Below are 72089 nucleotides of genomic sequence, written 5' to 3'. Positions count from 1 at the left end.
GAAAACAGTGGCTCAAAGTGTGGTATGTGGGCATGATAAGCATTTGATATGAGGACAGTAGTCTTGTAAGCAGGGTCTCTATCTTTCTACATATCTCCCCTCCCCACCTTGTCTCAGTTCTTTCTCAAAGCATAGGAAGGGTATATCTGAGGCTTCTTTGCTATCTTCAGGGAAGAGCAACTCCTTTCTAGGGAAGAATTAAAATGACTGCCTCAGCAAATGCAGACATTTGCTCACAACCCTTATTATGTTTTGCTGGGGTCATTCATCCCTTCTAAAATACAGTAATTGTATACATGATTCCACAGCTCTTAGTAGTCTGCTCTTTGCTGAGTTGTTCTTTCTCCAAGTTTATCTTAAAATCCACAGCCATAGACCTAACAGATAAATATCCTATATCATACGGGACAACCTTCCACCCAAGTCTAATGGGTTTCTTGGCCCCAACAACACTCTGTGACTATACTGGTCAATTGTGAAAAAACAAAACAAAACAAAACAAACAAACAAACAAAAAACAAAAAACAAAAAACAAAAAACAAAAAAACAAAACAAAACAAAAAAAAAAACAAACCAAACCAAACCAAAACAAACCAAACCAAACCAAAACAAAACAAAACAAAACAAAACAAAACAAAACAAAACAAAACAAAACCATATCAATTGTAGATGTCCTGACAGGAAGAATGCTACTTTAAAGAGACAGCAGCAGTCTGTTTTTTTTTCATATTCAAATAAGGAAATAATTCATACCGGACACTGTGATGAATGGAAATAGGTAGTTTACTTAGAGCAGACAAGAAAGAATATCTACCCGCATAGACAATGATTGGCCCAAGCAGTGCAAAAACAGCCTCAACAATTGCATTCTGATGGCTTGCATTCTTTTCTGTCCTCTTTGTTTCCCCCAAGGTAGATATTTCCAGAAAAGGGACATGCTTATATTGGAAGTCCATTTTACATATAATTATTTCAGTTTTAAACAGTTGTGTAAGATGCATGGGGATTAAGTGAATATGAGCTCAAAAAGTTTCTTAGCAGAAAGGGTAGCAGTATTGTGTATATACTACCCTAACCAGGCACCTAATATTGCTTTGAACAGACTCAGAGCCCATTAGCATCTAAGTCCCTTACATCATATTTTGTAGACCCATAGTACTTTGTGGTCCAGCTGATGTGACTGCCACCTACTGATATTTTTGTTTTATTTTGGGATCCTGCTGATCACTTCCTTCTAGAGCTAAACAGTCTAAGACATTGAAAAAATACATTTTTGCTGCTTTTCACTATGATTTTGTAATTGGCCTAGCTTGATAATATTACTAAAGCTGAGAATTTATCATTTATAACCCTAATAACAAAATTTGGTTTTGCTTCTTTTCCAAACTGCGAGATAGTCATCATATATATCTTCCCTGTGTATCTCAGCACAATACACACATTTCAGTTCCATCATTGATTTCTATTATTGTTTTTTGGGGGGCAGTGTGGCTCCCTCTAATCTTTTGATGCCTCCAGTAAGGGCTCTTGCTATAATTCATCAAATAAGCAAACATAATTACTTCTCTCCATGACTGTTGACAGCCCCAAATTCAATGTTTCATAAAAAGGTTATAAAAATTCCTGAGTCTCTTTGTATCTGTGAAGACTCACTTTGCTATTACACCTTCAGGCTTGTATTAATCCAGCAAGCATGCTGTTTTTTTTTTTTTTTCCCTAATCTTGAGGTCAGCTAGAGATGCTGGCACAGGTTTGTTTTCTCCATCAATTAAACCAGATTAAAAACAAGAAAGAAATATAGAAAATATTTGGGGAATCCCAGAAAAGCCATTATATGATACCTGCAAATCAAGTGTTTCCTTTTGGAACCTTTAGTATCATTAACGAAAGAATTTAGTAATGGACACAAATCGAAACTTGAGGGCAAAAACTGGGCTCAAACTAAAGCTAGAAGACCACTTAGTAGAATTTGAAGGGAAAAACCAAGGTAGCAATCTGGAAATCTTGAGGTTGACAAGAGGAAGAGAATGGAAAAAGGAGTGGAAGGCAAGAACAGACAGTGCCAGTGCAAGTAGAAAGAAGAAAGAAACCGAAAATATTAGTATGTTAATAATTTTGCTAAGCAAGCAGAACTAATAAATTCAATTTATATATGGGATTTACTACTTTAGTTTGTAGGATGCAAGCTAGCTCATTCTTGTAAAGCCAAAAAATACAGTAGTTGTTTAGTCCATAGGACTGGTTGTTTCAGCTGTCACAGTTTAGCACTGGCATACTGTTGACTTTGCCTATCACACAATCTCAAAGACTCTTATTCTGATGTCAGTGGGGGATGCTGGAGCAAGAAAATAGATAAACAAGAGTAAGGCCAAGCATGCAAAATAAAAAGTTTCCTTCTTCCTTGTCCTTTTGTCTGAAATGCCACTAGAAGGTATTGTCCAGATTCAGTGTATATCTTCAAGTTTCAAATAATCTAATCAGAGAACAATTCTTCACAGGTGTAGCCAGGTTATATGATTCCCTATGAAGTAACATTGATTAACCAAGATAGCCATCACTGCTGATCAAATAATTTAAAACCATAGTTATGATCTGGCTAGCATCTAAAAGGCAGAGACAAAAGATAAGAAATAGCCGCATTGTGTAGGCTTTAATAAGACTGTCTGACATAGTCTCATGTGTTTGAATGCTTAGAAAGTGGCATTAGATGTCACCTTGTTGAAAAAGTGTTTCACTGAAGATGGGCTTTGAGGTTTCAGAAGTTCAAGCCAGTACCAATGGCTAACATTTTCTTCTTGTTGTGTGATGATCAATTTAGAACTCCTGGCTCCTTCTCCAATAGCATGTCTGCCTGTGAGCTACCATTCAAGCTGCCATGCTTACCCCAATGATGACAATGGACTAAACCTTTGAACCTGTAAGCCAGACTTAATTAAATGTTTTCCTTTACAACAGTTGCCATCATCATGGTGTCTCTTCCCAGCAATTATACCCTAAAACATATGTCTAAGCTAGGGCCCAGAGGTGGGAAGATGCACCTGAAACTCATGGTGGAGTGTAGTAACTGTAGTAGATGGTAGGAATTCTGGGAAAGATGATGTCATGATCTTAAGGTGAGCCTTCCTGCTAGAGATGATGCTGTAGCTAGACTCTTATTATGCTCTCTATATTAACACTTAAGAAAGGAGTCAAAGTGAGGTTGTTGCAGATTACATTCTTTAAAGTTGTTATCATATATTTATTTCAACTAACTTAATTGTCAAACCTTCCAAGGATGGAGTCAGTCTTTGTTTTCAATAGTAACAAATCACAGTCACATAGGATAGGAAATAATAAATAAAACATAATATCATAACTTACAAACCTCACAGCCAGGAATAGGGAAAACAATGACAGGCATATGGGGAGTACAGATGAATGTGTTAAGCAGGTTGCATCGTCCATCTATTTTCCAATGCCAAATCTCTAGAATTTAGATTCACCCCTGTTTTCATGGTCACTGTTAGGGAGAAACTCTTAAAAATATCTGTAAATTTCATCCTTAGAGAGGTTGTTGACTCTGATTTTAAAGTTGTTCTCATGCTTGTCTTCCCAAAAAAACAGCTCATAATACATCTTATGCTACAAAGTCATATTATGGTCCTTTAACGTCAATTTTAATGTTTAATGTCCTACTACTCCATAAGAGTTTCCTGAAAAATTATCTCTAGAAAGAAAGTTGTTTTGGGTCAATGTGCATGCATAGGACAATCCATAAAGGAGACCATAAATCTATCAAATATATGATAAGCTTCTTGCCAACAACTGAAATAGGAAAAGATCATATTAAGAATGAAAGGATAGATTTCTGATTAAGTCATTGTTCTATTAAGGATACCCAGTAAAGGTGGAAATTAGTACAGGATGATGTTCAACGTTTGATCAGATGGCTCAACTCTGAAGTTGTTTGCCATTATGCATGATGATCAGAGCATGATGTTCAGAAGCAACATACTTGAAGGATGGAATTAAATCCTCATAATTATTCTCTAGTATCCATACACACACACACACACACACACACACACACACACCACACAATACACACACAAACAATTACTAAAAAGACATCTTTACAAATAAATGTTTACATCCATGAACAGAACAGTTACTTTTTCATAAGCCTATGGTTTTAAAGGAGAAGGCACAGGGGCTGGGATGGTAAGGTTGTTGGGAGCAAAGAAATAAAACAAAAACTAAGTCAGAACAAATCAACAAACTATTAACACTTAAGTCTTGAATTCAATTGAAATGATTTCTGGCATGTTTCAAAGCAGTTGACATATTGTTCCTCTATTATATTTGTTTTTATATGCGGTTCCTGCTCTTTCTGATGGAGGAAGCACAGCTATAAATATGAAAGGTAAAAATGCCTTCTTGAAGGATTTTGAAAACATAAAAAAGGAAACTAAGTGAAAAGTTTTGAAAATGTTTTGAAGAGTATGTTCTTAGTCAGTCCACAGATCTGACCAGGCCTCATAATCTGTGAAAAGAATGCCTTTTGCTGGCATTTTGAGGTCCTGCTTCATTACTTGTTCATTCCTTTAAGTTTGGAAGTTATTTCCCACAATTGCCTGTTCGTTCATGTTAAGGTTGTAGTAATTTCATGTCCTGGTGCTCTGACAAAATATCTGAAAATATTAGTGAAGGAAAGAAAGGCTCACCTTAGTCCACAATACACAAGTACTTCCTCACAATAGTGGGGGGAATATGCTGGCTAGGGCTTCAGGAAGCTAGTAGGTTTTCATCTGCAGACAAGAAGCCGAGAGGCAAATACTGTGCTTGGTTCGGTGATTTTGTTTTTTGTTTTTTGTTTTTTGTTTTTTGTTTTTTGTTTTTTGTTTTTTGTTTTTTGTTTTTTGTTTTTTTAATTCAATCTGTACCCATAGCCCATAGAAAGGTGCTACCCAGAGTAAAAGTAGGCCTACCCAATTTAACTTAATATACATAAACCCTCACTGGCATGCCCAGAGTCTAGCATAATTTAGATAAACCATAATAGACAAGCCCACAGGCTTAGCTCCTGGGATGTTCTAGCTGCTGTAAGTTGACAATATGAACCACCTATGGTCTATTACTCTTCTTTGTAATCTTCTTAAGGTAGCTTTGCAGTCTCTGTAGAAGGGACTTGTAATCCTAAGAGACTGTAGAGGAACTGACTTCCCCAAATAATGTGGGCAGAGAGTAACATTTGGGGTCTCAGTATAAAGCCCTGGAGAGTGCGGTCTGTAGCTTATTGAATAGGACTCAGGATCCTGCATTTAGACAGCAACTGTTAGTTTGGTGGAACTTATCACAGTCTAGCTGAGAGGATGAATGTTGCATAGAAAAGATGATGCTGAAGATGGAGATTATTGCAGAGATATTGTAGAAATTACAACAGGAGCTGGTTTGAAACTCTTAATTTTCTCTCTGTAATATTTATCCTGATTTATTACAGTTTGCTGCACAGGACTGTTCTCTCTCTAGTCCTTCCCATCTTATCAGATCCTTGATCTGGGAAGCTCTGCATGCTTATAGATAGTTATTGTAAAGTTTACAGCCAGTCTCATATGGAAATACATGCTCAAATGGAATAGGTATACCACTTTGGGCTAGAGGGGTGGTTTCTTGGTTAAGAACATGTACTGCTCTTGCAGGGACCTGGAGTTTGATTTGCCACACCTCACTGGGCAGTTCACAACAACCTATGATTTTAACCCCAGGTAATCTGACTCCTTCTTCTGGCTTCTGAAAGTACTGCACTGACAACACATACACATGTCACACACACACACACACACACACACACACACACACACACACACGCACACACACACAAAGAGAGGGAAGATAAAAATAAATCTTTAGAAAATGTAAAACCCCATTAGCTGACAAGAGTTCCTATGAGTTTAGATCACCAGGAAAGTCTATTTGGGAGGCAAAGCAGGGATTCTGACCAACCCAGCTAAAATTTGACAGACATAATCTGACAGTGCTTATTTTTTACTTTCTGTTTTTGTCCTCCTCCTGAATCTTACTGAAACTTCTGTTACTCTTCTGAAGAGAGGGTGCAGGATACTAGCTTCTCTTTTGCTTCCTTATATAGCCACATAGACTACATTTCTTCTAACTCTTCCCAGCATACACCCCTCTGAGTGTCTCTCAGGGAACCAGGTGGCTTAACCTGTTCTGTGGACACCAGATAGAGGTGCTTGTCATAGAAATTTGGCAACAAAAGTAAACACAAACATACATTTGAACTAATCTAGTAGGAATAGAAGATTAAGATCATGTGAGAACCCCTCAATCACTTGTATTTTATGGAACATGTGTGATAAAATTTTGAAAAGAAAAATATCATAACTTTTCCACTTAAAGCAAATGTAAAGAATAGTTTAACAATGTGGCACTCCAGAGTTTAGGCTATACACTCCTATCATTATACTCTTAAGTTAGAACTGTCTTTTTACATATTTTACACACATTTTACTTTCCTAACAATGTGCTTAGCAACAGAAAATCCTACATGCATCAGTATGTATGTGTAAGTGGGAGATATAGGTAATTACCTGTTTGTCTTTAACTGATTTTGAGTGAACTTTTAAGAAACCACCCCCCATTTACCATTTTATGCCTGTCATACATACAATTAAAATCAGATTAAGCAAAGATGTTTACATGTTACAAGTCTGTCAATCAGTACCAATACTTACCTGTTATATGTCCCTTAGCAACCAAATTCTTCTCTTGAGCACAATAAAACGAAAACAAAACAAAAACTTCCAACCAATAATCAGTACTGCTAAGTGCACTGAGTCATGTGGCTTGCAGTTACTTTTGATAGAGTATTCCTGATCTATACTGTTGGGTTGCTTTTAAATGTCATTTTGCTGCTAATCTGAAAACCATTTTTTCTTCTTATTTTAATTCTTCGAGTAATACACCAATAACCTGAAAATATTTAGTTAAGAAGCTAAGGAGAAGGGTGATCCTGAGGGAGGACCAGCAGTCTCAATTAATCTGGATGAATGAGATCTCTCAAACCCTGGACCACCAAACAGGTAGCATACACCAGCTGATATGAGGCCCACAATACACATACAGTAGAGTATTTTCAGGTATGTGTTCATTCAGAGATTAGTTAATTTGATGGACAAATCCTTTTGACCTTCTATCCACTTTGAGATTAATACCAATTACAAACTCTGACATTATTGTGGGTATCAATGCCTGGAGGGAGAGCTTGGGAGACAGGAAGAAACTGGAGCTGGGGAGATTCTGATTGGTGAGATTACACCCTGACAAGGACTGCTTATCTGTTCATATTTATAGGCACTCTATTTTAGATAAAGTGTCATACTAAGATCCTGTGGGTGACTTGGGTAACTTGGATAGGGAAAAATCAAAGGACTAGTTTTTGTTCCCAGTGTGCTCACAATCAATAAATCTTCTTTCTCTTGTTTTCAGTTACTTGCTTCATTCACTTTTGGAAGATGTGCAGCTTGTTGAGAAATGTTAGGGCCAATGCTTTGTTCCTGACAACTGTGGTAAGCATGAAAAGGCAGTCCACTTAAGCAAAGCATGCTGTAGAGCTCCAGTGAATCTGGAGTGTTGACAGAGAAAAGTGTTGCTCTACTGTGCTTCCACACTATTCTCTTCAATATTTCTATGTCTTTGGGTTTTTAGAAAATGAAACCAGTCACAGGAGGCATCCTAAATTGCCTGAGCATGGTCAAAGTAAAAGAGAAATAGAGTCACAGTGAAATGCACATGGCTTGTGGTCAAATGTCAACAGCTCTGAAGGAGACAGCAGCCTCTTCCATGACCCCATTTGATTATTGCTTTATAAGGGTAGATTCCTCTGATTCCTTGTTTTACACCAAGTTTTCTAGATAAATAATGCACTCAGAAAATGTAAGAATACAAGATAAGAGACAGGAAAATGTTAGAAACACAAGAAGGGAGAGGAGTCATCCGAGCAGAGTCTTAATGAAGCCTCTCAGCAGTGAAGCAAGATTTCCAACACAGGTTACTATTGCTGGTGGGGATAGAGATGGCTCAGCAGAGCTTGGTTCCCATCACCTATTTTAAGAAGCTCAAAATTTCCTCTAACTCTTGCTCCAGAAGAATGTCACCCTCCCACACTGGTTCACAAGGGTAAGTAAAATAAATCTCAAAAAGAGAGACTGTATGTTTCCAGCTATAACCCACCGGTTTCCTAGGACTCTCATTAGGAACACCATTTACAATGAAATGTGTGTGTCTTATTCCCTTTGCACATCATAGTGTCCCTATGTATTTAAATTTTCCAATTTTAATTCCACCCAATGCACTTCTTCAACCAACCTGTAAACTCATTTATTGAAAATGTGAAAATGTAGAGAGGACGTGGGGTCCCCAGAAACCCATCAATGTTCTCCATCATCATCAGTAGGTCAGGAGTAGGGTGCTTCTTTCTACAGAAATTCACACCAAACTATCGGAGATGTTTTTCTCAGGAGATTCTTTCACTGCATCTTTAATAAAATATCCATCCCAGCTCTGTTACATTGTTAAGCAGCCCTGAAATTCCTTTCTGGATCATAGCTAAGAATTCCAGTCTGCTGTAAGTTGAAGTCTCTTAAAATGCTAAAAGACTATTAGCTTTATCTGTAGAATGTTATGCTACCAAGGCTGTAGAGACTGGCAGTGTGGAACTGTGTGTCTGTTCCCTCACCACCCACAACCCACAGGATTGGAGTCATTTATTAGGCATGGCAACTAGGTTCCACACTTGCAAACTTTTTATTGCCTTCCAGGTTAGAAACAGCTGCTAATTTCCTGGTAGGGCTATATCTCAAGGCTTATAGAGCAGGACAAATATGTAGTCTCTTAAAGCTATTCTTGAGATGCACAGAAATTTTCTGAGGCAAAATTCTCTCCTTGTAATCAGGCAAAGAAGCTTAGAGCAGAGGTAAGGCAGAAAGAGTTCAACCATTTGGTGTAACCACTCGGGACCCATGTAACTGTTCTCTGTTCAGGTGGCAGGCTTGCAGGTGTAAGTTCCTCGTAGCTGCATCCGAATACCATCCTAAAGAGCTTACTTTAACATTTAGAATGCCCTGCAATGGAAGTTGTAAGTTGTGTGATGTTAGCGTCAAACAATTCTGAAGGTTTCTTGAAAGGCTCATTACTCGTGAAGACATTTAATCATGCATAGTTGAGTGTCAAGTTCTTTGAAAATTGTCAGTCTAAGGTACTTTGCTTCTCTCAAGTTGATTTCACATTTGTAAATGATAAATCTTAGAATATTAAAAAGAGTGTGAGGCTTGCAGCATATTAAATTTAGCTAATCATTTTGGGAAGTATTTCTCTCTCTTTGCTACTAGAAAAATGGCCAGGACATTTAGGACAAAAATGACATGTAAAACACAAACAGAAACTATTAATCAGGCTTAGGTAGCATAACATTCTAAAGATAACGCTCATAGTCTACATTTCTCAACCAAAAGTCAAATGTCTTTTAGTGAGATTGCCCCTTTCTGCTATTAAAAGACAAGAAAATACTAGACAGTACATATATAGAAAGACATAGACATATGAACCTACTGCCCTAGTTTCCTTTTTGTTGCTGTGACAAAATTCTTGACAGGAAGAAGTTGAGTAAAGAAAGGTTCATTCCATCTCAAGGTTTAGTGTATTCTCTCCATGGTGGTTGGAGGCTTTGTGACACTCACATTGCATCAAAACGGAGAGCTTAATCAAAACAGAGAGCTTGAAGAAAGCATCCCTGTATGTGTGGCTTACTCTCTCCATTTTAAACTTCATTCCGGTTCACCTACCTATTGTACTACCAAACTTTGAATCACAGTATCTGCCCTATGAAACCAGATTCAGCTACCCATCCCCAAAGAGCTAACCAGAACTGTCAAATTAATAGGGAAAAAAGCCAGAAAAAATATATATTCAATGTGGACATATTGGAAAGGAATATAAACATATCCAGTGACCTGTTCTAGTCTATATTAAGGGATCTAAAGTGAGATTAATGTTTAAATAGATATCCAGGAATATGCACATCTATGCAATCCTGATCAGGGTATGTTTTTGATTGTTTGTTTGTTTGTTTGTTTGTTGGATAGCAATGATACATGATTGTCTCTGTAAGTTCCTTTCCCAGAGAGCAGTGTTTCTATTCTATGTGGTCCAGATTTTGTACTCTCATCATTGGATTTTAGGCGGTTGGTGATGTGTGGAATTCTAATTTCCATGTTCATTGTTTTGATAGTCTCCTAGTTAAGGTTTTTCATTAAAATATAATCACTCATACCAGGCTGCTTACAAGTGGATGGTGCTGTCCACAGTTCCAGTGGATACTCTCATCTCAATTAACAGATTATCCCTCATAGATCTGCTTAGAGTGTTGTTTCAAAGGTGATTCCAGATCTGTCAATTTCACTTTTAATATTTGCTAGGTATGGCATGTCTTCATGACATACTTCCTGCATCTGGAGCATTGCTAGGCTGTAAATCCCTGTGTGAGATGATGCTTGCTGTTAGACTGAAACTGGCCTGCTGTCTCTATTTTACTTTTAACCTCTCTTTCTGGGGAATATACTTACCCCATTACTTAGAGCTAATCACTCTATTATAAATGAAACAGATGTGGCTTTCAGGAATGGGGAATGGAGGTAGTCATAAGGTGGTGGAAAATGAGGAACATGCCTTCTGCTTGGCCTCTAGAAACAAGGGAAAGGATCTAGACAACATATTCACAGATATCATAAAAGCTTACAATGGTCCTTTATAGAAATTGTTCACTGCCAGAATTGGCCTTGAATGTGGAATTATATGTAACCTCCATTCCAATGTGTGCTGCACTATTTAGCCAGGATGAACTTTTGGACATCAAGAATACAGAATAAAAGTGGCAAAAAGAAGAAATGCATAAATAGGAAATGAAGGACTCTATAAAAAACAAGAAATTATAGATGGATTTATCTTATAATAGGAAAACATATGTGATCTAGAGACAAATATTATTAGAAGGAGGATAAATGAAATCATGGAATTGCTAGGATAGGAAACAAAGATTACAGAATTAAAAGATAACATACAACCATATAAAGAGTTAGTACTTTGTCATGTTAGTTACTTGAAGGATTGAAGATAACAATGCATACTGTACTTGCATAAATTTTATAATTGTAATATTTTATAAGAAATTAGTTTAACCTTAGTTGTCTATCACTTTTCTGTTCTTACATTAAAATAGTTGCTAAAGAGTGCTGTCTGCTATACTAGGAAACTGCAAGAGCTGGGCCCCTTGAAGAACGGACTATGTTAAAAGTATAAGAAAATGTGGTTTTGCTTTGTGTTTATTTCCTGTTTTAAAGAATGATGGATTGAAACTAATGATCTGAGATTCATTAAATTTAAGAATTGAAAAAAATATTAACAGTGGTAAAAGCTTTGATGATGTAGCTTTAGTAAATAAAAGGCAGGGTCAAAACTTCTTGGTTGTGAGGAGACAAAAGAATGAAAAATCTTTGGGCAATGAGGGAGCACTTAAACTGACAGTTTGCATCCACTATGGACTCTGAGGTATTATTGAGTTACCACTGCTCCCATTCCCCACATATTCAACACCCTTCTCATGCTGACACTGGACCTTAGGATATATTATCCATTTTAGCATAGTTTTCATGGGTTTGGAGAAAAAGACAGGAGGAGTGTGCACATCAACATGATCCTTACATGGACAGACAAAGAAGAAGGTACTTTCTGTGTCTTCTAATTTATTCATCACAGCATTGGCAAGAGTGATGTGTAAACACTACACTCTTTTTATTTTAAAGGTGATGCACCTGAGGCTAAAACAAATTTCAAGAAGATATAAATAGCCAGTGTTTTAGTTAGGGTTTTACTGCTGTGAAGAGACAATATGACCAAGTGAAGGATAAAGGAGACCATTTAATTGGGGGTGGCTTACAGACTCATAGGGTCATTCCATTACTATATAGGTGGAATTGTGGCAGCATCTAGGCATGGAGAAACTGAGAGTTTCACCTCTTGTTCAAAGATAGATAGGAGAAGATTCACTTCAAAGGATCTAGGATAAGGGTTGAAAAGCCCATGCCTACAATGACAATCACTCTCCAAGGTCAGGCCTAATCCAACAAGACTTCCAAATAGTGACACTCCCTGAGGTAAGCATACCCAAACCACCACAGCTACTGACAGAATTAAGATTTAAAAGTAGATATTAACCCAAAAGCTAGAAATACCCAAGATTTAATTCACAGACCACATGAAGCTCAAGAAGAAGGAAGGTCAAAGTGTGAATGTTTTGGTCCTCCTTAGAAGGGGGAACAAAAATCATAGGAGGAAATACGGAGACAAAGTGTGGAGCAGAGACTGAAGAAAAGGCCATCCAGAAACTGCCCCACCTGGGATCTATCCCTTATACGGTCACCAAATCCAGACACTATTGTGGTTGCTAAGAAGTGCATGCTGACAGGAGCCTGATAAAGCTGTCTCTAGAGAGGCTCTGCCAGAGCCTGACAAATACGGATGCAGATGCTCACAGCCAACCATTGAACTGAGCACAGAGTCCCCAGTGGAGGAGTTAGAGAAATGTCTGAGGGAAATGAAGGGGTTTGCAACCCCATAGGAAGAACTACAGTATCAAACAACCAGAATCCCCAGAGCTCCTAGGGACTAAACCACCAACCAAAGAGTACTTATGGGGGGATTCATGGTTCCAGCTGCATATGTAGCAGAGGATGGCCTTGTCTGGCATCAATGGGAGGAGAATCCCTTGGTCCTGTGAAGGCTCAATGCCCCAGTGTAGGGGAATGCCAAGGCAAGGAGGCAGGAGTGGGTGGGTGGTAGGAGGGACACCCTCATAGAAGGGACCATGGGATAGGGGATATGGGGATAGGGGACCAGGAAAGGGGATAACATTTGAAACATAAATAAAGAAAATATATAATAAAAAAAAAGAAGGAAAGAAAAAGACACAGCTCAGTAGGTGTGGAGAATTAGCCCCAGTAGTTTCGACATTCTTAATAATGGGAGAATTGGATCAGCAGGAAATAAGAATCTCAGGCAATGATGAGGCACAGCTCTTAGGCACAGCTTTTAGCTTTCTCTCTCTCTCTCTCTCTCTCTCTCTCTCTCTCTCTCTCTCTCTCTCTCTCTCTCTCTCTCTCTCCTCTCTCTCTCCTCTCTCTCTCTCAGGCTTTTTCTCTGAGTGCACCTCAAACTTTTATTAGTTACATACTCCTTGTTAGATAATAATAATACAATAAGGTATAATCAAAAGTTTTTTTTTAATTATTTTTCTCAAGCTGATTACTTTTTCCTGAAAAGCCCTATAAAACTATGTCACAAGAATGCACAATACACACCATGTGAAACAAAGTTATAGTTCTGTTTCTGCTAAACCAAGTTATATATTTTCATTTAGCTCTCAGAAAAACTGCCAAACCACAGTCATCTGGGCATAAATGTATGGTTACAGCATTAGCATGAGAAAAGAAAGGAACTAAACAGTCAAAGTAATATTAATACTTGTCTTAAATTTGTAAAATCTCTTTATTAAGTTCATTCAAATACCGATTTCTACAATGCTTTTCAAACTTTTTCTGTATGCAATGTTTTTTTTTTTTTCATTTTTTTTATTAGGTATTTAGCTCATTTACATTTCCAATGCTATACCAAAAGTCCCCCTTACCCACCCACCCCCACTCCCCTACCCACCCACTACCCCCCTTTGGCCCTGGCGTTCCCCTGTACCGGGGCACACAAAGTCTGCGTGTCCAATGGGCCTCTCTTTCCAGTGATGGCCGACTAGGCCATCTTTTGATACATATGCAGCTAGAGTCAAGAGCTCAGGGGTACTGGTTAGTTCATAATGTTGTTCCACCTATAGGGTTGAAGATCCCTTTAGCTCCTTGGGTACTTTCTCTAGCTCCTCCATTGGGAGCCCTGTGATCCATCCATTAGCTGACTGTGAGCATCCACTTCTGTGTTTGCTAGGCCCCGGCATAGTCTCACAAGAGACAGCTACATCTGGGTCCTTTCAGTAAAATCTTGCTAGTGTATGCAATGGTGTCAGCATTTGGAAGCTGATTATGGGGTGGATCCCTGGATATGGCAGTCTCTACATGGTCCATCCTTTCATCTCAGCTCCATACTTTGTTTCTGTAACTCCTTCCATGGGTGTTTTGTTCCCACTTCTAAGGAGGGGCATAGTGTCCACACTTCAGTCTTCATTTTTCTTGAGTTTCATGTGTTTAGGAAATTGTATCTTATATCGTGGGTATCCTAGGTTTTGGGCTAGTATCCACTTATCAGTGAGTACATATTGTGTGAGTTCCTTTGTGATTGTGTTACCTCACTCAGGATGATGCTCTCCAGGTCCATCCATTTGGCTAGGAATTTCATAAATTCATTCTTTTTAATAGCTGAGTAGTACTCCATTGTGTAGATGTACCACATTTTCTGTATCCATTCCTCTGTTGAGGGGCATCTGGGTTCTTTCCAGTTTCTGGCTATTATAAATAAGGCTGCTATGAACATAGTGGAGCATGTGTCCTTCTTACCAGTTGGGGCTTCTTCTGGATATATGCCCAGGAGAGGTATTGCTGGATCCTCCGGTAGTACTATGTCCAATTTTCTGAGGAACCGCCAGACTGATTTCCAGAGTGGTTGTACAAGCCTGCAATCCCACCAACAATGGAGGAGTGTTCCTCTTTCTCCACATCCTCGCCAGCATCTGCTGTCACCTGAATTTTTGATCTTAGCCATTCTCACTGGTGTGAGGTGGAATCTCAGGGTTGTTTTGATTTGCATTTCCCTGATGATTAAGGATGTTGAACATTTTTTCAGGTGCTTCTCTGCCATTCGGTATTCCTCAGGTGAGAATTCTTTGTTCAGTTCTGAGCCCCATTTTTTAAGGGGGTTATTTGATTTTCTGAGGTCCACCTTCTTGAGTTCTTTATATATGTTGGATATTAGTCCCCTATCTGATTTAGGATAGGTAAAGATCCTTTCCCAGTCTGTTGGTGGTCTTTTTGTCTTATAGACAGTGTCTTTTGCCTTGCAGAAACTTTGGAGTTTCATTAGGTCCCATTTGTCAATTCTCGATCTTACAGCACAAGCCATTGCTGTTCTGTTCAGGAATTTTTCCCCTGTGCCCATATCTTCAAGGCTTTTCCCCACTTTCTCCTCTATAAGTTTCAGTGTCTCTGGTTTTATGTGAAGTTCCTTGATCCACTTAGATTTGACCTTAGTACAAGGAGATAAGTATGGATCGATTCGCATTCTTCTACATGATAACAACCAGTTGTGCCAGCACCAATTGTTGAAAATGCTGTCTTTCTTCCACTGGATGGTTTTGGCTCCCTTGTCGAAGATCAAGTGACCATAGGTGTGTGGGTTCATTTCTGGGTCTTCAATTCTATTCCATTGGTCCACTTGTCTGTCTCTATACCAGTACCATGCAGTTTTTATCACAATTGCTCTGTAGTAAAGCTTTAGGTCAGGCATGGTGATTCCACCAGAGGTTCTTTTATCCTTGAGAAGAGTTTTTGCTATCCTCGGTTTTTTGTTATTCCAGATGAATTTGCAAATTGCTCCTTCTAATTCGTTGAAGAATTGAGTTGGAATTTTAATGGGGATTGCGTTGAATCTGTAGATTGCTTTTGGCAAGATAGCCATTTTTACAATGTTGGTCCTGCCAATCCATGAGCATGGAAGATCTTTCCATCTTCTGAGATCTTTTTAATTTCTTTCTTCAGGGACTTGAAGTTTTTATCATACAGATCTTTCACTTCCTTCGTTAGAGTCACGCCGAGATATTTTATATTATTTGTGGCTATTGAGAAGGGTGTTGTTTCCCTAATTTCTTTCTCAGCCTGTTTATTCTTTGTGTAGAGAAAGGCCATTGACTTGTTTGAGTTAATTTTATATCCAGCTACTTCACCGAAGCTGTTTATCAGGTTTAGGAGTTCTCTGTTGGAATTTTTAGGGTCACTTATATATACTATCATATCATCTGCAAAAAGTGATATTTTGACTTCCTCTTTTCCAATTTGTATCCCCTTGATCTCCTTTTGTTGTCGAATTGCTCTGGCTAATACTTCAAGTACTATGTTGAAAAGGTAGGGAGAAAGTGGGCAGCCTTGTCTAGTCCCTGATTTTAGTGGGATTGCTTCCAGCTTCTCTCCATTTACTTTGATGTTGGCTACTGGTTTGCTGTAGATTGCTTTTATCATGTTTAGGTATTGGCCTTGAATTCCTGATCTTTCCAGAACTTTTATCATGAATGGGTGTTGGATCTTGTCAAATGCTTTTTCTGCATCTAACGAGATGATCATGTGGTTTTTGTCTTTGAGTTTGTTTATATAATGGATTACATTGATGGATTTTCGTATATTAAACCATCCCTGCATCCCTGGAATAAAACCTACTTGGTCAGGATGGATGATTGCTTTAATGTGTTCTTGGATTCGGTTAGCGAGAATTTTATTAAGAATTTTTGCATCGATGTTCATAAGAGAAATTGGTCTGAAGTTCTCTATCTTTGTTGGATCTTTCTGTGGTTTAGGTATCAGAGTAATAGTGGCTTCATAAAATGAGTTGGGTAGAATACCTTCTACTTCTATCTTGTGAAAAAGTTTGTGCAGAACTGGAGTTAGATCTTCTTTGAAGGTCTGATAGAACTCTGCACTAAACCCGTCTGGTCCTGGGCTTTTTTTGGCTGGGAGACTATTAATAACTGCTTCTATTTCTTTAGGGGATATGGGACTGTTTAGAAGGTCAACTTGATCCTGATTCAACTTTGGTACCTGGTATCTGTCCAGAAATTTGTCCATTTCGTCCAGGTTTTCCAGTTTTGTTGAGTATAGCCTTTTGTAGAAGGATCTGATTGTGTTTTGGATTTCTTCAGGATCTGTTGTTATGTCTCCCTTTTCATTTCTGATTTTGTTAATTAGGATTTTGTCCCTGTGCCCTTTAGTGAGTCTAGCTAAGGGTTTATCTATCTTGTTGATTTTCTCAAAGAACCAACTCCTCGTTTGGTTAATTCTTTGAATAGTTCTTCTTGTTTCCACTTGGTTGATTTCACCCCTGAGTTTGATTATTTCCTGCCGTCTACTCCTCTTGGGTGAATTTGCTTCCTTTTTTTCTAGAGCTTTTAGATGTGTTGTCAAGCTGCTAGTATGTGCTCTCTCCCGTTTTTTCTTGAAGGCACTCATAGCTATGAGTTTCCCTCTTAGAAATGCTTTCATTGTGTCCCAAAGGTTTGGGTACGTTGTGGCTTCATTTTCATTAAACTCTAAAAAGTCTTTAATTTCTTTCTTTATTCCTTCCTTGACCAAGGTATCATTGAGAAGAGTGTTGTTCAGTTTCCATGTGAATGTTGGCTTTCTGTTATTTATTTTGTTATTGAAGATCAGCCTTAGTGCATGGTGATCTGATAGGATACATGGGACAATTTCAATATTTTTGAATCTGTTGAGGCCTGATTTGTGACCTATTATGTGGTCAATTTTGGAGAAGGTACCATGAGGTGCTGAGAAGAAGGTATATCCTTTTGTTTTAGGATAAAATGTTCTGTAGATATCTGTCAGATCCATTTGTTTCATCACTTCTGTTAGTTTCAGTGTGTCCCTGTTTAGTTTCTGTTTCCATGATCTGTCCATTGGTGAAAGTGGTGTGTTGAAGTCTCCCACTATTATTGTGTGAGGCGCAATGTGTGCTTTGAGCTTTACTAAAGTTTCTTTAGTGAATGTGGCTGCTCTTGTATTTGGAGCATAGATATTCAGAATTGAGAGTTCCTCTTGGAGGATTTTACCTTTGATGAGAATGAAGTGTCCCTCCTTGTCTTTTTTGATGACTTTGGGTTGGAAGTCAATCTTATCAGATATTAGGATGGCTACTCCTGCTTGTTTCTTCATACCATTTGCTTGGAAAATTGTTTTCCAGCCTTTCATTCTGAGGTAGTGTCTATCTTTTTCTCTGAGATGAGTTTCCTGTAAGCAGCAAAATGTTGGGTCTTGTTTGTGTAGCCAGTTTGTTAGTCTATGTCTTTTTATTGGCGAGTTGAGACCATTGATGTTAAGAGATATTAAGGAAAAGTAATTGTTGCTTCCTGTTATTTTAGTTGTTAAAGGTGGCATTCTGTTCTTGTGGCTGTCTTCTTTTAGGTTTGTTGAGGGATTACCTTCTTGTTTTTTCTAGGGCGTTGTTCCTGTTCTTGTATTGGTTTTTTTCTGTTATTATCCTTTGAAGGGCTGGATTCGTGGAGAAATAATGCGTGAATTTGGTTTTGTCGTGGAATACTTTGGTTTCTCCCTCTATGATAATTGAGAGTTTGGCTGGGTATAGTAGCCTGGGCTGCAGTTTGTGTTCTCTTAGTGTCTGTATAACATCTGTCCAGGCTCTTCTGGCTTTCATAGTCTCTGGTGAAAAATCTGGTGTAATTCTGATAGGCTTGCCTTTATATGTTACTTGACCTTTTTCCCTTACTGCTTTTAGTATTCTATCTTTATTTAGTGCATTTGATGTTCTGATTATTATGTGTCGGGAGGAATTTCTTTTCTGGTCCAGTCTATTTGGAGTTCTGTAGGCTTCTTGTATGTTCATATGCATCTCATTCTTTAGATTTGGGAAGTTTTCTTCAATAATTTTGTTGAAGATGTTTGCTGGACCTTTGAGTTGAAAATCTTCATTCTCATCCACTCCTATTATCCGTACGTTTGGTCTTCTTATTGTGTCCTGGATTTCCTGGATATTTTGAGTTAGGATCTTTTTGCATTTTCCATTTTCTTTGATTGTTGTGCCGATGTTCTCTATGGAATCTTCTGCACCTGAGATTCTCTCTTCCATCTCTTGTATTCTGTTGCTGATGCTCAAATCTATGGTTCCAGATTTCTTTCCTAGGGTTTCTATCTCTAGTGTTGCCTCGCTTTGAGTTTTCTTTATTGTGTCTACTTCCCTTTTTAGGTCTAGTATGGTTTTGTTCATTTCCATCACCTGTTTGTATGTTTTTTCCTCTTTTTCTGTAAGGACTTCTACCTGTTTGATTGTGTTTTCCTGTTTTTCTTTAAGGACTTGTAACTCTTTAGCAGTGTTCTCCTGTATTTCTTTAAGTGATTTATTAAAGTCCTTCTTGATGTCCTCTACCATCATCATGAGATATGCTTTTAAATCTAGGTCTAGGTTTCAGGTGTGTTGGGGTTCCCTGGACTGGGCGAAGTGGGTGTGCTGGGTTCTGGTGATGGTGAGTGGTCTTGGTTCCTGTTAGTAAGATTCCTCCGTTTACCTTTCGCCATCTGGTAATCTCTGGAGTTAGTAGTTATAGTTGACTCTGTTTAGAGATTGTTCTTCTGGTGATTCTGTTACCATCTATCAGCAGACCTGGGAGACAGATTCTCTCCTCTGAGTTTCAGTGCTCAGAGCACTCTCTGCTGGCAAGCTCTCTTACAGGGAAGGTGCGCAGATATCTTGTATTTGGACCTCCTCCTGGCCGAAGAAGAAGGCCCAAAACAGGACCTTTCTCAGACAGTGTGTTGCTTTGGCAGTTCCCAGGTGGTACAGACTCTCACCTAAGCAGACTAAATTCCTAAGTTCCTTGGAGTCCCGGGACCAAGATGGCGACCGCTGCTGCTGTGGCTTAGGCCGCCTCCCCAGCCGGGTGGGCACCTGTCCTCCGGTCCGGAAGGTGGCCGGCTGTCCCCGGCCCACACAGGGTGCTGCCTCAGCGCCTCTGTGCTTCTGCCTGTTCCAGAAGCTGTCAGGTTCTCTGGCGCACCCTCTCACCTGTTCAGACTAATTTCCTAAGTTCGGCGGATCTCGGACCAAGATGGCGACCGCTGCTGCTGTGGCTTAGGCCGCCTCCCCAGCCGGGCGGGCACCTGTCCTCCGGTCCGGAAGGTGGCTGGCTGTCCCGGGCCCACAAAGGGTGCTGCCTCAGCGCCTCTGTGCTTCCGCCTGTTCCAGAAGCTGTCAGGTTCTCTGGCGCACCCTCTCACCTGTTCAGACTAATTTCCTAAGTTCGGCGGGTCCCGGACCAAGATGGCGACCGCTGCTGCTGTGGCTTAGGCCGCCTCCCCAGCTGGGTGGGCACCTGTCCTCCGGTCCGGAAGGTGGCCGGCTGTCCCCGGCCCACACAGGGTGCTGCCTCAGCGCCTCTGTGCTTCTGCCTGTTCCAGAAGCTGTCAGGTTCTCTGGCGCACCCTCTCACCTATTCAGACTAATTTCCTAAGTTCGGCGGGTCTCGGACCAAGATGGCGACCACTGCTGCTGTGGCTTAGGCCGCCTCCCCAGCCGGGCGGGCACCTGTCCTCCGGTCCGGAAGGTGGCTGGCTGTCCCCGGCCCACAAAGGGTGCTGCCTCAGCGCCTCTGTGCTTCCGCCTGTTCCAGAAGCTGTCAGGTTCTCTGGCGCACCCTCTCACCTGTTCAGACTAATTTCCTAAGTTCGGCGGGTCCCGGACCAAGATGGCGACCGCTGCTGCTGTGGCTTAGGTCGCCTCCCCAGCCGGGCGGGCACCTGTCCTCCCTTCTGTATGCAATGTTAATTCCCCTTGCAACTTTCCCCAGGGCTCTTTCTCAAGTCCTAATTCTATCTCTTAGAACTTGTACCCTAATTTCCTCAGGCAGGAAATGTCAAGTGGCCAAATAAATATGTTCCAGTCTTTCCAGGAAGTTCAGTTCATTAACACAACAGCCCCCTCACAGGGTCTGTACTTTACTACCGTTCTATCCTTTTATCTTTTTTTATTATGCATACATTTTTGCAATTTCCCAATGATATTTCTGGATTAAAATTTCTATTATTAGATATTCCTCCTTGTTGGGTCTCCCACCCTTGCTCACCAATCCAAAAGGCACGGTCATTTCTTTCTCTATCTTGTCCCTTGTATTTCCTATGCATGTTCTTGTCCTTAGAGTCCTAGACCCAGTGTTCCTTTTCCCAGAGGTCTTCAGTCCTCTTAACTACTAAAACTTAAGATTTCTCAGAAACATTTGCCGCTTCAAATGTTTCCTGGTACAACTTAGCCATCATAAGTTGGCTAAAATTTCCCAGATAACCACTAAGGTAGTCAGACTCCACATCCAGGACCCCTTGTCCTGTAATGTCCAGGTTTGACTGCTTGAATTGCCAGGGCCAGAGAAGTTTATTCCTACAGACATCAACAAATTTTCCATCTGCAATAATGCTCTCAATCTCTTTCCCAGAAACCTCTAACAATATTTTATTTGAGGACAAATATGGTCTAGAAAAAAGCAAAATAGACAAACACAGAAGAAAGAGCAATATAATCTATCTACTAGAAAGTCATAGATCACATATGCATTATTTAGGATCATGGTGCTTCAACAGATGAAACTGTAATATGTATCTGCATTTGAAACCATTTGCACCTGACAAGCAGTTAATATTCTGCCAGGTATTCTGGTTTTTGTTGCTGTGATAAAGCGCTCTGAACAAAGACACACAAGGGGAGGAGGGGCTTTATTTTTCTCTTCTCTATTCTTTCTTTTCTTTTCTTTTCTTTTTATTTATTTATTTATTTTTTGCATACAGGTCATTGTCCATCATTGAGGGAACTCTATGTAAATAATTCATGCAGAAACCCAAAAGTAATCCTGTCTGCTATTTCATGCAGAATAACCTGTAACCAGAGAACTCACTCTCTGTTGATGAAGTACAGAAGAAATTACAGAGGATGTTTCTTGCAAGCTGCTTCACAGTTTCATGCTTAGTACACATCTAAGACCACAGTTGCCTGGGTCACCCTACATCAATTGACAATAAAGACAACCCAGCACAGAGAAGCCCAAGGGTCAATCTGATCTGAGTAATCCCTCATTTAATATCCCCTTCATTGATGTGTGCTGGTGTGTGTGTGTGTGTGTTTGTGTGTGTGTGTGTGTGTGTGTGTGTGTGTGTATGTGTGTGTGTGTGAGAGAGAGAGAGAGAGAGAGAGAGAGAGAGAGAGAGAGAGAGAGAGTTGTTTGTATTTTTGAGTTTCTTTTTTGTTACTATAATAAAACATTCTGTCAAGATGCTCTTTATCAGAGAAAGTTTTTTGTTTTTTGTTTTTTTTTGTTTTTTGTTTTTTTTTTTTTAGCTGAGAATTCCAAGTTACAATCCATAACTGCAGAGAAATCACTGTGGTACAAGCTTGGGCAGAGTCAACAGCAAAAAAAGATGATGAATGCAAGAGGCCTACACTCAGCTACTTTCGCTACTTATATACAATTCAAGGCAGAGTTTATGAAATTGCATAGCCTAAATTTTAAGGAAGTTCCTCACAAGCATTGAAGAGCCTGATCTAGTTAAACACTTATTGAGACTATTTCCCTAGACGATTTTATGCCATACAAGGTAAACAATTAAAACTAGACTTCATAATGCTTTTATAAAAATTTATATGCTAAGTATAGGAGCAATATTAGAAACAAGAAAGCTAAAGATGTCTTCTGATGTGTTAATTTTTTTTGTTTGCTTGTTAGCTTTTTAAGTGAGAATGGTGATTAGGCCATTGCTGTATTAATGTAATCCTCTATAGAGAAGTTTAAGAACACAAATAAATAAAAAATGACTGGGCAGAGAATGTAGCTCGGAGGGTAGAGCACAAAGTTCTGAGTTTGATTGATTTATAGGACTTGTAAACTCTTCTTGGTTGTTTGTTTCATAGAGGTATATTAAGAATGAGACTAACTAGTACTAAAGTCCTGTATCTTTTTTTTTTACTTTTAAGAATTAATAGTGTCAGTCATACATTTCATATATGCATATGTTCTAAAGTTAATATTGCTTTAACATTATAACACAGGTGCTTGTAATTTCTGCCCATGCTGTCCAAGTAGTATAAATACCATTAGGAGTTAAAAGCCTATATTTAGAGGGAAAATGTATTTAAAAAGTGAAAAGCACTTTTACTTTCATCAATTGCCTACCAGCATACTTTGAAAGCTTCATTTTTCAATAAAACAAGAATCTTTATAAAAACACACAATAAGGGGTATTGCTTGGCATGTTTCCAATTGGTCATTTAAAGGCATATTTAACTAAAATGGAAGTAGCATGTAATATACAGAATATTACCACAAGAAATGCCTGTGGTTGAACTGAAAAAATAATGATATGTGGGGAAACCCTGCTAATTAAGGTCACACTCTACCATGACAGGATAGGTCTTCTGAGTTCCTTGCAGAATAGAAGACTCCTTTTAGCACCAGAGCATCCCCTTCTCTTACCTTGGCTTGGAATTGAGAGCCCCTACCTTCTACTGTGGAAGGTCAATTAGTCCTTGGCATACCTATAAGTTTGATATCTTTTTTCACAATAAAATCCTACCCAACAAGAACCTGGGTTTACCAGAATGCTTTTCCAGAAAAGTGAGCCATTCAGTCTTCTTAAAACTCCAGCCAAGCTGGGCGGTGATGGCCCACGGCTTTAATTCCAACACTTGGGAGGCAGAGGCAGAGGCAGAGGCAGAGGCAGGAGGATTTCTGAGTTAGAGCCCAGACTGGTCTACAAAGTGAGTTCCAGGACAGCCAGGGCTAAACAGAGAAACCCTGTTTAAAAAAAAAAAAAAGAAAGAAAGAAAGAAAGAAAGAAAGAAAGAAAGAAAGAAAAGAAAAAGAAAAAGAAAAGAAAAGAAAGAGAAGAGAAGAGAAGAAAAGAAAAGAAAAGAAAAGAAAAGAAAAGGAAAGAAAAGAAAAGAAAAGAAAAGAAAAGAAAAGAAAAAGAAAAAGAAAAGAAAAAAACTTGAGCCAATTATTTCATTCACCCTGAAAAATCTTTCCCATTCTCCAAAGTAAATATACAGCCCTTTTCTATCCTGAATAAAGTCTATGCACACAAACCCATCCCTAATAAATGTATGCAGACAAATAAGATCATCTAAGAGAGCTATTTCACTGAATATCAGAGGATAATATCTTGGTCTAAGAAACTTATAACACTAGATCTTTAGTGAAGACATTTTCTGCCTCCCATCCCACCAGCATGCCAAACCACATCTGGTCCCTGACATGCCTAGCACAATGATTTTGATACAGTAATCAAGAAATAAGAAACAGTTTTTCAGTGCAAAAGGCCAACTTCCACTGAGCAACTTAGACAATAACCAGTAAATTATCATCAAATATAGGTCAATAACAGAACCTGGAATAAACAAGTAAGTCCAATTCTGGGTGTCAGTGTCAGGGTTACTACCTAAATTATGTAGATTAAAATCAACTGTACAAAAATCACCATAAATTTCCTCACTGGGAATAACATCAATTGACTCAATGAACTGCATGTATAAATCATTTCCCATATATCAACAGTGGAACTGGAAAAGGCAGAAATTAAAATGTCAGTATTGAAGAGGAACTGTATTGAGTTCCCAGTTACCAGATCAGATTGTTTACAACCACCTTTTTACTCCAACTCCAGGTATTTTGATAGTTTCTTCTGTCCTCCAAAGCCAGTTGCATGAATGTTGGTATACACACAGATTTAGTTTGCTTTTCTGTTGTTGTGATAAAACATTCCAATCAAAGCAACTTTCTATGCAGAGATTGTATTTCATATTACACAACTGATTATCACTGAGATAAATCAGGGCAGGAACACAAAGTAGAAACCTGTAGCAAACAAAACAAAAAACAAAACAAAACAAAAAATAAATAAATAAACGTTGAAGAATGGTACTGGCTTCTATTCATCTAACTTTCTTATATATTCAGGCCCACCTGCCTAGGGATGGCACCACTCCAATTAGCCTCAGTCCTCCTATATCAATCAGCAGTGTGGGAAATCTCTCACAGACATAGGCACAGGCTATTCTGATCTGGTCAATATGCTTATATGCATTAAAGAATAGCCATTTAGCAGTCCATCACCTAGTAGATGTCTCTTTACTGGAGAAAACTTCTTTCAGTGGCCATTAATCATCTACACCTTTTTTTTTAATGGCAAAGGCCTTGTGAGATTTCCCTTGTATATGTTGGATTTCATGAGTACAACCTCCTTCACATTTCTAGAAGACACACAATCTATCAGCAGAGCCTTGATCCTCTTACTCTTATAATCTTCCTGCGCTCTCATTTGGAAAATTCCTGCAAGTCTCGGATGTAGGTATTTTTCTGTAACTACACAAGTAGGGTTGAGGAACAACATGATTAGTTGTTCTAGGCTTTCTGTTCAGTTCTGGTTTTATGTAACAGTTGCTGTGGTGATGTAAATGAGACTATCCTAGTATTAGTCAGGGCTCTCTAGAGTCACAGAATGTATGGAATATCTTTCTGTATTGAGGGTATTTATTATCATGGCATACAGTCTGTAGTCCAACTAAACAAACAATGGTCAACTGTGAAATGGAAGCCCAAGAATCTAGTAGTTGCTCAGTCCCTCAAGGCTACTTGTTTCATCTGATCTTCTCTAGAAGTAGATTCCAACAGATGTGCTGGTAAGTAAATAAAAGCAATGAAAAAGAGTGAATCTTCCTTTTTTCAGTGTCTTTGCATAAGTCTCCAGCAGAAGGTATGTACCACCATGCCTGAATCTGGGACTTGTTTTGTTTCAGACTGACCTTGAACTCAGAGATTTCCTTGCCTTAGTCTCCTGGCATTAAAGGTACATACTACCTTGCTTGGGCCTAAGCTCTTCATAGCAACTGTGCCTGAGGATCTCCATGCCAAGATCCAGGTCAGAAACTTGTATATTCAAGCTTCAAGATCTGGATCATGGGTGAACCCTGCAATTCTGGATTGCAGTTCATTCAAGATATAGTAAAGTTGACAACCAGGAATAGCCATTACATCCCTTTATTATATCTGGCATTTGAAGAGTTTAGTCCACAGATTGTGGAACTGTTTAGAGGAAGCTTAGGAGGTGTGCCCTGAATGGATGAAGAAAGTTACTAGCAGAGTGTTTTGAGAATTTAAAGACTCACTATTTTTAGTTTTCCTCTCCCCTTCCTGATTCTGGATGAAGATGTGGTCTTCAGCTTACTGTTCCAGTTAATATATCTATGTGCTTGCCACAGTTCCCTGTCATAATGGGGATGAACTCTCATCCTTGTGGAAACACAGCTTCAAATAAAGCCACTTTCTATAAGTAGCTTTGGTTATGTTTTATAACAGTCTTCATCAATTGCCAAGAGAGGCTTCCTTTATTAAGAATAGAATCTACAATCTTCTATGGGTATAAGGATAAGAATTTAGTATATATAGTTAGAAACAATGCCAGTCTAAAAAGGTGGCAGTAGTGAGTTCTCCTCTAGGGTCCAAGATCTTACCTTCCATAGCTTGGCTAGTGTTATAGTAGTAGGTACAATATTTTCCTATTGAGCAGGTATTAAATCAAAGTAGATAACTGTTTACTAGCCTCAAGAAGTAAGTTCCTGCTACTACATTATTGCAGATATCTTCCCATGTTGATAATTGTTGTAGTTCATGAGTTTTATAGGTATTTATATTTTAATTAATAATTTTAATTGTTTCCTTCCTTGGCAATTTGCATAACACATTTGGATACTGTGAGAGTTATTCCTCATAACAAAGACCATCAGTTAAGTTCTGACTCTATTACTACAAGTCTTGGTCTAAAGCGGCGTATCTTCAGCAATGAGGGTCTCATCTTCAAGTCATGGGAGGCAAGTAAGGGCAATGACAGTAGCCTATATTATATTAAGAATCTCTTTGAATTTTTCTAAAAGACAGCCTAGCGATTTATTGTTGAATAAAGTTAAAATGGAGATTTTCTATGGCTTTTCAAATATCATTTGTGATTTTTCTCCTTCCTCCTTCTCTCACTATCTGTATTGGTCTCTCCTATTCCAGTTGATTTCCCATTTTCCCATTCTACCTCCACAGTCTCGTCTATCTAGAGCCTTTTTTTCAGTCTTCCCATGGTCTCTCTTTAATTTCCTGATTTTGGTTTTGTTTTGTTTTTATTTGTTTGTTTTTTGTTTTTACATATCCAAAGGTTTAAATCTAGGAATTACAGGTAAGGGAGAACACACAGTGTTTGTCTTTCTGCATCTGAGTAACATCATTTAGTATATTATGCTCAGATCCTATCCATTTATCTGCATGTCATTTCATTTTTCTTTACAGATAAGTAGAATCCTACGGTGTATATGGACTACATTCTGATAATCTCTTGAAGGACATTTAGGTTGTTTCTACTTCCTATTTGGAATAAAGTGATAATGACATTGGAAGAAAAGTACTTTTTGTAAAATTCCACAAAGTTAAAATACTATGAAATGCATAGTTATTCATAGTTATGATATCTTAAAGAGAATATATTTCAGGCTCATATTTCCAATTGAGAAATGCTTCCTAGCTAATGAGCTATGAAGAACAGTAATTTTACTTTGTGTAACACGATGCATGACTAGGAAGCCCAGTTACTCTTCTGGCTTGAGCAGTGGCCTCAATACAGTTAATCTGCTGCTGGCTCTCTTCCTTACATAATTACTCTAAGTAGGAAATCACATTATATGATTAGAGCACTGATTAAAAATGTAGCAGAAAATCAAGGATGACTGCAGTAAGCATGTTAATTCCAAATTTGAGTATTCATTTTTAAAGGTTTATTTTATTTTTTAATCACATAAATGTTTATATGTATATGGACATGAGTGCAGTTGTTCACAAAATCTGAAAAGTCTTGCACGCGCTCGACTAGCCAGGAAGAATGACGCTGCAACAGGATCCTTCTGCACACGTTTATTGGGAGAGCTTGATTGTAGAGGCGAAAAGACTTCGAGCCCAGAACTGGTGCTGCTTTTATAGGCCTAGGAGGGGCGTGTCTCACACCCGGATTGGTTATGCACTAAGCCTCATTTGCATGTTCCCTATCTGATTGGCTACTCTCTCTCAGTACCTTACAGAACCTCATTATCATACCTCATTTGCATGTCTCACATCTGATTGGTTATACTCTCAGTACCTTACAGAACCTCATTATCATGCCTGGGCCAGGCAGTGTCTTTGCAAAAAACTTTACTGCATATGTACACATTGGTTGTTTGTCCAATCTTATGCGTGATGGCCAGCAGTAGTCAGTGCCACTCTGCAACGGCACATGTGGCTTCCCACAGAAAAGGCCATTGCATCCTCTGGAGCTAAACTACAGGTAGTTGGGACCCACATAATTTGAGTGCAGAGAACAGAGCTTGGGTCACCTGGAATATTAGCAAGCACACATAATGTCTGAGCCATTTATTCAGTTCCAAATTTTTGCATAATTTAGACTCATTTTTACAGTTTATTATATTATGTATTTATGAATCTAGCCTTGAACTTACATATGGGTACATCTCTGTCAATCCTAAGACTTGATTATGAAAGGCCGAACTTATCATTAAAAATTCCACTTTGCTTTCAGGCTTCATTTTATGATAAATTGCCCTTTAAATGAACTCAACCACTGTAAAAAAAAAAAAAAACTTCTTCCTGGTGCCATGTCACTCTGGTTCCAATCACAATTCTCCTGGAAAAAATTGCTATTCCAGTCATAGCAACAACCAATCGGATAAGGAAAAGAAATTACCTAATGTCTAAAGTAGATTGATTAAGGTTAACAACCCTTGTTCGTACCAGGTCATAATCATTACTAGCCAATAGAAGTGGGTCAAATGTCAAACAATCACATGGCAGCCAAGATAGAAAGTTCTTCTCTATGCTACCATGATAGTAGAGAAGGACTGTACCAGCTCAGCACCACCCATACCTTCCACTGTGCTGCAGATGATGGAGGTCCTGAGCTCAAGCTTAAATAAGGACTCTTTAACTTTTCATAAAAGTTGTACTTTTGGTGGTCTCCAGTAGGGAACTCATGATCAGGACATACCATCTGGGGGCTCATCTAGCATCCCATGGCATTCCCTTCCCCCATCTCCCAAACCTTCTGCATGTAGGCTCAAAGACATACTGGTAAGTGTGCTTTGTATGATGTTTGTGTGAATATCTGGTTTTTTGTTTTAGTAAATATGTATACAATTATACTTGTAATTTGGTACTACCATACAGAACACAAAGGGACTCACGGGACTCCCAAGGCAACAGGGGCCAAGAGATCTCCATGGCATACTAGAAGCCAGTTCTGGAAGGGGTTAAATTAGTGACAACATCAAGGAAAACAAGAGTGGCAACCAAACAATTAATTAGTCTTCTATATACAGGGGCTCAGGTTGCTAGAGAACAAGCTAGTCATGAGATACCTGACATTACAGTGGCCCTCCCCCTTAGGATCATGGAACTCCACATGACCAGGAGAACCAAACTATGCAATGCTGGCCCTTTTCTACCAGTGATTTATACAATTAGAAGATTCAGATAACCAAATTTTTGGAGAGGCCAGGGGCCCTTAGAGATCTTTCAGATTCAGAAATCTTTACCTATCAAGCTACTTGAGATAATTGTAATCAACTGCTGCCAATTCTCTTCAGCACAGAATAAAGAGAGAAAATTATTAATGAGGCTCAGAAATTAGTTCTGGGTGGTAATGGAGCCCTTAATACTAAGCAGTTGTTTAATGACTCCTCTTTTTCTTTAGATAGACCCAACATGGACTTCAACATGACTGAAGGTAAGGAGACATTCTTGGCTTAATGCCAGACTCTAATAGAGGGGTTCTTGGTGATTGCTTGCCAATGCAGAAATTGGCTAAGAAAGGAGATGTTAGACAGGAAGTTAGAGAGTCCCCTTTCTCTTTCTAGAAAGAATTATGACAATATTTTTAGACTTCTAGCCCACTAGACCCAGAGTCACCAGAGAAAAAGTCAACAGTGATGATAGCCTTTGTCAATAAAGCAGTGACAGACATAAGTTACAATGAGTAGATTAGATACAAAAAAAAAAAATCTAAAGGAAATGATGGCAGTGGAGAACAAAGCATACAATAACCAAGAGTCTTCCAAGGACAAATAGGCCCATCCCAATGCTAAAGAAATGTGGGATTTTGCTAAAATCATGGTTGGCACAAAGTGGAAGAAACAATGGCAACTGGAACATCTAGCCTGCAACAAAGATGAGAACACCAACAAGGGATAAGTCCTTTATCCAGAAAAAAAAAAAAGTGTACATATTGCAAGGAGAGAGGACCTTAAATCAAAGATTGCCCTGATCCCATATCCCATAGACAAAAAGGGGGTTAAGCAAAAGTGATAGAAATAGAACTAACTGACAAGCTAAATGGGCATAGGCCCCCCCTCCTTGAACCTAGAATAACCGTCAGACTAGAGGTGAAAACTATTAAGTTTCTAGTAGGTACAGGAGCTCAACATCCAGTTCTCACAGAGGCCTATTGAACACAGTCAAATTAAAAAGTAATCAAAGCAAAAAGAAAAAGACATGAACCAATACACATGATACACATGGACTACCCAAAGAATGGTGGGTCACAGAGTGGTATAGGTCTCCCACTTCTTAGTCATGCCTAAATGTGCCTACTCCTTATTAGAAAAAGACTTCCTAATCAAAATCGGAGCTCAAATTTCTATTGACCCTGAGGGGATTTCCACCATGGGTTGAAAAATTCGGCCAGTACAGCTCTTTTCTTTATCTCTGAAAGATAAATGTATAGACTACACAAAATAATAGAGCCCTGGATACCCAAGATATAAGATACAATTTGCTAAATGCAGGAAATTCAAGAAGAACGAAGACCAAAGTGTGGACACTTTGCCCCTTCTTAGAAATGGTAACAAAACACCCATGGAAGGAGTTACAGAGACAAAATTTGGAGCTGTGACGAAAGGATGGACCATCTAGTGATTTCCATATGCAGGGAGCCATCAGATATCAGCTTCCAAACGCTGACACCACTGCATACACTAGCAAGATTTTGCTGAAAGGACCCAGATATGGCTGTCTCTTGTGAGACTATGCCAGGGCCTAGCAAACACAGAAGTGGATGATCACAGTCAGCTATTGGATGAATCACATGGCCCCCAATGGAGGAGCTAGAGAAATTACCCAAGGAGCTAAAGGGATCTGCAACCCTATAGGTGGAACAACAATATGAACTAAGCAGTACCCCGGAGCTCTTGTCTCTAGCTGCATATGTATCAAAAGATGGCCTAGTCGGCCATCACTGAAAAGAGAGGCCCATTGGACTTGCAAACTTTATATGCCCCAGTCAGGGGAACACCAGGGCCAAAAAGGGGGAGTGCGTGGGTAGGGAATTGGGGGTGGGGTGGGTATGGGGGACTTTTGGGATAGCATTGAAAATGTAAATAAGGAAAATACCTAATAAAAATAAATTAAAAAAAAACAAAAAAAAATTGAGCCCTTCATAGAAAAAAATTCTTCAACTGATTGTCATAATTCCCCCTCAGCCTAGACAGAGACTGGGCAAATGAGACTAGTGGCTCATCAAGCCACTGTTTAGATAAAATTAAAATCAGAGGCTACACCAGCACAGTCTATACAGTACCCAATGCCACAAAAACTAAAAAAAAAAAAAAAAAGGATCACTCCCCATGTTAGAAAGCTCAGAGACCTGGAGATTCTTATACCCTGTCAATCCCCATGGGAAAAAAAAGTCTCATGACAGTTAAGAGGCCCACTTATAATAATATAGGCTCATACAGTACATACAAGGAATCAATAAGTGAGACATGGACATCTATCCCCTGGTACCTAACCCATACACTCTGTTAAGTTCTGTAGAACATTCCAAGATCTGGTATACCATATTAGACCTTAAAGATGATTTCCTCAGTTTCCCCTAGCACCTAAGAGCCATCAAATAGCTATTCACTTTTAAATGACCAAATTCTGGCAAAGGATTCAATGGACAACTTACGTGGACTTGGCTATCCTAGGGATTCAGGAATTTGCCAACTATCATTGAGGAGGCTCTGCACAAGGACCTGGGTGTGTACTTCTGAGAACACTCCCAAACATCCTTCCTATAATATGTAGATAACATCTTGGTATCTGAGAACACCCTAGAAGAATGCCAGCGAAACACAGAAGACTTACTGATGGATGTAGATGATCCGGGGTATCAAACACCAACCAAAAAGGCACAGCTATGTCAATATAAGATAACATACTTGGCCTACATTTTAAATGTGGGCCAACACTGACTGTTAGAGGCTGAAAAATAAACTATTTTGAAAATCCCCTTTGCAATCGCCAGACAGGAGGTACCAGGGTTCCTCAGGTCAACAGGTTTCAGGCAATTACTGATTACTGAATTTACAGAACTGGCTAAGTAGCTCTATGAAAACACACACACACACACACACACACACACACACACACACACACACAAAGCCTTTTTAATGGACTGAGGCTCAAGAAGAATCTTTCCATAAACTCTATATTGCTGGCTCCAGCCTTAAGGCTGTCTGATATGACTAAGCCTTTCCACCTCTATGTGGACAAGGACAAAAGCATAGTCAAAAGAGCCTTGACTCAGTTGGAAAGCCCATAGAACAGTATTGTTCCCTATCTGTCAAATAGATTAGATCCAGTAGCCTTGAGATGGCTGCCATCACGACCACTAGTCTGCTCGTTAAAGACAGGAAAAATTTTAGCATTGAGACAAGAACTGTATATCACCACTTAAGCAAGGCCAACATCACTCATTATCAGAGTTTACTGCTCATCCTCCCACATAGCTATCTGCTTCCTGCCAAGAATAGTCATAAACCTAGCTGCCAGGGTCCAGCCTGGACAAGAGTCTGGGGTCATGCAAGACTAGCAATAACTGGTATGAGAATAAGAAAACACACAATTGAGATACAGTGTTGACAGGCTGGTGTATTGGCATGTGAGCCCTTGAACTTGGGAGTCAGGGTGATCACCTAAATTTGACTCAGCCCCAGTCTTTCATTGGAATCATACAGAGCCAGGCAGTGGTGGTGCATGCCTTTAATCCCAGCACTAGGGAGGCAGAAGCAGGCAGATTTCTGAGTTTGAGGCCAGCCTGGTGAGTTCCAGGACAGCTGGGGCTATACAGAGAAACCCTTCCATGAAAAACAACAACAACAACAACAACAACAACAACAACAAATCATACAAGGAAATTTGGTTACAATATTCACAGAAGGATGGGTAAATGCTTCTCTATTTTCTTGTGTCAACATTTTCTTGTGACACAAAGAAGTACAGATTTAGAACATCAAAGGAAACTATACAATATCAGACTTAAAATTTTTTCAGCAAGCACATTTTTTTTTGTATCTCCCAACCATCAGTCTTTGGCGAGGTCAGGGCAGCAGTATTGAAGTTTAAAAGTCAGTATCTTTCAGACATATATGAGACACTACAATTTCATAAAAGGGCAATCATGAGGTTATACTGCTGACCCCACAGTCTATAATTTTTGGACCCCATCTTCCTGTCTACAAAATCATCCTCACCCAACCTGTACAGAGGATTCCTAGGTGTCTGCCCCCATCATCCTAAACCCAAGAAACCCATTGCTAACTTTATGGGAAATATGTACATATTATTCCATCCTCAATTTTATAACAAAAATATCCTAGTATTTTTTTTATACAGAATTGAGACTAAGACTGGTGAAATAGCTTCAGAATTATTCATTTTTGCCCATGGCTCAAGGTTACTTTCATTTCAACCTAGAGCAAGTGACTGTAACATACATCTCTCTTGAATTCATGAACAGCCTTCACTTTAATATTATTGGCAACATCTATTTTCTGGGTATCAAGCTCCTACTAGATCTTTCCAAGTCACTAACTACTGGTTTAATCACGGAAGGAAGAAAGAAAAGGAATTACTATTAGATAGCTAAAGAAAATAATAAGTCCTAAGAATAATTGCAGAAATAACATCTCAAGTTACTTGTGTCAAAGAAGCAGTCCTTGGTGTTTCCCTAGCCTAGTTTATGTGATGCTAGAGATCAAACTGTGTGCAAAGTAATTGGTCTACTCACTGAGCTACAACCCAGTTCAAATATTCCCACTTATAGTTGATGCTATTTTTCTTGTTTTATATTTTAGACAAATAGCAAAATATGAAAGACTCAGGAGGGGTGACATGATGAAAGTCATTTGCATTCCTTGTTTCTCTATCCATGGCATCATTTACCAAGTGATAGATAATAAAAGACTGGATGTAGACACGGAGGTGTTTAGCCCAAATTGTATCTTACTTGTTCATCAATTAGTACAAGGAACGTGATAATCATGCATATATTGAACCACGGAGAAGGCAGACCATTGCATACATGGAGTACTTCATTCCTTCTGTGGTCTACAAAACATCTAAGAGTCAACTCTATAACCTTTGCCCTTCAACTATTATATTTGGAGAAGATAAGGTATACATATTAATTACATGCCAAATTGCTAAGACAAAATAGCTAACAGACTAACTTAATGAGGGAAAGTTTTTTTTGTTTTTTGTTTTTTGTTTTTTTTTTTTTTTTTTTGCTCAGTTTGGGGGGAGTGTTGATGGCAGGGATGATATGGTTGGTTGTAAGAGTAGGAAGCTTTCTGCATATTGAGATTCTGAATATATAATAATAGTGCTTCCTGAGATTTTTGGATTGTTTTATCCTCTTATGACTTATTTAATAATTTATTCTGGCAAATGTATCTGTTTTTAACACATCGGTTTCATTTAGTAAATTCCTATCTAAAGTGTTCAGTACACAGAATTCCCTCATTAATTAATGGAAATCGTTATTTACTTTCCCTTTTTGCTTTACATTTTTAAAGTTTTATCCCTTTAGATAATCTTGAAAATTCTTTGAGAATGTCGTGCATATATACAATGGATATAAGCATGCATATGCATATCTATACAACCTTATGCACATAACAAAGAAATCTATAACTAGGAATGAAATTTGAAATTTGTAACTGGACAAAAATGTACTTTAAGGAACAAAAAATTGAGCCAAATGTAGTGGAGCAGGGCTACTATCCTAGAACACTGGAGACAGAAAGCATCAGGTCATGAGTAAGAGGTTAATCTATACTATAAGGTTAGATTATCTCAGGATACCAAAAACATGAAACAACCAGTCAATCAGAAGAGCTTCAAAGGGCCTCCAAAGTCAAGAACCTTGACTTTACAAATTCTGTTTGATCATTTGTTAAAGGAACTCACTATTAGAAGCCAAAAAATATTTGCCACAAAACAGTGGTACGCAACAAGAGAAAAAAATCACAGAAATGATCAATATGTGATGTATGCATGCATATGATTATTATAGTGGGTAAATTGTATGATTAAGCTGTGTGATTGGTATAATTAAAATGTCATCTTTGTAGCCCAAGAATTAATTTCCATATTAAATTGGACATTTTCTCTATTGACTTTCCTGCTTCAGAAAAGGCTAAGTCTTCAGGGTTGCTGCAAAGTGAATTTGATTAGTTACAGTGATCAGGATAGGAGTCTCTATCCTAGTCTCACTGTTCTTATTAACTTTAGATGCGAACTTCACACAGTTTAGAATAATCTATGATAAAAGCTTTGATGAAGAAATTGACTAAATCATAGTGGCCTTTGGGCATGTCTGTCTGTGGGAACAGGGTGGTTCCTGATTATTAATGTGCTGTGATAGAGCAAAGAAAGAAAGAACATCTTTATACTTGTTTGTATTTGTCAGGTAGCTGAGTAATCAAAAAATATCTACATGACATCCTAGAGAAAATAGCATTCTTAACAGTTAATTTGATAGTGTTATATTAATCAATGATTAGATGATATGAGACACTGGCTTTTTGGTTAAAAGCTTTTAATCCCACTGTTCAAGTAGTAAATAATAAAACCTGGAAATAAAAAAAAATGAATATTCCCAGATGATAAGGGATGAGATTGTTGAAGTAATAATCGGATATATTTGTTGTTCAAAGAAACATTAATAAATCTGTGTGTGTGTGTGTGTGTGTGTGTGTGTGTGTATTAATATCTAGAGATAATAACAAGGTATGAGCTAGCTCAGTGGATAGAGCATTTCCACACATTCATGATGACCTGACTTTGTTCCTTAGAACCCATGGTGGGGAAAACTATATTTAAAAGGAAATGCCTGTAATTCTAGAAGCAGGTGTTGCAGGCTATTAGAACAAATTGTGAATGAGATTGTGCTGTTTACTGGAAGGAAATTTTTCTAGTAGTGGTCTGGATCAGTCTTAGTGCATACCTTTAATCCCTCAGTCTGGAATACAGAAATGCAAATAGTATACACCTTTAATAAAAAACAATGGGTCCGCCTGGCTTGGGAGGCGGCCTCAGCCTCAGCAGCAGCGGTCGCCATCTTGGTTCCAGGACTCAGCAGAACTTAGGAAATTAGTCTGAACAGGTTAGAGGGTGCGCCAGAGAACCGGACAGCTTCTGGGACGGGCAGAAGCACAGAGCCGCTGAGGCAGCAGCCTGGGCGGGCCACAGACAACCGGCCACCATCCGGACCAGAGGACAGGTGTCCGCCTGGCTCAGGAGATGGCCTCAGCCTCAGGAGCAGCGGTCACCATCTTGGTTCCAGGACTCCCTGGAACTTAGGATTTTAGTCTGCACAGGTGAGAGTCTGCACCACAGAAGCTGACAGCTTCTGGGAACTGCCAAAGCAACACAGCTTCTGAGAGAGGCCCTGTTTTGGGCCTTCTTCTTCGACCAGGAGGAGGTCCAAAAACAAGATATCTGCGCACCTTCCCTGTAAGAGAGCTTGCCAGCAGAGAGTGCTCTGAGCACTGAAACTCAGAGGAGAGAATCTGTCTCCCAGGTCTGCTGAGAGACGGTAACAGAATCACCAGAAGAACAATCTCTAAACAGAGTCAACTATAACTACTAACTCCAGAGATTACCAGATTGCGAAAGGTAAACGGAGGAATCTTACTAACAGGAACCAAGACCACTCACCATCATCAGAACCCAGCACTCCCACTTCGCCCAGTCCAGGGCACCCCAACACACCCGAAAACCTAGACCTAGATTTAAAAGCATATCTCATGATGATGGTAGAGGACATCAAGAAGGACTTTAATAAATCACTTAAAGAAATACAGGAGAACACTGCTAAAGAGTTACAAGTCCTTAAAGAAAAACAGGAAAACACAATCAAACAGGTAGAAGTCCTTACAGAAAAAGAGGAAAAAACATACAAACAGGTGATGGAAATGAACAAAACCATACTAGACCTAAAAAGTGAAGTAGAAACAATAAAGAAAACTCAAAGTGAGGCAACACTGGAGATAGAAACCCTAGGAAAGAAATCTGAAACCATAGATTTGAGCATCAGCAACAGAATACAAGAGATGGAAGAGAGAATCTCAGGTGCAGAAGATTCCATAGAGAACATCGGCACAACAATCAAAGAAAATGGAAAATGCAAAAAGATCCTAACTCAAAATATCCAGGAAATCCAGGACACAATGAGAAGACCAAACCTACGGATAATAGGAGTGGATGAGAATGAAGATTTTCAACTCAAAGGACCAGCAAACATCTTCAACAAAATTATTGAAGAAAACTTCCCAAATATAAAGAAAGAGATACCTATGAACATACCAGAAGCCTACAGAACTCCAAATAGACTGGACCAGAAAAGAAATTCCTCCCGACACATAATAATCAGAACAACAAATGCACTAAATAAAGATAGAATACTAAAAGCAGTAAGGGAAAAAGGTCAAGTAACATACAAAGGCAAGCCTATCAGAATTACACCAGATTTTTCACCATAGACTATGAAAGCCAGAAGAGCCTGGACAGATGTTATACAGACACTAAGAGAACACAAATTCCAGCCCAGGCTACTATACCCAGCCAAACTCTCAATTACCATAGATGGAGAAACCAAAGTATTCCACGACAAAACCAAATTCTCACATTATCTCTCCACTAATCCAGCCCTTCAAAGGTTAATAACAGAAAAAAACCAATACAAGAACGGGAACAATGCCCTAGAAAAAACAAGAAGGTAATCCCTCAACAAACCTAAAAGAAGACAGCCACAAGAACAGAATGCCACCTTTAACAACAAAAATAACAGGAAGCAACAATTACTTTTCCTTAATATCTCTTAACATCAATGGTCTCAACTCCCCAATAAAAAGACATAGACTAACAAACTGGCTACACAAACAAGACCCAATATTTTGCTGTTTACAGGAGACACATCTCAGAGAAAAAGATAGACACTACCTCAGAATAAAAGGCTGGAAAACAATTTTCCAAGCAAATGGTCTGAAGAAACAAGCTGGAGTAGCCATTCTCATATCGAATAAAATCGCCTTCCAACTGAAAGTTATCAAAAAAGACAAGGAGAGGCACTTCTTACTTATCAAAGGTAAAATCTTTCAAGAGGAACTCTCAAATTTGAATATCTATGCTCCAAATGCAAGGGCAGCCACATTGATTAAAGAGACTTTAGTAAAGCTCAAACCATACATTGCACCTCACACAATAATAGTGGGAGACTTCAACACACCACTTTCACCAATGGACAGATCATGGAAACAGAAACTAAACAGGGACACACTGAAACTAACAGAAGTGATGAAACAAATGGATCTGACAGATCTCTACAGAACATTTTATCCTAAAACAAAAGGATATACCTTCTTCTCAGCACCTCATGGTACCTTCTCCAAAATTGACCACATAATAGGTCACAAAACAGGCCTCAACAGATTCAAAAATATTGAAATTGTCCCATGTATCCTATCAGATCACCATGCACTAAGGCTGATCTTCATTAACAAAAAAAAATAACAGAAAGCCAACACTCACGTGGAAACTGAACAACACTCTTCTCAATGATACCTTGGTCAAGGAAGGAATAAAGAAAGAAATTAAAGACTTTTTAGAGTTTAATGAAAATGAAGCCACAACGTACCCAAACCTTTGGGACACAATGAAAGCATTTCTAAGAGGGAAACTCATAGCTCTGAGTGCCTCCATGAAGAAATGGGAGAGAGCACATACTAGCAGCTTGACAACACATCTAAAAGCTCTAGAAAAAAAGGAAGCAAACTCACCCAAGAGGAGTAGACGGCAGGAAATAATCAAACTCAGGGGTGAAATCAACCAAGTGGAAACAAGAAGAACTATTCAAAGAATTAACCAAATGAGGAGTTGGTTCTTTGAGAAAATCAACAAGATAGATAAACCCTTAGCTAGACTCACTAGAGGGCACAGAGACAAAATCCTAATTAACAAAATCAGAACTGAAAAGGGAGACATAACAACAGATCCTGAAGAAATCCAAAACACCATCAGATCCTTCTACAAAAGGCTATACTCAACAAAACTGGAAAACCTGGACGAAATGGACAAATTTCTGGACAGATACCAGGTACCAAAGTTGAATCAGGATCAAGTTGACCTTCTAAACAGTCCCATATCCCCTAAAGAAATAGAAGCAGTTATAAATAGTCTCCCAGCCAAAAAAAGCCCAGGACCAGACGGGTTTAGTGCAGAGTTCTATCAGACCTTCAAAGAAGATCTAATTCCAGTTCTGCACAAACTTTTTCACAAGATAGAAGTAGAAAGTACTCTACCCAACTCATTTTATGAAGCCACTATTACTCTGAAACCTAAACCACAGAAAGATCCAACAAAGATAGAGAACTTCAGACCAATTTCTCTTATGAATATCGATGCAAAAATCCTCAATAAAATTCTCGCTAACCGAATCCAAGAACACATTAAAGCAATCATCCATCCTGACCAAGTAGGTTTTATTCCAGGAATGCAGGGATGGTTTAATATACGAAAATCCATCAATGTAATCCACTATATAAACAAACTCAAAGACAAAAACCACATGATCATCTCGTTGGATGCAGAAAAAGCATTTGACAAGATCCAACACCCATTCATGATAAAAGTTCTGGAAAGATCAGGAATTCAAGGCCCATACCTAAACATGATAAAAGCAATCTACAGCAAACCAGTAGCCAACATCAAAGTAAATGGAGAGAAGCTGGAAGCAATCCCACTAAAATCAGGGACTAGACAAGGCTGCCCACTTTCTCCCTACCTTTTCAACATAGTACTTGAAGTATTAGCCAGAGCAATTGGACAACAAAAGGAGATCAAGGGGATACAAATTGGAAAGGAGGAAGTCAAAATATCACTTTTTGCAGATGATATGATAGTATATATAAGTGACCCTAAAAATTCCACCAGAGAACTCCTAAACCTGATAAACAGCTTCGGTGAAGTAGCTGGATATAAAATTAACTCAAACAAGTCAATGGCCTTTCTCTACACAAAGAATAAACAGGCTGAGAAAGAAATTAGGGAAACAACACCCTTCTCAATAGTCACAAATAATATAAAATATCTCGGCGTGACTCTAAGGAAGTGAAAGATCTGTATGATAAAAACTTCAAGTCTCTGAAGAAAGAAATTAAAGAAGATCTCAGAAGATGGAAAGATCTCCCATGCTCATGGATTGGCAGGATCAATACTGTAAAAATGGCTATCTTGCCAAAAGCAATCTAGAGATTCAATGCAATCCCCATCAAAATTCCAACTCAATTCTTCAACGAATTAGAAGGAGCAATTTGCAAATTCATCTGGAATAACAAAAAACCTAGGATAGCAAAAAGTCTTCTCAAGGATAAAAGAACCTCTGGTGGAATCACCATGCCTGACCTAAAGCTTTACTACAGAGCAATTGTGGTAAAAACTGCATGGTACTGGTATAGAGACAGACAAGTAGACCAATGGAATAGAATTGAAGACCCAGAAATGAACCCACACACCTATGGTCACTTGATCTTCGACAAGGGAGCTAAAACCATCCAGTGGAAGAAAGACAGCATTTTCAACAAATGGTGCTGGCACAACTGGTTGTTATCATGTAGAAGAATGTGAATCGATCCATACTTATCTCCTTGTACTAAGGTCAAATCTAAGTGGATCAAAGAACTTCACATAAAACCAGAGACACTGAAACTTATAGAGGAGAAAGTGGGGAAAAGCCTTGAAGATATGGGCACAGGGGAAAAATTCCTGAACAGAACAGCAATGGCTTGTGCTGTAAGATTGAGAATTGACAAATGGGACCTAATGAAACTCCAAAGTTTCTGCAAGGCAAAAGACACTGTCAATAAGACAAAGAGACCACCAACAGATTGGGAAAGGATCTTTACCTATCCTAAATCAGATAGGGGACTAATATCCAACATATATAAAGAACTCAAGAAGGTGGACTTCAGAAAATCAAACAACCCCATTAAAAAATGGGGCTCAGAACTGAACAAAGAATTCTCCCCTGAGGAATACCGAATGGCAGAGAAGCACCTGAAAAAATGTTCAACATCCTTAATCATCAGGGAAATGCAAATCAAAACAACCCTGAGATTCCACCTCACACCAGTCAGAATGGCTAAGATCAAAAATTCAGGTGACAGCAGATGCTGGCGAGGATGTGGAGAAAGAGGAACACTCCTCCATTGTTGGTGGGATTGCAGGCTTGTACAACCACTCTGGAAATCCGTCTGGCGGTTCCTCAGAAAATTGGACATAGTACTACCGGAGGATCCAGCAATACCTCTCCTGGGCATATATCCAGAAGATGCCCCAACTGGTAAGAAGGACACATGCTCCACTATGTTCATAGCAGCCTTATTTATAATAGCCAGAAGCTGGAAAGAACCCAGATGCCCCTCAACAGAGGAATGGATACAGAAAATGTGGTACATCTACACAATGGAGTACTACTCAGCTATTAAAAAGAATGAATTTATGAAATTCCTAGCCAAATGGATGGACCTGGAGGGCATCATCCTGAGTGAGGTAACACATTCACAAAGGAACTCACACAATATGTACTCACTGATAAGTGGATATTAGCTCAAAACCTAGGATACCCAAGATATAAGACACAATTTCCTAAACATATGAAACTCAAGAAAAATGAAGACTGAAGTGTGGACACTATGCACCTCCTTAGAAGTGGGAACAAAACACCCTTGGAAGGAGTTACAGAGACAAAGTTTGGAGCTGAGATGAAAGGATGGACCATGTAGAGACTGCCTTATCCAGGGATCCACCCCATAATCAGCATCCAAACGCTGACACCATTGCATACACTAGCAAGATTTTATCGAAAGGACCCAGATGTAGCTGTCTTTTGTGAGACTATGCCGGGGCCTAGCAAACACAGAAGTGGATGCCCACAGTCAGCTAATGGATGGATTACAGGGCTCCCAATGGAGGAGCTAGAGAAAGTACCCAAGGAGCTAAATGGATCTGCAACCCTATAGGTGGATCAACATTATGAACTATCCAGTACCCCGGAGCTCTTGACTCTAGCTGCATATGTATCAAAAGATGGCCTAGTCAGCCATCACTGAAAAGAGAGGCCCATTGGACACGCAAACTGTATATGCCCCAGAACAGGGGAACGCCAGGGCCAAAAAGGGGGAGTGGGCGGGTAGGGGAGTGGGGGTGGGTGGGTATGGGGGACTTTTGGTATAGCATTTGAAATGTAAATGAGCTAAATACCTAATAAAAAATGGAAAGAAAAAAAAAACAATGAAGAAAAAAATACTTTATCTTTGAAAAAAGCACCCATGTTTGGAAAAGATTTCTAATTGAATGGCAAACAAGATAATGAATCAGAGAAACATTTGGCAAAATATGATATTTTACACAATTCTCAAAGGGGAGCTACTTGAGGGATCAATGAAGAGAGATAGAGGAGGAAGCAGTTTTGTCAGGACAGCTTATAGAGACAGGATAAAGGGTGAATAAGGTAGATACAGGTGAAGACAGATGAGTCTGAGAATGAAAAGGAGCTAGAAGATTAGATTGCCATAGTTAGTTTAGGGTAAGCAGAATTGTCAGAGGCCAAGAGAGAATCCAGATTTAATCTGTCAGTTTGGAGAAACGTTTTAGCAAAAATAGCTGAATTGAATCAGTCATATAGAAATCAGAAAACAATTAGTAAGTGGTGAGCTTATTTAATAATAAGTCTCAGAGGCTGAAAGCATTCTAGAACTAGATAATATTGCATAAAGTGTAGAAGCTTCCAGGACTAGCTCTAAGGTTGTAGACAGAGGTAGTAAGCCTTGGAGACCACAATTACATCAGACAAATAAAAGATATGTTTACACCCCAGAGGCAATACTTGAGGATAGCTGACCAGTTAGCAGCCCAGTCAAATATCCAAGCTCCAAAGTCAGTGAAAAAACATGTCTTAAAACTTCAAATGGAGAATAGTTGAAGAGGACAGCTGACTTTGAATTATTGGCCTACACACAATTTTTTTTTTGGCACACACACACACACACGAACTTGTATGTGTACACTGGAGAAATATTAATTTTAGAAAATATATTGGAGAAACAAGAAACGAATATTGAATTTCAACCCTATGATAAAATAAAGTCTAAATAATGCAAATTACACAACAACTGGGTTTCATGAAAAATCAGGCCATATAACTAAGGCTGTTTTTCTCTGACATTATAGAAAGAAGTAGCAAGACCTAGAGAATCATGGACAAGAGCAGGTATTTGGCTTAGAATTTATGTTTAAAGCAAGAATGTGCTGATCTGGGCAGGTCAGTAGTACCTATTAAAACAGAACTGTACATCTTAGACAGTGGGAACAGGAAGCAAGGATTAAGATCTCAATATAAGTGCAAGTAAAAGGCTGTTGCTGACCATGCCAGTGCAGAGTTGACTAGTTCCTCTTGGCAAAAGTTGTCAATTCAGTGTTCCATTTACTTCAGTTACATCAAAATATTTGTCTTCTAAACAGCTCCATCACAAAGGCTGGAAACAAATTATAGTCTCTCCTTTGTGGCTCTCTAGTTATATAACAGATCTCCAGACCTAAGAACAGAAAATGTCATGTTATAGGCACCATCTGACTTTAAAACCCTGTACATAGGTCCCAACATTTGCCAAAAATGGCATCAAAGATCTAATCCATCAAAGACCTAGTCCGTAGTTTTGTAGTTCCAGGATGTAAGAAAGTCCCCAAATGTGCTAACTTTGCTTTTTGGCTTCTGTAGTTCTTCTTCTTGCTAACAGGATGTGACTCTATGCATAAGACATAGAGAACTGTGAAGATTGGGGCTGCATGATTTAGGCAAATTTCCATGCTGTTGCCAACCAGTGATAAAAAAGTTTTATTTATTTTTATTTTTTTTCATTAATAATGTCCATGAGTGTTCTGTGGTGGATTTAATTTGTAACACTCAAACCAAAATATGAACCTTTATATTTCCACTTAAGTAAGAAGGACCAGGTCTCAAAAATGGCCAATGGCTTACTACAACACCCAGTCATAAATTCCCAGAGCATGAATACAAAGTCAGGTGTAGCTTACATTATTAACCACATTTTTCTTTTTGGTCATGTATGTGGCCCTGAAAACAACTCCACATTAGTTCTGGAACGTTGTAAACTTCCTTGCAGCAACAAAGACATTTAAAGAAATGTGTGTACACGCCCTCTGCCTATCAAACTATAGAAACAACAGAGTTCAAGCAACTAAAGGTTTTTCAGAAGTTTCATTGCAGGGAGGAGGAAAAGTTTGAGGCACTGAAGCCAACCAGATGTGTAGCTTTTCTCCCAGAAGGACATTTCAGACAATGCTAATAACTACTGATACTACTCTAAAGGACAGAACGGAGGTAAGACAGTGATGGTTCAGTGATAGATGAGACTACATCTTGTCCATGAGTGCTTAGTTATACACACCCATTGCTTTCTCATCAAACCTAAACCTCATCTCAGCTGCTTGAAGGAAGATGTACCAAGCAAGTTGTGACCCCATTGTTCCTCTCTCCTACTCAGTCACATTGAATCAATTTTTATCTGTTTTATACTGATCCTATCTTTTAATTAGGCTATTGAGCACAGATACAGAAACCTGATTTTTTTAGGGCTGCAGGGGACAAAATCTCTGACCCTAGCAGCTCCAGTAAGGACAGTGAGAATCAATCCCTATCAGCTCCTTTCTGAACTGAGGTATATTACCGTTTTGCCTTTTTAAAACAATCAAGCATATTGTGTAGGCTATAAATAGAAAATGGAAAGTGTTGGCATATCAGAAGAGCTTGTGATTCTGGTCAGAGAAATACTGGTATATCAGTTTAACACTGGAAACTCAGGTAGATAATTCAGACCCTTATAAGAAAGATGGCACTACTCTGTAAACAATTTTGAGGATCACAAAGATAAGTATTCAAAATGGGAAGAATAAAGTAAAATGTTGGTTTTTATCTTTGGAAAATTGTCAAAGACTGTGAGATTTATGACACCACCAAGACTCTGAACAGAGATGGAGTATATCTTTTGACCAGCAGTTGGAAAGAAGACATCATTGAGGAGAGCTGCACTTCCTGAAATGTGCGTAGGCCTTGTAATATCCTCTTTAAGAAGTTGAAAGCAGAAATCTACCATCTTATGGAGGAAAAATGTCATGTCTAGTGGGGGCAAAACCTGGAAAACATTCTCATGGGTGTGTTTACAGATACCTTGGCAAACTTATTGATTGCATGCCTCTAGCACAAAATGAAATTCCAACTCTGAGAGACTGCCTTTGCTGACATCTGAACACTATCTCCAAGAAGGTCGGTATGTCCCTATAAGAAGACTTTCTTCACATTGCAAGTGTAGGAAGACATTAGATTATAGATACAGTCTAACTATTCTGGAGTTAACAATTAAAACACTCACAATTACTTGTTATTTATTCTTGCCTTTCAAAACCAAGGCTTTATGTTGGCTAACTTCCAATTGCAAAATGCTAGTGAGAGCGTGCTCTCTCTTTCTCTCTCTCTCTCTGTCTCTCTGTCTCTCTCTCTCTGTCTCTCTCTCTCTCACTCACTCTCTCTCTGATTCTCACTCTTTCTGTATTTGTACATAAATAAGCAAACATTTGTATGAGGTTTCTTTGTATGCAAATATGTTTCTAAAACTATTAGTGCCTCATGTATCCCATTTGTGCCTGTATCCCATTTGGTATCATTTCTTCTGTCTGTTTTGCCCTATTTTGGATTGTTTTCATTTTACCTAATTTTATTTTGTTGTTATTATTTTTAGATCTGTGTTTTCCTTCTTATGAGAATAAGAAAAAAAGTGTGAATTAGGTTGGTGGGGAAGTCAGGAGGATCTGGGAGGAGTTGGAGGAGAAGCAAACATAATTAGAATATATTGTGTAAAATATATTTTTCTTGCTCCAAGAAAAATTGACAGGTAAATGTGACATGATTCTGATATTCCAATTTAAGATTTTTAGATGAGAGTGGATGCTGATTAGTGGGCCCATTGCTTTATATTCCTACTGTTCAAGACAGGTCAGTTAACCCTTGGGATTGAAACCACTCTGTTGATTAGTTTTCATTCCTTAGTTAATTGTAGTTAAATGTGCAATTAGAATAACTCACAATATTCCAAATAGCAAGCATAATGACTCTGAAAGTGAGTGTTGCTTTTGTATGTTGCCTGAACAGAATATCTGAAGATGCTACCAATGCCTAAGTAATCTGAGTAACTCCAAACCTCTTCAGATACACAGTCTATGTCTTGATAGAACAATGAGTAGGTAATGGAGCTGAGAGGGAAGTTGTAGTCTCATATTGTGTAAGGATGAATCTGCACTCTGCAATATAGAAAAGTATCTGTATATCCATATTGTTATCAGCTTAGTATATAAACATCGTTAATGGTCTGCTTGTATGAGTTAATTTCCTCTAGCCCAAATGGCCTTAGCATAGTGCACAGCTAGTACTAGGAGACACCAGTTAGATTCAGTGTTTAATGAAGCACCCCTGAAATGATGATGCCAAAGAATTAGAAAATAATGCAGTAGATGATAAAGAGAGAATAACCAATACCAACTCAACTCAAAGCTGACCATAAGACCAGATGAATAAGGCTGAGTTTGGAAATTACTGATGAACTCTGTCTCTCTGCCCTTAGATAGCCTGATCCCTATAAAGTATGGAAGGAGTAAGAAGTCACATTTTCTCAGGTCACGGTGATGTTTTAATTCATTGAATCCTAGTTCCATGAACAAAAATAATCTTCAACTTTCAATTCCTATCCTTGGGGCTATACTTATTCAAGCCACTACAGTGGGTAAATTAAAACAGCTACTACAAACTCTGAAAAACTGAGTCTGAATCCTGAGAAATACACAGTGAAAGGAGAGGCAAATTCTGCAAGGTGTCCTCTGATCTCCACATTGTGGCACACACCAACAAATCCCCAAGAAAAACATACAATAAAAAATTAAATTTCTTAAAATTTAAAATCTTATATTAATTTAATCCAACTATTTTTTTGGCTCAGGATTGAAAATCTTTATGACAGATGAAGAACAAAGAACTGGTGCCCAATTGTGAAGATTTAGTAGTGAAGATTAAGGATGTTGCTGTCTTGCATGTTACAGAGGATTTGATAAGCATTTCCTTTGCTCAAGGTTTTCATTCTCTTTTATTGTAACAAATTTCATTGTAAGGCCAATTGAGAGCATTCTCCTTTTTATGCTGCAGTGAAATAACCTGAAAGTTGGAATTTGGGTAAGATTTGCTTAGTTTCTCTTTTTTCTCTTTAGTGGAATCTAATCTAATTATAGTGAACCATATCATCTAGATAATATTATAAGACATTTTAGAAAAATAGTAAATAAACGAAGTTGAAAATGACTTTTAAAAATGAATCTGGCAGATAAATAAGGTCCTACCCTCAGAGTAAAATATAACCATGTAGGCTCTGTGAGGTTTGGAATGATTTTATGGAATTAAATTGTTTCATGTGTTTGTGTCTATCTACGTTCAGATGTTTGAATATAACCCCAAGTTGATGTGTTAATAAATGGATCCCTCTAAAGATCATTCAATCTTGAAAGCTGTCTTCTGATTGTGATTTATAATCTTACTCAGGGGCCACCTTTCTCTGTCACGATGTGGGGTATATATCACTAGAAGATTACAATTGGCCAGATTTTCATCCATGTGAGAAAATGCCTAACATAAACAACTGAAGAGATGAAGGGCTCCTTTGATTGATAACTTCAGAGGTTACCATCCATTTTATCCAGCATTTGCCATTGTTTCTGGGTCATGCAATGAAGATCTTGATAGAAGAAAAGTTCTGGATGAATAGAGCTTGGTAGCCATGAAGAAGCAAACAGATATTGGAATGAACCAAGACAAGATATATGCCAAGAACATGCTACCAGTGACCTACTTCCGTTAGTAATCCTTGCCTCCCCAATTCCAGGACTTTTCAATCAATGACATCTATTCATAATACAATAAATTCTCTCTTATCAATTGTCTGTCAACCAAGCAACCAAAATAAAGAGTCTTAGGGTACATTGATAGTAGATCATCTATGTCTTCAGTACTGAAAGTAGCTTATGCTTTTGTCTAGAAATTTAGCCAGCTGAAGAAATTATAAGTATTATAAGGGATTAAGTCGATATTCAAATTCCTTATTCTACTATAGCAGTGGGTTCCAAACCCATACTCTGGGAAATGTAAGCTGTATTACCTCAACAGTGACAGGTAGAAACGTGACACCCTTAAACACATTCACTCTGATGTCACAATTGCAATTTGTGGATTGGATTAATAACTTTTCTTGTTGTTGTGACAAAATAACTGATAAAGACTGTTAGATCATAGGTTGAAAGTACATGGTACCAGAAGTATGAGGCCACTGATTACATCAACAGGCAGGGAGCAGAGAGTGATGAATGCTATGCTCAGTTTACTTTTTCCTTTTATTCAGTTCAGAACACCAATCCATTTGGATGGTGTTACCCATATTCTCCCTTGGTTTCTAAGAAATCTTGCATAGACATAATTTATTGTAAATATTAATCCTGTCAAATTGACAGTAAAGATTACTTGCCACAGAAATACATTGTTAAAAAGTTTATTGTCTATCAAAGTTTTTCCGGAAGCCCTCATGCAAGCAGAACACTGGTAAGTATAAAGAAATAAAACTAATATTTGCTCTTGTGTGATAAGAAATTCATTTCAAAACTGCCTAAATAGCATCATCAATACCAGTGTGAAAAACATTCATGATTTTTTTTTAAAAAATCAAATTGTAGAAGTAAGGGAAAATATAGATTTTATGATGTCAGTAATCATGTGCAATTATATATTTTTGGAAAGACTGACTTGCATTATCTTTGAATTATAACATTGTTTCCGTGCTGCAGCAGAATAAAAGAATATTTGGGTATGTGTGAGCTGAAAAGTTCTCATGTGTTTTTCTACATACCTCACATTGTCTTTAAAAAAATGAATCTGTTTATAGTTTTATGATTCCATCTGATGCCTTTTAATCTTTACAGAGCTACAGAAAATGGAGGTGATTAGATACTCCAAAATAAGATTTTTTTTGAAATTCAGAAAAGTTCCATTTTTTATATCACTCATTATTTTCTTTGAAAAGCAATAATACTCCTGGTTCCTCTTAGCCATCTCTTTCCAATGTGTTCTGTTATGTATCATTAGTTAACAGGTAGCTGGGTGAAGGTTGGCCTACATCCAAGATAATGATTGCTTTTTATATGCTCTTTGTTGGTAGCTCTGTAAACAATGCCTTCTGCTTTTAATGAGTGGAATTCAAAATGATTAATTATCAGATTATTAATAGATGGTGTTACTGAGAGGTAAATAGTAAAGAGTCAATTAAACAAATGTGCACTGTTGTGTTTACTACAAAATCAAATAGCATTTCTAACTGTGCTGCTGCTGCACCTTTTCTGGGTAATAAATGAATATCTATTTGCCTAAATAACGCATTAGTGGCTGAAAATAAATATTCTTCTCATGTCTAGCTTAGTGATCCAGTGAGTTGATTGGAGTTCCTCACAAAATGAGGGGTGAAGCATTTCTTATATGGACAGTTTTGAAAGAAGTACAAACCCATCAGTGGAAAGTCAGCCACTGAAGAACTATCGGCTGTTCTTCTACATGTGAGCAATTCTCCTTTCCCCAGAAGCCTCACTTATTTATAATTGGAAATAGTCTTATAAATGTTTCTTTAGTTTGATAAAATTTGTCTGCCTAGGTAGAATTATGTGTTTAATATACTTCCTGAGTCATAAGAGCCTTCCTTTTTCTTACAGAAGAGACCACTTTAATTTTGAGGAAATAGCTTCACAACCACTGTGGTTTGGTTATCAGGTAGCTATTGTCACTTAGAAAGCAGAGACTTTGCATTGGGTCTATAAAAAGCAATGACAGGCATCATAGCAGGACACTTTTCAACACAACTGCCATCTAAGTTGAGATATCATGGTATGTCACTTGAAAAAAATGCAAGTTCCTTAAAACATGAACCTCACACATCATCTACTAAACAGTAGTTGTAATAAATATTTGTGGGGATGAATAAAGATTAAATAATACAGTGCACAAAAGCAATTGGCAAAATGCCAATCATATACTGTTAATTCAATCTGTGTTTCATATTCCCTTCCTTCTGCAATGTTCAGAACACAACATTTTTTGGAGATTGAGAATACTCAAAGATAGTGGAAATGGTAAAAGTTCTTTTCTGTCTCTGATATGCAATAATATAGAAAATAAAAAATATCCTCAATCCTTGTGCCAAAATAGCCACATTTGCTTCCATGGTCACCACAATAAGCTATTATATTTTTAAAAATTAAGAAACAAATGGGTATACTTTCAGCATATGTGATCAATCTCCACATGACCCCCACCTGGCAATCATGTTGGCCTATGGAGTCAAATTTAGGTGGGACACATTTCCATAACCACCTTTAGATGCAGAGATATTTCACCAGCCCTGGACATTATAATTTTATTGATTTAATGAGCAATGGATCTGCTTCTGAGTGAACTGAACAGCATGTTTTTAGTACACCACAAAAATATGGTTAAGACTACACATACAAAATTTTGCAACTGTTTTACTATAAACTTCCAAAGTCCTATCTTAGAACTTATTAGATATATTTGTGATATTGTAAAATGAATATGGTTAATGTAAAAGCATGCTTAAGTATGAATAATTGAAATACCCAGTTAGCTTCAGATTATTTGGAAAAAATATTCTTATTCTCATTTTTTGTGTGAGGAATATATGTTGAGGTTTGGTCTTTTGCTATGTGCTATAATGCTAAATACTGGCAGCCAAGGTCTGGTTGCTCCCAGGGACAAGGGATTCTTCATGTACATTGTGACCCTGCTCCTTAAATTAAAACTATTTATTAATAAAATTGCTGACAGCCAATAGATATGCAGAACAGAGATAGGCACAGTTGGTGGTTCTTGGGCTTGTGGTCTGAGAGGAAACACTGGAGGGAGATGTAGAATGTCGAGAAAAGGAAGACACCATGGCTTGGGTACATCATGGCTATGAGAAGTGGCCAACTGAAATTAAGAACAGCCTAGATGGAACATGACAAATTTGGAATTTATGGGTGGGGAAATAAGTTCCAATAGCTTAGAGAGGAGATAATCTTCCCAGCTCTAGTGCTGATTAAGGCATAATAATAATAATAATAATAATAATAATAATAATAACAATAAAAGTAATGTGTCTTATATAGGACCTGAATGATCAAAGGTCAGGCAGAAAGATCCAATTGAGATTAAATATTTTATACAAGAAACATGTTTGTAGTACACCAGCTGAAACTCAAAGAAACTTTAAGATTTATTTTAGCTGCAATGCCTTGTCTGTCTTTAATGATGTGGTTTGAATGTCAAATTCCCACCTGATAAACTCAGGTTTTTTAATTACTTGGTCCTCATCTGGGAAGCTATGTATGTAGGTTATAGATCCTTCAGAAAAAGGAGACTTGCTAGAGGTAATTAGTATTGTGGATTTGGCTTTGAGGGTTTTTTTGTTTTGTTTTGTTTTGTTTTGTTTTGTTTTGTTTTTGTTTTGTTTTGTTTTGTTTTGTTTTTGACTTAAAATTTTAGTATTGTCTACAATACAATTTTTTTTCAGAAGCACACCTTACCCCATGTGTATTGATGTCTAATAATAGTGGAGCCAATTTTTGAGTCCCTATGTAAATGCAGTCCTTGAATACCAACTTCCTCTTATCTTTCTTTCCTTTACAAGCTGTTGCTAACTTACTTTGGAGTTTGAGATTCGGTTTACTTTTCTACAGTAAAGATTGCTAACTTAAGGGGATTTATTTTTCCTTTTTTTTCTTTTGTATTAGGTATTTTCCTCATTTACATTTCCCATGCTATCCCAAAAGTCCCCATACCCACCCCCAACTCCCCTACCTACCCATTCTCACTTTTTGGCCCTGGCATTCCCCTGTACTGGGGCATATAATGTTTGCAAGTCCAATGGGCCTCTCTTTCCAGTGATGGCCAAGTAGGCCATCTTTTGATACATATGCAGCTAGAGTCAAGAGCTCCGGGGTACTGGTTAGTTCATAATGTTGTTCCACCTATAGGGTTGCAGATCTCTTTAGCTCCTTGGGTATTTTCTCTAGCTCCTCCATTGGGGGCCCTGTGAGCCATCCAATAACTGACTGTGAGCATCCACTTATGTGTTTGCTAGGCCCCGGCCTAGTCTCATAAGAGACAGCTATATCTGGGTCCTTTCAGCAAAATCTTGCTAGTGTATGCAATAGTGTCATCGTTTGGAGGCTGATTATGGGATGGATCTCTGGATATGGCAGTCACTAGTGGTCCATCCTTTTGTCTCAGCTCCAATCTTTGTCTCTGTAACTCCTTCCATGGGTGTTTTGTTCCCAATTCTAAGAAGGGGCAAAGAGTCCACTCATGGGTCTTCCTTATTGAGTTTCATGTGTTTTGCAAATTGTAACTTATATCTTGGGTATTCTGGGTTTCTGGGCTAATAACCACTTATCAGTAAGTACATATCATTTGAGTTCTTTTGTGATTGGGTTACCTCACTCAGGATAATGCCTTCCAGGTCCAACCATTTGCCTAGGAATTTTATAAATTCATTCTTTTTAATAGCTGAGTAGTACATCATTGTGTAAATATTCCACATTATTTTGTATCCATTCCTCTCTTGAGGGGCATCTGGGATCTTTCCAGCTTCTGGCTATTATAAATAAGGCTGCTATGAACATAGTGGAGCATGTTTCTTTCTTACTAGTTGGAACATCTTCTGGATATATGCCCAGGAGAGGTATTGCTGGATCCTCTGGTAGTACCATGTCCAATTTTCTGAGAAACCGCCAGACTGATTTCCAGAGTGGTTGTACAAGCTGACAATCCCACCAACAGTGGAAGAGTGTTCCTCTTTCTCCACATCCTCGCCAGCATCTGCTGTCACCTGAATTTTTGATCTTAGTCATTCTGATTGGTATGAGATGGAATCTCAGTGTTGTTTTGATTTGCATTTCCCTGATGATTAAGGATGCTGAACATATTTTCAGGTGTTTCTCAGCCAGTCGTTATTCTTCAGGTGAGAATTCTTTGTTTAGCACTGAGCCCCATTTTTCAATGGTGTTATTTGATTTTCTGGAGTCCACCTTCTTGAGTTCTTTATATATAGTGGATATTAGTCCTCTATCTGATTTAGGATAGGTAAAGACCCTTTCCCAATCTGTTGATGGCCTTTTTTTCTTATTGACAGTGTCTTTTGCCTTACAAAAGCTTTGCATTTTCATGAGGTCCCATTTGTTGATTCTTGATCTTACAGCACAAGCCATTGCTGTTCTATTAGGAATTTTTCCCTATGCCAATATCTTCGAGGCTTTTCCCCACTTTCTCCTCTATAAGTTTCAGTTTCTCTGGTTTTATGTGGAGCTCCTTGATCCACTTAGATTTGACCTTAGTACAAGGAGATAGAAATGGATCAATTTGCATTCTTCTACATGATAACCACCAGTTGTGCCATCACCATTTGTTAAAAATCCTGTCTTTTTTCTACTGGGTGGTTTTAGCTCCCTTGTTGAAGATCAAGTGACTATAGGTGTGTGGGTTCATTTCTGGGTCTTCAATTCTATTCCATTGGTCTACTTGTCTGTTGTTATAACAGTACTATGCCGTTTTTATCACAACTACTCTGTAGTACAGCTTTAGGTCAGGCATGGTGATTCCATGAGAGGTTCTTTTATCCTTGAGAAGAGTTTTTGCTATTCTAGGTTTTTTGTTATTCCAGATGAATTTGCAGATTGCTCTTTCTAATTCGTTGAAGAATTGAGTTGGAATTTTGATGGGGATTGCATTGAATCTGTAGATTTCTTTTGGCAAGATAGCCATTTTTACTATATTTATACTGCCAATCCATGAGCATGGGAGATCTTTCCATTTTCTGAGATCTTCTTTAATTTCTTTTTTCAGAGACTTGAAGTTCTTATCATACAGATCTTTCACTTCTTTAGTTAGAGTCACGCCAAGGTATTTTATACTATTTGTGACTATTGATAAGGGTGATGTTTCCCTAATTTCTTTCTCAGCCTGTTTATTCTTTGTGTAGAGAAAGGCCATTGACTTGTTTGAGTTAATTTTATATCCAGCTACTTCATTGAAGCTGTTTATCAGTTTTAGGTGTTCTCTGGTGTAATTTTTAGGGTCACTTATATATACTATCATATCATCTGCATAAGCAGTCCTACATCCTCTTCAGTCTGCCTTTTGATTTAGTATACAATGTGATCAGCTATCCTAGTTTTTCTGCTGTCTTGCCTTCCATATAATGATGTACTCATTTTTCTATATGCCAAAATAAACCATCTCTCCTTTAAGTTGTTTTTGTCAGAGTATTTTATCAAAACAGATAAACAAAGCCAAAATCTTCACTTTGAACAGCCCTAGAAGGTGACATTTTACATTTTCTAAAATTCTATCCATGAACTCTCAAATCATTGTACTAAATTAATGAAGAAAGAAGACATTTTCATTCAATAAATAAAAAACTAAATTATAATCATATAGCTAATGTGAATTTTCATTCATTAAATAAAAAAACTATATTATAATCATATAACTACAAATGCTAGCTCAAGCTCTTTCTAGGAATGGTGCAACAGCATGGCTTCATTTGGTTTTCTGTATTGAAGGCTTCCCCTGTGCTAAAAGCAAAAAAACACCTTTGTCCACTAAATAGTTGACAGCTTTTTGTTCTGTTCTGTTTTATTTTCTTTTGTTAATAGGCTTCAATTTTTAAAATCTGTTTTTAATAGGATCCTTAAATGCTTTGATCCTCCTTCTAGCCTAACAGCTAAAGGTAGGGAGATAGTAAATGGAATAAGACAATGTAGACCTGTTTAAAATCAGTTCTTTGAGGTGATTCCAATCTGTTTGTAAGGATACCAGTAGTCCAGTTTAGCAGTGTCAGAGTACCAACCATAAATTAGTAGGGACGGCTCAATGTAGCAGAAATAGCCAGGCCTCCTCTGAATCTACATGAGTCATCAGGAGCTATCAGGGTCAACCAGGGTTGCCAGGAAACATTCTCTGCAGTGCATATGTCAACATAAAGAAGAGCAGAAGATGAAGACTTAAGACCAACAGTGCATTGGAAAGCTAGCTATGCAAGCATGCTGCTAATGTCCATTGAGTCCTATCTATATTCTCTCTAAATATCATGTGTCCTCCCATGGCTCTTTCATTAGCAAAACACCATGTGAGTACACATCACATGACACTACCAGAATCTTCCATTTCATATTCCACTTTTTGTGTAAAAATTGTCATTGTCTCTAGCATTAAAAATCTAATTACAATAAAAAAATATAAGAACCATAAAACTAGATCTTTACATCATATTTTAAATAAACAGTTTATGCAAAAGATAGTCGACAGAACCGGACAGCTTCTGGGACAGGCGGAGGCACAGAGCCGCTGAGGCAGCACCCTTTGTGGGCCACAGACAGCCGGCCACAGTCCGGACCAGAGGACAGGTGGCCGCCTGGCTCGGAAGGCGGCCTCAGCCTCAGGAGCAGCAGTCGCCATCTTGGTTCCAGGACTCCGCAGAACTTAGGAAATTAGTCTGCACAGGTGAGAGTCTGCACCACAGAAGCTGACAGCTTCTGGGACCTGCCAAAGAAACACAGCTTCTGAGAAAGGTCCTGTTTTGGGCCTTCTTCTTCGGCCAGGTGGAGGTCCAAACACAAGATATCTGCGCACCTTCCCTGTAAGAGAGCTTGCCAGCAGAGAGTGCTCTGAGCAATGAAACTCAGAGGAGAGAATCTGTCTCCCATGTCTGCTGATAGACAGTAACAGAATCACCAGAAGAACAATCTCTAAACAGAGTCAACTATAACTACTAACTCCAGAGATTACCAGATGGCGAAAGGTAAACATAGGAATCTTACTAGCAGGAACCAAGACCACTCACCATCATCAGAACCCAGCACTCCCACTTTGCCCAGTCCACGGCACCCCAACACATCCGAAAACCTAGACCCAGATTTAAAAGCATATCTCATGATGACGGTAGAGGACATCAAGAAGGACTTTAATAACTCACTTAAAGAAATACAGGAGAACACTGCTAAAGAGTTACAAGTCCTTAGAGAAAAACAGGAAAACACAATCAAACAGGTAGAAGTCCTTACAGAAAAAGAGGAAAAAACATACAAACAGGTGATGGAAATGAACAAAACCATACTACACCTAAAAGGGGAAGTAGACACAATAAAGAAAACTCAAAGTGAGGCAACACTGGAGATAGAAACCCTAGGAAAGAAAACTGGAACCATAGATTTGAGCATCAGCAACAGAATACAAGAGATGGAAGAGAGATTCTCAGGTGCAGAAGATTCCATAGAGAACATCGGCACAACAATCAAAGAAAATGGAAAATGCAAAAAGATCCTAACTCAAAATATCCAGGAAATCCAGGACACAATGAGAAGATCAAACCTACGGATAATAGGAGTGGATGAGAATGAAGATTTTCAACTCAAAGGACCAGCAAACATCTTCAACAAAATTATTGAAGAAAACTTCCCAAATCTAAAGAAAGAGATGCCCATGAACATACAAGAAGCCTACAGAACTCCATATACTGGACCAGAAAAGAAATTCCTCCCGACACATAATAATAGGAACATCAAATGCACTAAATAAAGATAGAATACTAAAAGCAGTAAGGGAAAAAGGTCAAGTAACATATAAAGGCAAGCCTATCAGAATTACACCAGATTTTTCACCAGAGACTATGAAAGCCAGAAGAGCCTGGACAGATGTTATACAGACACTAAGAGAACACAAACTGCAGCCCAGGCTACTATACCCAGCCAAACTCTCAATTAACATAGATGGAGAAACCAAAGTATTCCACGACAAAACCAAATTCACCCATTATCTCTCCACGAATCCAGCCCTTCAAAGGATAATAACAGAAAAAAAAATACAAGAACGGGAACAACACCCTAGAAAAAACAAGAAGGTAATCCCTCAACAAACCTAAAAGAAGACAGCCACAAGAACAGAATGCCAACTTTAACAACAAAAATAGCAGGAAGCAACAGTTACTTTTCCTTAATATCTCTTAACATCAATGGTCTCAACTCCCCAATAAAAAGACATAGACTAACAAACTGGCTACACAAACAAGACCCAACATTTTGCTGCTTACAGGAAACTCATCTCAGAGAAAAAGATTTCCCGAAGAAATCCAAAACACCATCAGATCCTTCTACAAAAGGCTATACTCAACAAAACTGGAGAACCTGGATGAAATGGAGAAGTTTCTAGACAGATACCAGGTACCAAAGTTGAATCAAGATCAGGTTAATGATCTAAACAGCCCGATATCCCCCAAAGAAATAGAAGCAGTCATTAATAGTCTCCCAACCAAAAAAAGCCCAGGACCAGGTGGGTTTAGTGCAGAGTTCTATCAGACCTTCAAAGAAGATCTACTCCCAGTTCTTCACAAACTATTCCACAAAATAGAAAAAGAAGGTACTCGAACCAACTCATTCTATGAAGCCACAATTACTCTGATACCTAAACCACAAAAAGACCCCAAAAAGATAGAGAACTTCAGACCAATATCCATTATGAATATTGATGCAAAAATCCTCAATAAATTTCTTGCTAACTGAATCCAAGAACACATCAAAACAATTATCCATCCTGACCAAGTAGGTTTCATCCCAGGGATGCAGGGATGGTTCAATATAGGGAAATCCATCAACGAAATCCAGTATATAAACAAACTCAAAGACAAAAACCACATGATCATCTCGTTAGATGCTGAGAAAGCATTTGACAAAATCCAACACCCATTCATGATAAAAGTCTTGGAAACATCAGGAATTCAAGGCCCATACCTAAACATGATAAAAGCAATCTACAGCAAACCAGTAGCCAGCATCAAAGTAAATGGTAAGAAGCTTGAAGCAATCCCACTAAAATCAGGGACTAGACAAGGCTGTCCACTCTATCCCTACCTATTCAACATTGTACTTAAAGTCCTAGCCAGAGCAAATAGACAACAAAAGGAGATCAAGGGGATACAAATTGGAAAGGAAGAAGTCAAATTATCACTTTTTGCAGATGATATGATAGTATATATAAGTGACCCTAAAAATTCCACCAGAGAACTCCTAAGCCTGATAAACAGCTTCAGTGAAGTAGCTGGATATAAAATAAACTCAAACAAGTCAATGGCCTTTCTCTACACAAAGGACAAACAGGCTGAGAAAGAAATTAGGGAAACAACACCCTTCTCAATAGCCACAAATTATATAAAAATACCTAGGCGTGACTCTAACTAAGGAAGTGAAAGATCTCTATGACAAGAACTTCAAGTCTCTGAAGAAAGAAATTAAAGATCTCAGAAGATGGAAAGATCTTCCATGCTCATGGATCGGCAGGATCAATATAGTAAAAATGGCTATTTTGCCAAAAGCAATCTACAGATTCAATGCAATCCCCATCAAAATTCCAACTCAATTCTTCAACGAATTACAAAGGGCAATCGGCAGATTCATCTGGAATAACAAAAAAAACAAGGATAGCAAAAACTCTTCTCAAGGATAAAGAAACCTCTGGTGGAATCACCATGCCCAACCTAAAGATGTACTACAGAGCAATTGTGATAAAAACTGCATGGTACTGGTATAGTGACAGACAAGTAGACCAATGGAACAGAATTGAAGACCCAGAGATGAGCCCACACACCTATGGTCACTTGATCTTTGACAAGGGAGATAAAACCATCCAGTGGAAAAAAGACAGCATTTTCAACAAATGGTGCTGGCACAACTGGCTGTTATCCTGTAGAAGATTTCGAATTGATCCAGTACTATCTCCTTGAACTAAGGTCAAAACTAAGTGGATTAAGGATCTCCACATAAAACCAGAGACACTGAAACTTATAGAGCAGAAAGTAGGGAAAAGCCTCGAAGATATGGGTACAGGGGAAGAATTCCTGAATAGAACAGCAATGGCTTGTGCTGTAAGATCGAGAATCGATAAATGGGACCTCATAAAATTGCAAAGCTTCTGCAAGGCAAAAGACACTGTCAATAAGACAAAAAGACCACCAACAGATTGGGAAAGGATCTTTACCTATCCCAAATTGGACAGGGGACTAATATCCAATATATATAAAGAACTCAAGAAGGTAGACTCCATAAAATCAAATAACCCCATTAAAAAATGGGGCTCAGAACTGAACAAAGATTTCTCACCCGAGGAATACCGAATGGCAGAGAAGCACCTGCAAAAAATTTCAACATCTTTAATCATCAGGGAAATGCAAATCAAAACAACCCTGAGATTCCACCTCACACCAGTCAGAATGGCTAAGATGAAAAATTCAGGTGACAGCAGATGCTGGCGAGGATGTGGAGAAAGAGGAACACTCCTCCATTGTTGGTGGGATTGCAAGCTTGTACAATCACTCAGGAAATCAGTCTGGCAGTTCCTCAGAAAATTGGACATAGTACTACTGGAAGATCCTGCAATACCTCTTCTGGGCATATATCCAGAAGATGCCCCAACCGATAAGAAGGACACATGCTCCACCATGTTCATAGCAGCCTTATTTATAATAGCCAGAAGCTGGAAAGAACCCAGATGCCCCTCAACAGAGGAATGGATACAAAAAATGTGGTACATTTACACAATGGAGTACTACTCAGCTATTAAAAAGAATGAATTTATGAAATTCCTAGCCAAATGGATGGACCTGGAGGGCATCATCCTGAGTGAGGTAACCCAATCACAAAGGAACTCTCACAATATTTACTCACTGATAAGTGGATATTAGCCCAGAAACTTATGATACCCAAGATATAAGATATAATTTGCTAAAAACATTAAACCCAAGAGAACGAAGACCAAAGTGTGGACACTTTGCCCCTTCTTAGAATAGGAAACAAAACACCCATGGAAGGAGTTACAGAGACAAAATTTGGAAGTGTGTCGAAAGGATGGACCATCTAGTGATTGCCATATCCAGAGATCCATCCCATGATCACCTTCCAAACGCTAACACCATTGCATACACTACAAGATTTTGCTGAAAGGACCCAGATATAGCTGTCTCTTGTGAGACTATGCCAGGGCCTAACAAACACAGAAGTGGATGCTCACAGTCAGCTATTGAATGGACCACAGGGCCCCCAATGGAGGAACTAGAGAAAGCACCCAAGGAACTAAAGGGAACTGCAACCCTATAGGTGGAACAAAAATATGAACTAAGCAGTACCCCGGAGCTCTTGTCTCTAGCTGCATATGTATCAAAAGATGGCCTAGTCGGCCATCACTGCAAAGAGAGGCCCATTGGACTTGCAAACTTTATATGCCCCAGTACAGGGGAATGCCAGGGCCAAAAAGGGGGAGTGGGGGGGGTAGGGGGGGGTATAGGGACTTTTGGTATAGCATTGGAAATGTAAATGAGCTAAATACCTAATAAAAAATGGAAAAAAAAGATAGTCAAACAATATTCTTACAAAACAAACTTAAATTTCTATCAATATATAATAACTAAGCAAAAAACTGAAATTTCTATAAATATGCAGTAATTAATCAAAACAGCCTGAATTTTCTGTCAATATACAATAATTAAGCAAAACAGCTTAAATTTCTATCAATATACAATAATTAAACAAAACAACTTACAACCCTAGATGATAGCAACCATAATACATCAAATGACCAAAACCAACTACCCCAATTTAAGGGATCAGGACAATGATCTTCTCATATATAAGTGCTTCCTGGTGGATTGGGGCAAAGAATTCACGTTTGGGCATCAAGGCGAAAAATGATTATTCTCATTTGAGAGGAGGTACTAGCTATAACATTTGTTACCTAAACTCTTTTTATTCACCCTATGTGTTGTCCATGTGTTGTCAGTCCATTCTATGTGTGATGGATCATTTGTGCTTCCATTTTGAATTTGATGCATATTTTGGAGAAATAAGTAACTGTGAGAGTCTGAGGGAGAAAGTCACCCAGGCTATTTGCTTTTTGAAGACATTCATGTCTCACCTGAAAAAAAAAAAAAAAAAAAAAAAAGCTTTCCCTGCTCAGATCTAATCTTCATAAGTTTCAATGGTAACCACATTTATTAATTCCCTGTAGACACATAAACATAACCACATCCTATTGCTATTTTTTATTCTAATGTCAATACATCCTTATAGTATATTTACTGGGTTAGTTCCTCAGATTTTTCAATAACCCAGTGTTGCTCAGCTGAGGTTGTTTCCTTTTCATCAACATTAAAAAAAAAAAATAACAGACTTAATCAAGCATTATTTAGTCAGCTCCAGGGCAGGGGGTTTCTCTCCCTTTTGTTTTAATAAGCATCTCTTTTAAAGTGTGATTGGCTTTTTCTGTAACTGCTCATACTATGGAATTGTATGATGTACCAGTAACATGCTTTATTTTGTAATATCCAATGGATTGCTTAATTTTATCACATACCTGTGAAGGAACATTGTTGGTTTTAAATTGGGCAGGTATCCCCATAATTGCCATTATTTCTAATAATGTGTAATTATATAATCATCCTTTTGGAACTTAAATGAGTTGCCCATTGAAACACTTAGTATGTATTAATGGTATCCTGTATCTACCATTGTTTTCCAAATTCTGAGAAATGGAAAACATTTATCTACCATATGCCCTTTCTTTTCGTGCCCCTGGGAATGCTACCAGCAGGAAATGGAGTTTAATTTTATAGGGAATATGTAAGTCATTTTAAAAGTATTTCTTTGGCCTTTTGGTACCTGATAGAATTTTTTTTCTTTAAATTGCTTTTGTTAGTATGTTTCTTATAAAATTTGAAGGCTTCTTACACATTTCCTATTAGTAACTGGTCAATTTCATAATTTGCTTGCACAATAGATTGGGCAAACCTGTATGAGATCAAATATGAGTAACATATAACAGATGATTTTTATTTCTGATGGTCTCTTGAAATTCTATAAATAATATGGTTAATAGTGTGTTATCAGATACAAACTCAGCAATCTCTATATACAAAACAACTCTTTCTGCATATCAATAATCAGTAATTATTTTAAGCAGTTCAGGATAATCAAATAATACCACAAGTATTGCAGATAATTCTGATGTTTGAATTGATATATAGTGAATTTTGAGCATCTTGCTTATACTGTCAGATTTCTAACCTGCCATCCCGACTTTGCTGTATTCTTACAGAATGTTCACACTCTGGTATTGTTATTCTCTTTACTATACATGGAAGAATCCAATTAGTTCTTTTTATAAACTGCATCTGTTTGCTTTTTGGATATTTGCTATTAACTTCAACCAAATAATCACTAAAAAGCTCTTTGCCAATCTTTATTGATCACTAATAATGACAAAGTCTCAACATTAGTAAGAGGTACTACAAGTTCAGCTGGATCTGTTTCTGTTAATTGATGTAATCTTATTCTAACTTTTAAAATTAATTCAGAAATCTTTTCCATATGTGTCTTCAATTTTTTACTTTGTTTATAAAGTAAGAAAATTCATTCCATAATACTATTTTCTCTTTGCATAATGAGCAAAGTAGGAGACTGAATTGAAGGTAAAATGGTCAAAATACAAGCAAATTTAGGATGAATTTGATCCACATATACATCTTTCCATATTTGTACTACAATAAGTAACTCTTTTTCTACTTCAGCTGTTAGACATCTTGGACTGTTTAAATTTGAATATCATTGGAAGGTTTGAAACAAACCATTTAGCTTATATGTAGTTAATCCAGTTGTAGACCTCAGCCAGTTAATATCTCCCATTAATTTTTGTCAATGAGTAACTGTTTACAATCGGTTGCTATGGATATTTACCTTTTGTGGTTGAATTTTTGTTGACTGATTTTATAACCTAAATAACTAACTGAATTTCTTCTTTGTATTTTTTTTTCAGGAGCAATCTTTAACCCCCAGCATGGCAAAATTAGTTGTGTTACTTTAAACATACTCTCTAATACATCTTTTTCAGAATCAGCCAACCCAATGTCATCATATGATGGTAAATAATAGAATGAGGGAATTGCTTGTGGATTATTTCTAATGGTTCTTGAACAAAATACTGACATAAAGTTGAACTATTTAACATTCCCTATGTTAGTGCTTTCCAGTGTTTTCTCTTTAGTGGACTGTTGTTACTTAAAGTAGGTACTGAGAAAGCAAAACTTTGCCTGTCCTTCTCATTCAAATATATTGTGAAAAAGCCATCTTTCAAGTCAATTACTATTATAGACCATGATCTCAGTAACAAAGATGGCAAAGGAAGTTGAGGTTGTAAAGGACTCATTAGTTGGTTTATATTGTTAACTATTCTTTTTTTTTAAATTAGGTATTTTCTTCATTTACATTTCCAATGCTATCACAAAAGTCCCTCATATTCTCCCCCCACTCCCCTACCCACCTACTCCCACTTCTTGCCCCGCCCCCCGGAGTTCATGTCTCTAGCTGCATATGTATCAGAAGATGGCCTATTTGGCCATCATTGGAAAGAGAGGCCCATTGGTCTTGCAAACATTTTATGCCTCAGTACAGGGAAACGCCAGGGTTAACTATTCTTAAATATGATATCAGTCTCCATTTCCTTTTTTTTTTTTTTTCACAAAAATACGGGGGAATTACATGGGCCTTATATATATTGAGCCTTCAGCTCTGGAGTACCAGTTGAACAAGTGATTATTATTATTATTATTATTATTATTATTATTGATGTGGGCCACTGCCCTTGCCAAAAAGCTTAGTTTGATAACTATTTTAGAGGCTAGGCTGTTGATATGTCAGTAGTGGTCCCTTCTATAGATATGGAAATTCATTCCATGTGGTATCCTGGTTTTGGATTATGGGCATAGCTTTTGAATTTTCTTGATCCCCAAGAGGATATACCATAAAACCTCTAGTTTTCACAGTTGTTATTCCTAGAATTTCAGGAATATTAATTTGAGTGCTCCATTGTAGTAAAATAACACTGCGCAATAAGTTTATGGGAATGTCAGCCACATATGTTTTCAATATCCCTGTTTTCCCTTCTGGTCCCACACAGTTAATCTGTCAGATACCTTTTCTTACTCCTGATAATTTACCAATTCCTATAAAGTGCGTGTAAACCTTCTGATGTGGCAAATATGGATTCCAAGACTTTTGGGAAAGTATACTAACATCAGCTCCTGTATCTATCAAAACCTGTATATCAAAATTGTTCATTTGCACCATTAATTTTGTCCTCTGATCATTAACTAGTTTTTGCCAGAACACAGATTTTTCTGGTATTCCCAAAAGTCCCTGACTTTTCTACAGTAGCAGCCTTGTTCTTGATGTAAGAAAACAGCAACAGTTGAATAATTCTATCTCCTGAATCAATTTGCATCTCCGTTTTCACATATGTAATAATTGTTATTTCTATATACTATACCTCTTACTATACCTCGAAGCATCTTAAATTCTTGAGAAGTTAATCCACTTTTCCCCAAAACTAGTCCTATTGTCCCTGAGAATAAGAGACCATAATCACCAGTGGTTAAATTGAAAGATTCAGATTTTGAGGATACAAGGGGAATTTGTGGCCAGCTCTAAACCTATACATCCTTCTATATCATGTATAGGAACAGAAATACTCACTTTTGATTTTCTAGCCTGAACAGATTGTGACCAAAGGAAGATGGCTCATATTGTTTATTCTGGGGTCTTGAGGTGACAGGCTCCTCTGTTTGTGTCCCAAGGGCAAGGCATTGCCTTTTAATTCCCTCTTGGATCCACAATATTTTGAAAAATGTTTGTCTTTTCCACAGTACCCTAGAAATTTTGTTGTTCATTGAAACCAAAAAGAGATTGTTCTCTTTCATGAATACATATTTTCTAGAGTCAATGTAACTGAAAATTGGAGCTCTGAATCTTCTATTCCACAATTTCTTTGGAAATGACAAAACTCAGCAAATTATAGCATCAGACACTTTGACTCCTTAAAATTCCAGCTATGATTTGTCCTATGATACTGGCATTACACTACTGAGATTTAATATCACTTGTTTCTCTTATCCATTCTTCTACTGGGGCTCCTTATAGCTCACAAGAGTGGAAATAAGAGTTGCTAACCAGGGGGAGGAAATAAATTGTGAATGGAATTAACTTTTGGAGTCTGCCAATTACCTTTGTTGTTGGTCTGTACTTTCCCAAACTTTAGCCAAAAATTCTCAAATAATTCCAGAATGATTGACATAGGAACAAAACTCTTCTTGTAAAGTGACAACATAGCCCTCCTGCTGTAGAAACACTAAGTCGAATGCTCATCTATTTTGTAACTCTACTTCAGCCAGAGAGTCCACATTTCACTCCAAGTGAGAGATAGATTGTTCTAGGCATTGAATGTCCACATTTATATCTGCCTTTAAACTATTGTAATTATTTTCCTTTAGTATTTTTAAAATTTTTATTGGATACTTTATTTATTTACATTTCAACTATTATCCCCTTTCTTTGTTTCCCTTCTAGAAATCCCCTATCCCACCCCCCTCCCTCTGCTTCTATAAGGATGCTTCCCCCACACACACACCCACTTCCACCTTATCACCCTAGAATTCCCTTACACTTGGGCATTGAGCCTTCACAGGACCAAGGGCTTTCCCTCCCATTGATGCCAGATATTGCCATCCTCTGCTACATATGCAGCTGGAGCCATGGTTCCTCTTTGATTGGCGGTTTAGTCCCTGGGAGCTCTGGGGACAGGGAGAGGTCTGGTTGGTTGATATTGTTGTTTTTCCTAATGAGTTGGAAACCCCTTCAGCTCCTCCAGTACTTGTTCTACCTTCTTCACTGGAGTCACCATTCTCAGTCTGATGGTTGGATGCAAGTATCCACATCTGTATTGGTCAGGCTCTGGCTGAGCTTCTTAAGAGGCAGCTATATCAGGCTCCTGTCAGCAAGCACTTATTGGAATCAACAATAGTGTCTGGGTTTGGTGTCTGCATATGACATTTGATCCCCAGGTGAGGCAGTCTCTGTATGACCTTTCCTTCAGTCTCTGCTTCACACTTTTTCTCTGTACTTCTTTAGGCAGGAGCAATTCTGGGTTAAAATTTTGGAGATGAGTGGGTGGCCCCATGCCTCAACTGGGGCCTTGCCTAACTTCTGGTTATGGTCTCTACAGGTTCTCCCTTCCCTTTGTTGGGTATTTCAGCTAATGTCATCATCACCTTTGTGTTCTAGGTGCCTCTTGCTTTCCTGGTATCTGGAACGTTCTGGTGGCTACCCCCAGTTCCCCATCCTTCATAGCTACACATTTCTATTCAATTTCCTGACACTCTGTATATCACCACCATCTTCTCCCACATGTGACTCTGCCACCTATTTTCCCCTCTGCCTCCTCCTTTCCCCCAAAGTCCCTCCCACCCTCTATATCTTGTGAGTATTGTGTTTCACCTTCTAAGAAGGACTGAAGATTCCACTCTTTGGTCTTCCTTCATTTTGAGCTTCATATGGTCTCTATCATGGGTATTCTGGGCTTTTTGCCTAAAATCCATTTATCAGCAAGTACATACCATGTGTATTCTTTTGTGACTAGGTTACTTCACTCAGAATGGTATTTTCTAGTTCCATCCATTAGCCTGTGAATTTCATGAAGTCATTGTTTTTAATTGTTTTCTCCTTTACTGTTAATGCAGCTACTCCAATGCAGGTTCCAGCTAGTTCTGCTCCTAGAATTAATGATAGGATTAAAAATTTGGGTTTTCTCTTTCTGTTTTATAAGGTACCCCTCAATTTGCATTACTAAAGCTCTTAACACTGCTTCTTCCAAATAACAGATTAGGTGGGACAATAATTGAACCAGTATATAAAACCCTCTAGGGGCAGAGGATTTGAGAACTTCTCTGTGCTATAAATGCTACAAGGGGTCAGTCCCACTGAACAGTCTCACCATGCTTGTGCTGGGGGAATAACCCATTTCAAATGAATTATGGAAATGGTCCAATTGCAAAGGTCTTGATGTGACAAGGATATTTTCCCCAGGTAGATACTCTTTCCCAATATAATCAGGAGGATTAAAGCTGGACCTTCTTATGACCATCTACATGCAGAGTCATAGTACCTTTCAGAAACATTATACTTAGCTATTAACCCAATGCCTTCATAAAAGGGGAGACTAGCATTTTAACACAAGTAGCAAGATGTAGTAAATTGGGGCTTAGAAACATTCAGTATTTGAAAGGTTTTTAACATCATTGACCGGAGGGGATCTACTAGTTCTATTTGTTCAAGGAAGATTTCTGAAACAGAGGGTCCCTGTGTTTGGTTAAACAGGGTAAGGTAGTTGTTTGTTTAGAGAACGGGGTCAACATGGGCTTAGAATTAGTCAGGACCTGATTTAGGCCTATAGCTGCTGGTGGTTGACTTGAAATTGGCCTTATTAAGAGTTTGACCATAAAAAGCAATCTGGGATTGATACCTCTGTTAATGTAGAGCTGAAGGCCCTAAGACTTCCTGGCTTCTCATCCTTTACCTTGTTTACCCTCTTCGGTGAACTTAAAACTTTGGAGTTGTCTTCCTACTGGGAGACTGTAATAAGATCTTCCTTTCACACTATCCACCCCCTATTTTCTGTAAGCGATATTTCACATCCCCAGTCAGCATAGTAAAACTCTTCAGGACCTCCATGTTTGGCAGTTCTCTTTCCACTCAGTCATATGTAAAACATTCTCCACCTACATTTGCCATATGTACCTTTAGGGGTCTGTTGGGTGAATTGTCATCTAGGCAGTACAAATCAAAAGTCAAGTCTGTGAACTAGGATGTTCCAATTGTCCATTTTGTACAGGCTGGTTGGGCATGATATTTCAGTATTTTCAATCTCCCAGATCAAGTCAAAAGACTGATGTGGGTTAGTTGCTGCAATACATACAGTTATCAGAGACAGTAGACTCAAGACCAAGTCAAATTTAACTCAAGGCATTCTTTGTCTTCTAAGCTCTCCATTCCATTAAGATTGGATTCTGGTGATCTTCTTTAGAAGAGAACATGTTAGCAGGTCTGGTGTAAGAGTAGTGCACCCAGGCAGTGTTCCTGTCCATTTTGATGGCAGTTGGCATAGTTAGCAGGATGATTAATGGTCTGTTTGACCTGGGCTCCAGTGAGTCTCAGTGGAATATTTTCACATAGACTCAATCTCCTGGTTGAAACTTGTGTGGTTCCAGAACTGGGCCTGCTACATAGATGGCATGTAATTTAAGCCAAACATTTTTATGAGCCCACTTGGTTGCTCAGACTGTGGATATTAAGTAATCCTTTTCCAATTCTGCAATAGCTGCTGACCATAGGTTGGGTACAATGGGGATAGGGATACCATACACCATCTCAAAGGATATTAGACCCATCTGCTTAAGAGACTTCCTTACCCTATATAAGGCAAAGGAAAGGGGCATCACCCTGTTTTCACTAGTCTGTAAGGTCATTTTAGTTGAGGTCTCTTTTAATGTTCTATTCATTCTTTCTCCCTGTTCTGAACTTTGGCATCAATATGCACAGTATAACTTCCAATTTGCCCCCAATAACTCTTGCTATAACCTGGCTTACCTTGGACACAGTGCTGGTCTTTTATCTGACCTTACCATGTGAGGAAATCTATACCTGGGTAAGATATCCTTGAGCAACTTCTTAGTAACTACCTTTGTAGTCTTAGTGTTAGTTGGGAATGCCTCTGTGCATCCAGAAAATGTGTGCACAAACACCGGAAAATATTTGTAGCCATACTTACTTGGCTTGGTTTTTATAAAATCAACATCACAGTAGAATACCAGGCTCTTACCTCACAATCAGGAACCAGGATGTTTGAGATTATTATGAGTGTTGGTCAATTGGCAAGCTTTATAGTGTGATACTGTATTCTCAAGAGTGTTTTACATATCTTTGAATGTCACCATAACATCTGCCATTTGTCTCATACCAATGTGAGTGACTCTGTATATTCCTGAGAAAGTTCTTGCTAAAGAGGTGGGTAATATTAGTTTACCTTCAGCTGATCACTACCAATCCTCAAGATACTGATTTATGGGTTTGTTTTTAGCCCATTTAATTTCTTCTTCCATATAGACTGGTTGCTCTAGCAGTTTGTGATTGGGAGGTTCAAGCAGGACAGTTGTCAGCACAGAGGTGGCCATTTCTTCTACGACTACCTCCTTAGCCATATAGACAGCCAGGTTGTTTCCTCTAGCCACTGGTGATATTCCCTTTGTTGGCCTGGGCAATGTATGATTGCCAGCTTCCATGGTAGTCAGAGGGCTTTAAGAAGCTGAAGTATTTCACCTTTGTTATTGATAGATTTTCATTCTGCTGTTAAGAGCCCTTTTTCTTTATAAATAGCTCCATGTACATAAACAGTTAAAAATGTATATCAGCTGTCCATATAGATGTTAATAACCAGTCCTTTTCCCATGACCAGGGCCTGGGATAATGCTATCAGTTCAGCCCTCTTAGCTGAAATACCTGGGGGAAGAAACTGAGCTGAGATTGCCTCTGTTTCTCTGCTGCTCCTACTTTCCTCAGATCTTCATGGATGGTGGATGAAGCTGCTTCTGTCCATAAACTAAGTCTGCTCTGCTCCTGGCAGAGGGGAATTCTTCAAATATGGCCAAGTACTATGCACCTGAGCCAAAATCTCACTGCATTGATAAAGTGGATGGTCCACATTAGGGTAGGGTAGAAGAGTCACAGGATTCAAGGAGAAAGGCACCTAGAAGGTAACTAGGGCAGGGCTAATTAGTAAAGTCTGATAATAAGTCATGTGGGCATTACTGAGCCATTGATCAGGAGCCTACTTGAGTACCCCTTCAATTGCATAGTGGGTAGCAATAGTCAAATTCTATCCCAACGTTAATTTATCTGCACCCTTAACCAGCAATGCTGTGGCTGAAATAATACATAGGCAAAGTGACCATCCTGCCACTATTGAGTTCAATTTCTTTAATTAATAAGCCACTGGTCATTTTCCATGGCCCTAGATTTTGCGTAAATGCCTTTTTGGCTAATATCTTCATCAATATACAGATAAGATGGCCTAGTGATGTCTGATGGCCATAAAGCAGGAGCCAGCAACAGGGCCTGTTTTAAGTTTCCAAAAAGCCTCTGTTGTTTTTGAGTACAAATAAAGTCCTCAGTTTCTTGTTCACTTCATAGAGAGGTTTAGCCATGTCAGCAAAGCCTGAAATACATACCCTACAGAAGCCTGCAGACCCCAAGAACTCTCTCACCTGTCATGGGCACTGGGGATTAGAGATAATGATGACAGTTTCTTTTCTTGCTGTGGAAAGCCATGACTGGCCTTTCTTCAGAATGTAACTGAGATAGGTGAACTCAGTCTTGTAAAGCTCTGCTGTTTTAGCAGATATATGATAACCCATACCCCCTAGAGGCTGTAGGAGTTTCTAAATCCCTTCATGGCAACTCTCTTTAGATTCTGCTTCAATCAGGAGATCATGTACATATTGGGGAAGGGTAACATCTGGGTTGTTAGCCTGATACTCAACCAAGTACTCATGCAGTGTTTCATCAAAGATGGTAGGAAAATTGTTATAGCCTTGGGGCAGGCAGGTCCAGATAAGTTGTCTGCTGATGCCTCTTTCAGGATCATACCATTCAAAGGCAAAGTATTCTTGATTCTTTGTGCCAAGGGGTAGGCTAAAAAAAGGCATCCTTTTGATCAAGAATAGAATCCCATTTTTGGTCTGGTGTCAATGAACTCAGCAAGGTATAGGGATTACCCACCATGGGGTGTATATTCATCACTTTGTGGTTAACTTCCCATAAGCTCTGGACAGGACACTAGTCCTTAGATTTTTGGCTTCTTCACAGGTAACAATGGGGTTTTCTAGGCCAAATGGCATGGTCTGAGGACTTCCAGGGTCAACAATTTTTGGATATGGGTGGTGATCCCCTTTCATGCCTCCTGGGACATAGGATCCTGGTGGACTCAAGCTGAGTCAGACTCTGGTTTAAGCTCAACAAACACAGGAGGTTGATGTTTTGCTAGGCCCTTGCCTCCAGTTTCTTCCCACACTTGGGGAAATTTTCTCAACCAAACATCCAAGTCTTTTTGGATATGGATGGTGACTCTTTATACTCTATACTCAGTATCAGAAGCCAGGCTAAGAGTCAACACCTGCACTGTGTTGTCAATATTGGCTGAGTTTGGGGGTCTGGTGCCATTAGCTCCAAGGAAGTTCTTCTAGGCCTCCAAGATGATATATTCCTTTTCTTCAGTATTAAAAACAACAGCAAAAGCTGCTAATAATCATCACATGTGGGCTAATGAGTAAAAGAACAGTGTCTCAGACACCAATAAGATCCTTAGGGTTATCAGAAAATCAGACCTTTTCCCCTTCCAATTATAAAGATCAGCAGTAGAAAAGAGCCAGTAATGGTGAGGTTGGTTCCCCTGTTGATCTACAGTCCCCTCTGGGTACAACAGTGGAGTCTGCCTCTGGCTTTTCAGCCTCCAGGATTGGTATGTCTGCGCTGTCTGCTCTTTGTCTCTTTGTGTGTGTGTGTGTGTGTGTGTGTGTGTGTGTGTGTGTGTGTGTCTGTGTGTGTAGGGGGGTGGGGGGTTGGGGCTTTATCCCTGAGGCCAACAACACCAGAGCTGGAGCAGATGGTGGTGGTAGAGCCAGGTCAGGAGGTTGTGCTGGTGTCTTCTCAACCTGTGGTACAGCCAGTGGGGGAATATAAAGTGAGAGAA

This window comes from Mus musculus, chromosome 1 (assembly GCF_000001635.26).
Source record: "Mus musculus strain C57BL/6J chromosome 1, GRCm38.p6 C57BL/6J".
In the NCBI taxonomy this organism is placed as follows: domain Eukaryota; kingdom Metazoa; phylum Chordata; class Mammalia; order Rodentia; family Muridae; genus Mus; species Mus musculus.
Note: the sequence above shows the minus strand (reverse complement) of the source record.